Raw genomic sequence first — 72089 nt, forward strand, 5'->3', positions numbered from 1 at the left:
TACTCTGATTCTTTTGTAGTATTTACTTCCTTTTTCTGAGTCTGTTTGGTTAAAACAAGTGAGAAATGACTTCAAAATTTGCCACCAGCTTTCCAAGTGCACAAAATGAGATTTGGCTAGCACATCAAAGCGGCATAAGTCAGGAAAGAACAACAAGCGCACTGAGCTGGTAACAATCAACATGCTTTGGGATCCTTGTGAAATACAAAGTTTTGGTACATATCAATCCCCGGACAATGCAACAAATGGAGGGTGTTAGGTGAACGGATCAAAGGTATCTTCTGTGGTAAGATTGACAAAAGTGGTTAACCAGTGGCAAGCGAGGTCTTCCAAGCAGAAATCAAAGTTATCATGGCAAACGAGGGAGCAGTAAACCTCGAGACCAAGGTCAGTGATTTAAATCAGGAAAGAACAACATGCGCGTTGAAGTTGGTAATAATCAATATACTGTGGGGATCATGTGAAACACAAAGGTTTGGTAGATGTCGGTTCATGAGCAATGCAACAGATAGAAGGCATTAGGTCTGAACGGATCAAAGGTATTTTCTGTGATAAGGGTGACAGAGCAAGTGGCCAGTCAATAAACAAGCAAGGTCTTTCAAGTTGAAACCAAAGTTATCATGGGAAGTGAAGGAGCAATCGCCCTCAAAGTCAATGCCACAAACCAACCATCGTATTTATAAACTCACAAGTTTTCTTTGTTTGAAATAGGGACAAAAATTGTGTCCAAATCAAAGCTTGGAAGTTTGATTTTTCTTTCTTTCAAGTGTCATGCCAAAATTTTGTCAGCCCAAAGGCGGTTTGAGAAGGGGAAAGGAAAATTTGTTCGATATGTAGGAACCCTCCATGAGGAAAAGCATGGTTCAGAGGCAAGGAATTTTGTTCGTTCTGCAGAGATCCTCCAGAAAGAAAGCATGGCTCATGTAAGTTCATTCTCGGCTCTTCAGGACCCTCCTGGATAATGGAATTTAGTTTTAAGTGTCCAGGACCCTCCCGGACAATGAGATTTAGTTCTAAGACCTTTATAGAAAATAAGATTTAGCGTAAGTTTTACCTTTAGGAAATAGGATTTAGCTTTGAAGTTGTCACTCTTAAGGTGAGATTTATTTTGAAAATTTTAGGATCCTCCTGGAAAATGAGACCTAGTTTAAAATTCAAAACAATCATGAGTAGCAAGATCTCGTATAAATGTACCCCAAAAGGATATAAGTTGGCTTTAAAGTTTTCATTCTTAGGATAAGATTTAATTTGAAGTTTTCAGGACCCTCCTGGAAAATGGGATCTAGTTTAAAAATCGAAACAATCATAAGTAGCAAATCTAGCATAAATGTACCCCAAGGAATATTAGTTGGTTTCAAAGTTTGCATATTTGAGATAAGATTCAATTAGGAGTTGTTAGGACCCTCCTAAATAATGGGACCTAGCTTTAAGATTTCCATTAGATAACAAGGTTTAGCATAAGTTCTGTTGTAGGGTAATATAATTTAGCCGTAAAATTGTCACTCTTAAGATAAGACTTAATTTTTGAATGTTAGGACCCTCCTGGATAATGGGACGTAGTTTAAAACTGGCTTGGATAACAAGATTTAGCATAAGACATACCTTCAGTAGATATAATTTAGCTTTAAAATTGTCGTTTAATTAAGAGTTGCCAGGACCCTCCTGGATAATGGGGAATAGTTTAAGACCATCTTAGATAACAAGATTTAGCGGAAGTAACACCTTTAGAAGATATAACTTAGATTTAAAATTGTCGTTTAGTTAAGAGTTGTCAGGACCCTCCTGAATAATGGGGAGTAGTTTAAGACCTTCTTAGATAACAAGATTTAGCAGAAGTCATACCTTTTAAAAGATATAGCTTAGATTTAAAATTGTCGTTTAGTTAAGAGTTGTCAGGACCCCCTGGATAATGGGACCTAGCTTTCAAGTTCTTAGTAATATTTGGTAATATGATTCAGTTTAACACTCACAGATGCGCCCAGCTACCAAGCTGGGGAAGAAAATTTTCTTTTGTTTTGTCTATTTTTGTTGAAGTCAAATGCCCATCTGAAGAACAGGGAGAACAACACGGATGTTAAAGATAAGAGCGTGACCAAGTACTAGCAATCAGGTGTCCACCTGGAGAACAAGGAAAAACAGTTGAAATATCAGCAATCAGGCGTCCACCTGGAAAACAAGGAACAACAGTTGAAGTATCAGCAATCAGGCGTCCACCTGGAGAACAAGGAACAATAGTTGAAGTATCAGCAATCAGGCGTCCACCTGGAGAACGAGGAACAACAGTTGGAGTATCAGTAATCAGGCGTCCACCTGGAGAACAAGGAACACCAATTAAAGTATCAGCAATCAGGCGTCCACCTGGAGAACAAGGAACAACAGTTCAAGTTTCAGCAATCAGGCGCCCACCTGGAAAGCAAGGGAGTACAGTTCAAGTTTCAGCTTTCAAGTTCTTACTGATATTTGGTAACATGATTTAATTTACACTCACATATGTGCCCAGCCACCAAACTGGGGCAGAAAATTTTCTTTGTTTTGTCTATTTTTATTGAAATCAGGAGCCCACCTGGAGAACAAGGGAATACATTTCAAGTTTCAGCAGTTAGAAGCCCACTTGAAGAACAAGGGAATGCAATTCAAGCTTCAGCAATCAGGCGCCCACTTGGAGAGCAAGGGAATACACTTCAAGTTTCAGCAATCAAGCGCCCGCCTGGAGAGCAAGGGAATACAATTCAAATTTCAAGTAATCAGGAGCCCACTTGGAGAACAGATGAAAGGAAACAATAGTCAAAGGAAGACATTTAAAAGGTTCAGCAATCAGGTACCCGCCTGGAGGAGAGGGAAAACATCTCAAAAATACAATTCAAGTCAGCAACAAAGAAACTTCTGAAGAAAATACAAGTCAACAAGGCAACAACAGTCACAAGACCAAGTTTGAAAATAAATCTTGTAAAGCATAGATTATAGCTTAGTATAGCTTCTTCATTTTGTCATGGTGTAATAAGGAGGTCAGTAAGCAGTATTAGCAGCAGCAGCAGCAGTAACAGTGAAACCACAGCTTCATGGTAGTCCCAGCTACCGAAACTTTCCGAACTACATTGATCTGATTCCTTTATAGCCAAAGATATGTAGGAAGCCTTTGAAGCAGAGGTTCGGTCAAATCTTTCAAAAAAAATGCTTCTCACGGAGTATTCGAACGGGCAAAAATCGCTCGTATCCGTTCACTTTATCTTTGCACGAAAACTCTTCATGTTTTCGGACAAAGAAGGGCAGCTGTGAGCACGTGATTTTTGCCTCACATGAATTACTCCAAAAGAATTCCCAAAGTTAGATATTCTCTTTAATTATTTGTTATTTTAGGAATTATCGTAGAATTTTTTCTAATTGTTTGCATATATTTGTGTGCGTATTTAATTTTATTAATGCATTGAAAAATTTAAAAAAAAATATTGCATCTGCATTTAGGATTTAATTTTATATTTTTAGATTAATTAGTACATTAATTTGTTTGACAAAATAAAAAAAATTATAAAAAAAAGTCATGTTGCATTTTACTCTTTGATTTTCGAATTGTGATAATTATTATTTAGAGATAATTAAGTTAATTTGGTAGAATGATTTAGGTTTCAGTTGTTTTGTTGTGAGTTATTTGGACATGTGTCAGTTGTTATTTAGCATTAATTAGTCCAAGAAATTGTGAAAGTTTCATTAGGAATTCCCTTATTTCGGGATAGTTTATTATGAGTTGATGCCTTTTAATGGCTTAGGTTCATTCAATAGTTGTTAGATATACTCTTTAGCTTTGAATTTTCCTGATCTTCAATCCATTTGAAGATATTAGCTTATTTGTTTGATGTGTGTAATTAGGAATTTAAGGTTAGTTTTAGGAATTGCTCAATAAAGGGAATATTACCTAACTCTAAGAAGTTTCTAAAGTGATGGGGTTCAAAATGCACTATTGAATAGTTAAAAGAAATTGAATTGGGTGGGATCAAATAAAAAATTATTGAAAGGGCATTTATGAATCAAAGAGACATTTTCTACTGCCTATTTAATCTAAGAAGAATAGGGACAGAAGGAAGGAGGACAAAAATCGGACGCTCCTTTCTTGAACAAAAAAAAAAGTAGCGTCGCATTTCACAAAGAAGGGACCCCCCTCCCCAACGTCTATCCTTCTTCTTCACACACTTACACATTCAATCATTCTTGGATCATCTAAAACAATAGAGAAGAGACCCCCTCCTTCTAAAAGAGAGCAGCAGCCATAATAACGGGAAGCTCCCCATTAGAAAATAGATAGAGAATAGGACCCTTCCCTCCTGAAAGAACACAGAGAAAAACGACGCTGTTCTGTTTTCTTCACAAGCTAAAATCAGACCCTTCCCTCCATAACCACAAAAATCAAAAGCTACCAAGCTGCCTCTTCACCCCATTTTCAAAAAGGAGGAACCATTATTTTTTCAAGTAAAGGAGTCAAAATCTGCACAAAAAGAAAAGAGAAAGAGACGGCATAGATAGAAATTGACGAGAAAGAGGATTTCCTTTCTTAATTTTTCTGTTTCGATAGTCCAATTTAGTTTAGGTTCCAACAAAAAAAAAGGAAAACATATGTTTCTGCCTCTTCCTTGATTTCGATTTTTCTTTTTCTTTTTCAAAAAATGGAATTAAATTGAATCTGGGTTTGGTTTGAGCTCGTTGCATGTTGAAGCTGTCGTTCGATGCCCCGTTTCGAGTTCTGATTTGGAATTAATCTGCAATCTGCTGCTGCTGTTGATACCGGAATAGCGAACTCCATCCCATCCTTTTTCTCCATTAGTCTGTTGAAACCAGGTACTTTATTTGGTCAAACAATATAAAATTGCAGATTTGCTTGAATGAGATTTGTATGGAATTGTTTATGTTTCCTCTGTTTCATTCCTTGATTGGTAGCCATTTTTTTGTTGTTTTTGTGTTGTTGAAATATTGTGATGCGTTTGAAGATATGTAGAGGAATTAAAAGGTTGAGACTGTTATCTTTACTCTCTGTAAAATAAGAAAAAGGAAGGGTTATGTTATTAGGTGCCTTTTATGTGATATGTACCTTTGTTGTGCCATGATGGATTACCTGCAGCTATATCATTCCCATGTAGTATTTTCTTTATTAAGTTTATATATACTATGAATTAAAATATGTAATCGACTTTTCCAAAAGTGTAGTAAATCAAAAGTTCTTCTTCACGTGTCAACTGGTTGGTACAGTCCATCTCATTTACTTTAGTCCTTTTTTTCCCTCTTACTCTTTGCTATACTTATCCTTTAGTATTGATTAATCTGTTGCGGCGATTTACTATTATCATTCCGACTACAACAAGATTGAAGTATTTCTTTTAGGATATTAAGGTTTGTGTGCTTTGTTACTCTTCAAGGGATTAATGGATTATAGTATTAGGTACTTGTTTAATATTAAACTCCAATGATCACAATGCCTAAGTTTTACATTTCATCCACAATTGACTTTCATAATTCATGGCTTCTCAATAATCTCTAACGTAGGAGATGAACAACTTATGAATATCGTAGCTTGCTTTAGACGCAATTAAATAAATTATCGTGATTATGGGTACGTTTCCCGTGACATAGTTACGATGGCAAATTTTCAACTTCGGGTGTGCATTTCATGTGATCCTACCATAATTTTGAATAATGATAGTAGAAATAAACATGTTATAAATACGGGTGTGCATTTCATGTGACCCAAATCCAGATCTCAACGTTAGATAAAATGTGTCGTGGACCGCGGTTACAATTATGTAGCGTGGCTTGCGATATGTTTTAAATAACTTTGAATTTGTTCGAAATATTAAAAGCGGTTAAAATAATAGCACCTTTTTTTGTTTTGGTTTTTGGTTTTTGCTTTTGCTTTTACTTTTGCTTTTGCTTTTGGCTATAGTATCTTGAAATATCAGATTGAAGTGTTTATGCACTCAAGTGATGGTGAAAGATTCTCTTTCAGCATTACACATTATGTATAATACAAATTAGAGTAAATGTATGCAATTGTGAAGTTTCTTTCTCTGTTGTTTGTTTGGCATGATTGATCCATCTTTTTTTTTATGCATTCAATTAGTAGATGGTTTATTTCCATACTTGAGCCTTTCGTTTAAAAATTGTTTAGCAACTGAACCTCATATTTTAGTTTGAAGCAATGAAATTTTTTGGCCATTTGGATTTAGATAATTAAAGTCTGATTGGCCAAGAGCTAATAAAAATTCACAAGCTAGTTTCATCTTTCTGTAAATAATCTATCTCTTTTTCTATATTAATTTCCATAACATGGCCTTCATAATAATTTTAAATTAGCTTTAGAAAAATAATTAATAAATTTCGTAGTTTACTTTAGGCTCGATTTAGATTAGTATTGTGATTATGTATACGTTCGCGTAACATAATTGTGAATTTAACTCTAAAAAAGACTCGAGGGATGCGTTCGCGCAACCTCAATCAAATTTTCTTAAATAAATAAACAAAGAGTTATTAATTGTGGACACGTTCGAGTGACATAATTTTTGACGCGCCAAAGGAAAAGAGTATTCATACGCGTAACTCAATTCTTTAATTACGAATAAATCAAGTGATTTAAAAGCGGTTTAATAGTTGAAAATGCACATAGGTTTGAAAGTTTTTAAAATTCCCGAATCGAGGAAAAAGTTGACTCTCTTTTACAGTCCGCGGATCAGAAATCCGGGTAAGGAATTCTGTTAACCCGGGAGAAGGTGTTAGGCCTTCCCGAGTTTTGTGGTTCTAGCACGGTCGCTCAACTATTATTATTGGCCTAATTATCTAATTTTTTGAACCGGTGACTTGAGACACCATAAATATCCCAAGTGGTGACTCTGAATTTCTTAATATAAATAATCCCGTTTCGATTGTCTTTTAATTGGAAAAACCCCCTTATGCCCTTCGGGTGTAGGAAAAATGAGATGTGACAGCCAAGAACACCGACTTGCAAGCAAAGATGGCTAGTTTGACTGTCAAATTGGGTACGAAGGCGGCGGATATTAATGAGTTCAAGGGTGAGTTGAGTGTGATTGTCGATAAACTGGCGACTGTTATTTTTGAAGCCGCGATTTTGGAAGATACCCTCTGTGTCTGTAGGTCAGAGCTGACCAAGGAGAAGGAGGCATCCGCGCTTAAGGTAACGGGGCTTGAGGGATGCGTTAAGGAGTTGGAAGAGGAGCTATCCGCATTGACCGGACAAGTGGCATCACTGAGAACGGAGGACATGCGTCGACACTCGCAACCTTCTACATCTCGTGCTTCGGCCGATCCTATCGTGCCTCGTTGTTTATATGAGTTGTGGGTTCATGCTGAGGCCCAACTTGATGTGTACAAGGCTCTTCAGGCCAGCGGGAGGGCATCTGAAGTAGAACTTCAGGATAAGCATTCCAAAGCTCGTGCAGCTCGTGAGGCATGCAGATATGATCCGCTTACGCCTGACAGAGATGATATCAACTCTGATGATGCGAACCATCTTGCCTATGACTCTTGGTATGAAGATATGTATGTTATCGTGGATGATGTGTAATTTTTGGTTCGTACTTACTTTTGCTTTAGGATTTTTGTAAGGGCGTCTCTGAGCCCACTATAAAGATAGGTGTTAGTAATTTTTTGTTGTAATTAAAAAATTGTTTTGTCGATTCGGTGGCAATCTTTGTTATATTTACGATATCCCAGGTATTTGTCGAACTATTAAGCCGATTTTTCTTCGAGTGATGTCAAATTCATATTTTTGTCGATGGCTTTAGCCATTGGGATGTTACTTTCGAGCTGGCGTCAAAGTAGTTGTCGACTCCCCCTTTTTCTATGGGTCGAAATCGGGTATACGACATTTGGGAGGACAACTCTATTCCCTTTCAAAAATTGGGTTTAGAAGTTGAAGAGTCGCCACCTAATGATTATAGTGCATTAGGACACTTTAAGAAAGAATTGAGATGAATAACCAGAGGTTGGGTAAGGGCTAGAAGTTATCTCGAGGGAAAGGTGTTAGGCACCCCTCAAGATCCACTGGTGTGGTTTCCGACCATGCTACAATTTTGACTTTAAGCAGACAAGTAGAAAAGAAAAGGATTTTTCACATAGTTTTGCAAATAAGTTTAAGAGTTGAAGGAGTAGAGAGTTTGGAAAATTAATTTAAAAGAAAACTTAAAAATTAACAAGTAAAGGGGAGAGGGTCCTAGGTTTACAAATAATATGGATCACATCAATGCAATATCCAGCAATCACTCCTCAGAAGAGGAGTCGCACGTGATATTAGCACACCGGTCATCATATCTATATTCTACCCATCCCACCCCGTTAAGGTATTAAAGCGCGAAAAGTTTCGTTACTTATTGCATGCTAGTACCCGTCCCAATCCTATCAGTCCCGGAGGCATTTAGGACTACTAATCCTAAAGGGAAAGGGATTTGGGGACTTTTGAGAGCTTTCAAAGGACAAAAAACTAGGCGTCAATCAAAACACATAATGCAAGTAAAAGGGGAAGCAGATAAGCAAGTAAGGCTCAAGTAAACCTCCTTAAGTCAGATAAGCCATACAGTTTAGCATGTCTTGCATGTACTGGTTTGGTATTTAAAATTAAAGTGATAAGCGGACTGGTTCAACACATACTTTTAGACAGGAAGTCCGCATTAGGCTCGCTCGAATGCAGTTCTTAAGGACTAGTCTACTTTCAGCTATGTGTTGGATAGAACTAACGATTTCGAAAAGCGAACTGGTTATGAAGAGTTACCAGTTTTTTTATCAGAGTGAAAGGAGTTTCAGAAAAAGAATGTACTGTTTTGAAAAAGATTTAAAAGAAAAGAAAGGAGCTTCAGAAGACATGCAGACTAGTTGAAAACAACTCACGAACCTTATCAGAAAAAGTGAGTTTCAGAAAATGCCAGTTTGGTTTAGAAAATGTTTGTTAACTTACGAGGTTCAGAAAATCACAGAAGACTGCCAGTTTTACCAAAGTATATATTAATTCAAACGGTTGGTGCCATTTTGTACAAATGAGACAGTTCAGATTCGAAGTTCCTATAGGCATGCTTTCTATACGTTAACTGATTTTAACACTTTTAAACAGGAGTCTTACAAACATGGTATCTATATGCAACTTTGTTGTTAATTCTACAGTTTGCCTAATGGTATCATTATGTGCAGAAAATATAAACCCCTATGAGCATGGTATCTATATGCGTAGTTGCAGAAAGTTTAGAAGTTAATCCCTATAGACATGCTTTCTACGTGTAGAGTTGCACAGACCAGAAATTAAATCCTATAGGCATGGTTTCTACCCTTTGTGCATAAAAGTAACCCCATCCCTTTTTCACTAAATCCCCCATGAGTTTGTACAAATTATTATAAGCCAATAAAAATAAGACAGAAATTAAAAGTACATCAGAAATCACAGCTACGTCCGAGCAGCCTAATTCAGACTTAGTGTCTAACAATATGAGATTGAACCACTTCCGAGATCAAGATTTCCAAAGCCTTCTCTTATCTAGGGTGTTTCAGAGATCCAAGGAGTTTCAGGAACTCCAGGCAGTGCTTACATCCAGGATATTAATTAGAAAGAGTTACAGTGCAGTGTGGAAGAGCCAGCCCTCATGTGTCCAAGTTCAAAGGGAGCTCATGGATCCCAAAGCAAGGCTCACAAGAGAGGAGCAGAACTTAGGTTCTAAGAATGAGTGTAAGTGCAAAAGAGGGGGTTGGGGAATGCCATGGCAGGCTGGTGGTCATGCCTAGCCACAAGGTAGGCTGGCACACCCTTGACCAAGCCTGTTCAACCAACAAATAAGAGCACAGACCTATTGAAGGCCAGACTATGGTCTGGGCAGTGATTAGGACACTGCCAGACCAAGGTCTCAAGCTCAGAATACATATAAGGGGGAAAAGGAATGGGAATTGAAAAAGTTTAGGACACAGGGAGTCCAGTCCATATACATGAACAACAATGTCAAGGGTTGTCATGTTTTCTGAACCATAACTCAGCAGACAAAGGGTTCAGGGATGGGGATTCATATAGGAGCAGGAATAACAAGCTTGCAGAAAGCAGTAAAATAAACAAAGAAAAGACTGAAGCATAAACACATAAGAGAGGGGGCAGAATTTAAACAAAAAGAGACATACCAGTTGCAGAAAAGTAAGCACAAAGAAAAGCAGGATCCTTGCAGCCAAAACACAATCAGAGAAGAGAGCTTATGAGTTCAGAGAAAACTCGAATGCTTTTTTTATAAAAAACCTAAGTGTATTTGAGAGAAGAAGTGGTGACTTATGCCGTGTGTTCGAACTTGTTTTTTTAAAGAGAAGAGGTACAAGTATTTATAGTTTTGAAAACGAGTAGAGAATAAGGTGACAAATAAGGTTTCAACACAAACATGGAAATAAACGCAGTCAGAATCAATTAACATAGGTATTCCCCTTTAATCAAGGGATTACTACTCAAACGGACACTAACAGGATTAATATAAGGAAAGAAGATCAATTTGTAAGCAGAATGATTGTTACCATAAAAGGAGCAGTAAAACCATATAGTAAGGGATTAAGTCTAAATACAAGAGTGTACTTATTTTGGAAAGGATCTGGTAAGGCCAAACAAAGAGAGAGAATCAATTAACCCTTAAGGGGCGAGTAAAAAATTAGAATTTCATAAGGAAAAGTGTTGAAAATAAATCACAAAAGGGACTCAGTATATAAATGAAGTGCACAAGTAATAGACATGTGAGGCCAAGCTATGGCAAGAAGAAACAACATACATTAATAGCATAGAGCAAGCATTCATAGCATGATAGTCACGTAGGTCAGGTTTCAGTGATTTAGTAGTAGAGGAAAAGATCAGAAGCATGCGAAGAATCAAGTAAAAAACCTTTCTGAAAACACAGTCGAGTTTGACAGATAGTCGGAACTCAGAACAAAGGAATCACATAAGGGAAACGAGATGCTGAAGTAAAGGAATCAGACGGAGCGATTTCAAACAGGCGAGTTGCACAAATAAACTCAAGAACTCGAACAGACCCCAAAGAACTAGGGTTTTCAAAATCAGTAGAGTTTAGAGGCGATAAGCAAGTGAAACAAATAAACAGTCTCAGAATCTCAAATAAAACCCCAAAAAATTAGGGTTTTCAATACTAATCTGGTGGAAACAAAGTAAATCAAATAGATAAACTCAGAAACTCAAACAAATCTCCAAAAATTAGGTTTTCAACACTAGTCGAACTTAGAGATGATAAGCAGATGAATCGAACAAAATATTACAAATAGACTCAGAAACCCTAGTTTGAAATCAAAATATTTGGAAAAGGAAATTTGGGGAAAACACATAAAACATCAAATATGGCCACAGATCAAGCACAGATCTAAACAAATAAACGAAAAAGAACCTCGAATAGGCTAGGGTTTCTGAGAACCCTAGAAATGAGAAAGGCTTGGAAGAAACAAGATCAGATCTGGAGTCGATAAGGTCGGAATCAGGCTCAGGAGGCTAAGACACGTCGGAGATGGCTGAAAACCTCGAATCGACTAAGGTCTGGGCAAAGACCCTTGAAGTCTGGCCTTGAAACTTCAGGTATCAAGCACGTGAGAGTAGTAGGAGGTGAGTATAAGTCGTCCATGGTCAGAACAACCATGGATTTCGGTGGATTTGGGGTTGGAATTGGGATGCAAATTGGGTTGTAATTGAAATGTAATTGGGGCTAAATTTTAAATAGCCATTTTCCCATTTTATTTTATAAAAAAATAGTAAAAGTTTTTTTTTCTGAAACCAATTGAAGGTACTAAATTAATAAATAATATACAAATATTAAATTAAAACGCTGGAAGTAATTTTATAATTATAAAATGTTGTAAATCATAAAATAGGCTATAATTGCAATTACATACAATTTAGCTTTAAAAATGCCAAATAAATTTGTAAAATATGCAAAAATTACCTTAATTATATTTTGATATAAATATGAGAATAAAATAAATTATTCACCAAAATTGATGATTTTGGGAATAATTATGGCTTTTGTACTGCTAAAATAGACAATAAATTGATTTTAAAAATCTTTAAGAATTAGGAAAAATACCAAAACTCTTGGGGCATGCTTATATATGTATATAAATGCTATTTTGAAAGTATTTTGTATAGAAATATATAGGTAAAAATTGGGTATCAATAGTAGTATCCCGTCGTAGCTTGAGTGAAGTCGAACTTATACTTTTGTCGATGGCCTTAGCCATTGTGATGTTACTTTCGAGCTGGCGTCAAAGTAGTATCCCGTCGTAGTTCGAGTGAAGTTGAACTTATACTTTTGTTGATGGCCTTAGCCATTGGGATGTTACTTTCGAGCTGGCGTTGTAGTAGTATCCCATCATAGTTCGAGTGAAGTCGAACTTACACTTATGTCGATGGCCTTGGCCATTGGGATGTTACTTTCGAGCTGGCGTTGAAGTAGTATTCCGTCGTAGTTCGAGTGAAGTCGAACTTATACTTTTGTCGATGTCCTTAGCCATTGGGATGTTACTTTCGAGCTGGCATCGTAGTAGTATCCCATCGTAGTTCGAGTGAAGTCGAACTTATACTTCTGTCGATGGCCTTAGCCATTGGGATATTACTTTCGAGCTGGCATCGAAGTAGTATTCCGTCGTAGTTCGAGTGAAGTCAAACTTATACTTTTGTCGATGTCCTTAGCCATTGGGATGTTACTTTCGAGCTGGCGTCGAAGTAGTATCCCGTTGTAGTTTGAGTGAAGTCGAAATTATACTTTTGTCGATGACCTTAGCCATTGGGATGTTACTTTCGAGCTGGCATCGACGAAGTATCCCGTCGTAAGAGTGGCACTCTATTTCATTTGTTGGGAGTATCATGGATGCTAGTTTCATTCATACATTGGAGATTTGATTATATTCCTGTAGGAAATACATGTTGACTTTGTACATATAATGGAGATTTGGCTATCTATGCCCAGTCCCTTCATTACTCGTCCTGGAGATCACGTTGACGGGCGGGGTAATGAACAACACTTCGAACCTCGAGACGTCTCCCTTGCCGCCTCATTAAAAACCTCATTGAGAAAACCCAATCAGGACAAAACCCGGATGAGGGAAAAAAGTACAACTTAGGCGACGCCTCTTTTCAAAAGTGGAAGTATTTGAGATGGGCGACGTTCCTAATGTTTTGGAGTATTTTTCCTTCCATTGTCTCTAATTGGAATGCTCATTTGTTTGTTTCTGCCGTGATTTTGTATGGCCTGTCCCAGTTTCTTTCCAGTTTTCCCTCATTACGGTCTTTCGCTGCTTGTGTTTTAGCCTTGAGAACGTAGTCTCCGACCTTGAGTGGTCATACTTTGGCCTTCTTGTTATAGTACCTTTCCGCTTGTTGCTTTTGGGCTACCATTCTTACGTGAGCCATATCTCTTCGTTCTTCGACTTCATCCAGGTCTTGTAGCCTACTTTCGTCGTTACTTAGTCCTCTTTTGTTGGAGTATCTCAAGCTAGTTCTCCAACTTCAACGGGTATAACCGCATCAGTCCCGTAGACTAGTGAATATGGCATCTCGCCTGAGCTAGTTTTTGGTGTGGTGCGGTATGCCCATAGTACTTCTGGCAGCATTCAGGCCATAGCCCCTTGGCGTCCTCGAGCTTATTTTTCAATATATTCAATATCATTTTATTAGAGGATTCGGCTTGGCCATTGCCAACGGGATGGTATGGTGTAGAGAGTATTCGCTTGATGTGCCATTTTTCAAAAAATTCGGTTGTCTTCTTTCTGACAAACTGAGGTCCGTTGTCATAGCTGATTTATTTGGGAATGCCGAAGCGGCATGTTATATTTTTTCATATGAACGCAATAACTTCTTGCTCACGTATTTGTATGTATGCACCTGCTTCCACCCATTTAGAAAAATAGTCAGTTAAAACCAAAAGGAAGCATACCTTACCTCATCCTGCTGGGAGGGGTCCGACAATATCCATCCCCCACTTTATGAATGGCCATGGCGAAGGGACAGAATGTAGGAGTTCTCTTGCTTGGTGTATCATAGGGGCGTATTTTTGGCACTGTTCACATTTCCTGATGTAATCTACGGCTTCTTTTTTCATGGTAGGCCAGTAGTATCCTGCACGGATGAGGCATCTGACGAGGGCACGGTTTCCCGAATGGGCACCGCAGTTCCCCTCGTGTACTTCTTCTAGTACCAACCTTGTTTGATTTGGCCTAAGACATTTGACCAGGGGGCCACCGAACGTCCTTTTGTAAAGATCATAGTTTACGAGGCTGTATCTAGCCGCTTGTATTCGAGATTTTTGGCTTCTTTCTTATCTTGTGGGAGCGTCCCTTCCCGCAAATATGTTATGATACAGTTGCGCTAGTCCCAAGTTAGGTTTATAGAATGTACCTCGACCTGGTCTATTGAGAAATGTAGAAGGGTGACCATATTTTCCTTGTTGATATTTCTGGTGGCTGCTGCTAGCTTGGCGAGACCATCCACTTCGATATTCTGCACCCTAGGTATCTGGTCGAGGCGGCATTCGTTGAATTCTGGTAGTAGTTGTCACACCTAAAATCAGGTGTCTACAGTAGTTTGTGAATTTCTGACTGTTACTTTTGTAGTCTATGTTCTTTGATTTGGAAAGTCCCAGTGACTTGGTTCACCACGAGTTGAGAGTCGCAATGGAGGACGAGTCGTCGAGCGCCATATTTGAGGTCTAATTTCAATTCTGCAATCACAGATTCATACTCGGCCTCGTTGTTAGTCATCTCGGGGAACCGTATGGACTGCAAATTACTTCACCCGAACTTTGAGGATGAGTACCAGTCCCGATCCCGATGCATTAGATGCACCGTTAGTGTAGAGGACCCAGAGGTCGGAATGTGCAGAAGTGCGGATCACCTCCTGCTCTACTTCAGGCAATACTTCCGTGCTGAAATCGGTGAGCACTTGCAACTTTATAGAAGTTCGCGGTTGATATGTTATGTCATGCTCGCTTAATTCTATAGCCCATTTGGCTAACCTACCCGATAGTTCGGGTTTGTATAGGATGCCCTTGGGGGGAAGGTCGTCAACACCTTTATGGGGTGACAATGAAAATATAGTCTAAGCTTTCGTGAAGCTACGACTAATGCCAGAGCTAGTTTCTCAAGGTGGGGGTACCTTGTTTTGGCATCAATTAAGGTTTTGTGATATAATAAATTGGAGATTGCGTACCTTTGCTTTCGCGGACCAAAACTGCACTTACCGCGACTTCGGAGACTACTAGGTATACCAGGACGCATTCGCCCGGGTCTGACTTGACGAGTAGTGGCGACGAGGACAGGTACGCTTTCAGTTTTCTTAAGGCGTCAACGCATTCTGAATTCCACTAGAGCCCGTGATCCTTCCTTAGTATATTGAAAATTTTATGGCATCTGTCTGATGATCGTAAGATGAACCTCGACAGGGCGACTATTCGTCTTGTCAATTTCTGTACCTATTTTTTGCTGGTTAATGTCTCTGGTATTCCTTCGATGGCCTTGATCTGATCCGGGTTGACCTCGATACCCCTTTGCGGCACCAAAAAACCAAGGAACTTTCTTGAGGTTACGCCAAAGGCGCATTTATCGAGATTCAGTTTCATTCCGTATCGCCTCAATATTTCGAAGGTTTCCTTGAGATGACTAATGTGATCCTCCTTCCTTTTCGACTTTACTAGCATGTCGTCGATGTAGACCTCCATAGTCTTTCCGAGTTGTTCTTTGAACATTTTAGTGACTAACCTTTGATACGTCGCCCCTGCGTTCTTGAGTCCGAATGGCATGACTCTGTAGCTGTACGTTCATTGGCGAGTGATGAAAGTGGTATTTCCTTGGTCTTCTTATGCCTTTAGAATTTGGTTGTAACCAGAATAGACGTCTAAGAAGCTTAATAGTTCGTGCCCCGCCGTTGCATCGATGAGCTGGTCGATATGTGGTAACAGAAAGGAATCTTTTAGGCATTCTTTGTTCATGTCGGTAAAGTCGACACACATTCGCCACCTCCCGTTCTTGTTTTTTACCATGACCACATTGGTGACCCACTGAGGATACTTTGATTCTCGGATGGAACATTAACGAGCAACTTATCAACTTCTTCGCTAACTGCATCGTTAATTGCGGCATTGAACTTTCTCCTCATTTGCCGCACTGGCGGGTAAAGAGGGTCGACATTCAGCCTATGTGTTGCGATGCCCCTTGGGATTCCCGGCATATCTGAATGGGAAAAGGCAAACAAATTGGCATTGTTAGTTAAGAGCTCATGGAACTTACCTGGTTCTGAGAGGTTGTGTCCGATATAAGTTTTTTTTGTACTGTCGGTGTTGTCCAATTGAACTGGGTCGAGGTCTTCTACGGTTGACTTGCAGGCTTCTACGACATCTGGGTCTTTGATAGCCTCTATTTATATGTCGGGTTTGGTTCCCGATATGGCTGATTGCTATGCTTCCGCACTTGCCCCTTTAGTTATTGGGTGTGCGTGCAATATTGGGCGATTTGGTAGCATTCTTGGGCGGTGCGTTGCTCGCCTCGGATGCTGAATATTCCCCATAGGGTAGGAAATTTGATTACTTGATAGAAACTTGACGGGACGGCTCGCATGACGTGTATCCATGGACGCCCTATGATAGCGTTGTAGGCTCTTTCCTGGTTCATGACGTGAAATGTCGTTTCCAAAGTGACTCCTCCTGCTAGAATATGCATCACTATCTCTCCAGAGGTTCATTCCACTACATTATTAAAACCCGTTAGTGTTATGTAGCGCGGTACTATCTTATCCTCGAGTCTCATCTGTATGAGGACTCATGGGTGAATAATACACGCGTCGCTTCCGTCATCCACCATTATTCTTTTTACATCGGTATCTGTGATACGTAAAGTTATAACCAAAGCATCATAGTGAGGGAAAGACAAACTGTTGGTATCTGACTTATCGAAGATGATACTATCTTTGAGGTCATTGCACCGTTCGTAAGCGACTGTCCGCTTGAGTTTATGTGTGGTGGTGAATTTCACATGGCTGATTACCGTATCATCGCCGCCGCCAATGATCATTTGTATGGTACGAGCTGGTGAAGGTGGTTTTGGGGGTCCTTGAGGTTGATCACATCCACGAGCGAAGTTAACTCGTCCTCGATCGTTCAGCAATTCTTTCAGGTGTCCCTAGTTTAGCATTCTTACCACTTCCTATCGCATACCTATGCAATATTTGGTCTTGTGTCCCCTTTCCTGGTAGAATTCACAAAGAACATTCGATCTTCGGGTGCTCGGATCTGACTTCATCTTTTGCGGCTACTGCACCTTTGTGCCGAGCTTTTCTAGTGCATACTCTATTTCTGAAAGAGAAACGCAAAAGTTATAGCAGATAATAGTAGAGGCATACCTCTTTCGTTTCGGTATGGCACGATGTGTCAAGGCGTGACGTCTGCTTGTCGTGGAAGAGGTGGGATGGATGTCCGGACGTAGGGCTGATGCCTTTCTTGATTGAAACGGGATAGTTGATTCCTTCGACCATCGTTACGGCGATCTCTCCTTGTTTTGGTTTGGACCGATGTTAGCCGTTGGATCAGACCATTTAGGTCATCCTCTTTGCCCTTACTTCAGCACAATAGGCATTATGGATTTCTTCCCACGTGGTGGGAGGGTACTTCATGAGTCTACTTAGCAGTTTTTTGGTTGGTTTCGACCCGTTTCTATTTAACCCATTTTGGAAGACTGCTATCGTCATCCCTTCTGATACGTTCGGTAGGCTCATTCTTACCCTGTTGAATTGGGCTAGGAAATCCCGAAGTCCTTCGCCTGTCATCTGCCTAACGGCGACGATGTCATTTACCCTGGCTTCTGTCTTTTTCACTTCCGCGTGAGCGGTGGCGAATTTATCTGCCATTTCTTCGAACGTTGATATTGACCGTGCCGGTAGTTGGGAATACCACGTTAGCGCTCCCCCTGTCAGGGTTTCGCCAAACTTTTTCAACAATACCGATGCCACCTATTCTTTTGACAAATCGTTGCCTTTTACTGCCGCGAGGTAGTGGATTATGTGATCTTCCGGGTCCGTGGTGCCATCATATATTTTCAACTATGGCGGCATTTTGAAGGCTTTTAGAATAGAGTGGGGATTAGCCCTTTCACTATATGGTTGCTCGACAAATCGGCCTACGTCACATTTTGGTAGAAACTTCGGAGTGCCCGGTATTTTATCGACCCTTTCCTGATGCTCCTTCATCTGATCACGGAGTATTTTATTCTCGTTTTCCATTTCTTCCATTTTCTTTAAGATGGCTGCAAGTGCATTGTTACCTGCATCAATGACAGTATAAGCGTTACTGTGCGTGCGTGACCTGCGCGTGGAGTTTCTGGCTCATCGGCGACAGTTGCTGTTTCTGCGTGCATTGTGCCTCCGATATCCCTTTGAATGGGTTTGTCGAGTATGTTGCTCAAGGTGTTTGTCAACCACTCTTCTAATAAATAGCCTTTTCACAGCTGGTGGTGCTTCTCTTACTACAGATGTTGGGGTTTCCCTCTCGTGCAAGACAGTCACGCTTTCGTGCGGGGGGGGGGGGAGGAGGGGGAGGAGGGTGAGGTATCTCCCTCAGGTGTAGCACTTGGCGTTGCATTTTTATTGTCTTCCCTGCCGGCTTCGTTGATGGAATCCAGAAGGTTGTTCGTGACACCTAATATTGCCTTTAATCTTGCTTCCCCCTTTCCTGCCATTGTTGGTCTTTACGAGGCTAAGAAGAGGTGATTATCCCTTTCAAGGATCTAGATGAAACTAAAATCTCAGCTATAGAAATCCTCACAGACGGCGCCAAATTGTTTGACTCAAAAGATATTGGAACCTTTTTGAATAAATCAATCAAAGGGAATGAAGGGGTAAATTTTAGCTAAACATAATAAACTCTAGAACAAAAGGTATAAAAGATGAACACAATGAATAATATTTCTTGATCTTGCGAGAATGAGTGATCGAACTTTCAGAATGCCAATCTTTTATGTAGAAAAGTATTACAGTCGGTGTTCTTTGCTAAACAGGTAAAAAAGCCCCCTTACAAGGTTGTTTTCCCGTTATATATAAGGGACAAACTCCTTCTGAACCCTAAAAGACATATTATAGGGAATATTCGAAAGAATTTTCCTAGTGCCCCCATGTTGAGCCTACACTACTGTAAAAGTCATGCATCATCTGTTTGTTGTCTATCGTCCTTCATAGGACGTTGAGCTACGAAGATCTCGTCGTTTGTCGTATTCGTCAATGGTCGTGGTCGTCCAAATTTGTACCCATACATTATTCATGTCTGATTTTTATATTTACCAATCAAAAAAAAGTTTGCTAATACCCGCTCTTTAAATAATTTTTAAAATTTTAATATGTTCTTAAATAAGAAAAATGATATTGTATAGTCGTTCTCAAAATAATAGGCTATATATATATATATATATATATATATATATATATATATATATATATATATATATATATATATATATGCATATTTTTTATATATATAAATTTTATACACTTTTTAGCTACCGAATGTAAATAGTTTCGATCGCGGGCTAAAAGTAATCTTTGTCGTTCTAAATGGGGGGAAGTGCACAGTTAGTCACTAATAACACATGTATTTACTTTAAAGCCACTGTTTAAAATATCTTTAGTATTTAGCCACTACTTTAATAAATTTTACCTGCCCGGACGAAAACACCCTTCTGCTCATAAAGTTCAGGACCAAGTGTCCTTAACTTTTGAACTTGTAACTCTAAGTTCAGGACTACATGTCCTTAACTTTTGAACTTGGAACTCGAAGTTCAGGACTACCTGTCCTTAATTTTTGTGCTTGTAACTCTAATTTAAGGACTACCTGTCCTTAATTTTTGAGCTTGTAACTCTAAGTTCAGGACCTATTGTCCTTAACTTTTGAGCTTGTTAGTCTAAGTTTAGGACCAAGTGTCCTTAACTTTTGAACTTGTAACAGTAAGTTCAGGACCAAGTGTCCTTAACTTTTGAGCTTGTTAGTCTAAGTTTAGGACCTATTATCCTTAACTTTTGAGCTTGTTAGTCTAAGTTTAGGACCTATTATCCTTAACTTTTGAGCTTATTAGTCTAAGTTCAGGACTTCAGGACCTATTGTCCTTAACTTTTGAACTTGTAACTGTAAGTTCAGGACCTATTGTCTTTAACTTTTGAGCTTGTTAGTCTAAGAAAACAAGCAATGGAAAAACAAAATGAAACTAGGCTAACCAGTCAACAATGTCATCAATCCTCTCAGGCAGTGACATGTCAAAATAATAACAGTCCCACACAAAACATACATATCTACCTGTTCTGTGAAGCAACAAAGCTCACTATCTGCAAACTTGACTTAATTAAGTGCAACGAAGCAATTTAAGGCATATCAGTGGAGAGCAACACAGATCTCGTACGAAGTTTAGTAACTCTAAGTGTAAAAGGAAGCATATAGCGACATGTTCATCCAAGTTCAGACTTGAAATGGTAATAAAACTGTTCTATAAATTTGTCTTAATTAAATTCTTTTTAGATGGAAAAATTCAAAGAAACAAACTAATAAGCTCATGACGAAAAGTCAACCGCAGGATATCTATTTGAAATCTCAACAGACGGCGGCACAGTTCTTCTCCCTAACACATGAAAGAGATAGAAGAAAAGGTAACACAATTTTTTTATATTAATTTTAATAGACTAGTGGCTATTATTGCTAAACATTAAAAATACTGAATTAAAAGTAAATAACACTTTAAAGGATGACTACCCCACATAATTTTTACCGAAGGGGGGTGCTCAAAGCAGATATCTAGTGCGATTCCGACGCGTTTTGGATCTGTCGTGGCCCATCACGAATTGGGATTAGCCCAATTAACGATCCTGATCCACCCAAACTCCTCCCATGCGCCAATTTGACAATTCCTGAAATTACAGGGATGAAACAGCAAATGCAGGAGAATCTTTTTTCTTCTCGAACCCCCTTCACAATCTTCAATATTGAAAACACCACCCCTACTTTTTCTCTTTCTTCTTCCCCTTTCCTTTCTCTCTCTAAAAAACCTAGCTATGGCTCTTCCTCATCACCATCTTCAACTACACAGTATTCAGCAACAACAACAACAGAAACAATCCAACTCTTTCAGGTAAATTCTTATCAATTTCAGCTTACCCATGTTAAAAATTTCCCCTTTCTTGTCTAAAAATCCTTTCTTTTTGCTGTTCTGATTATAATTTCTGATTTTTTTTTGTAGAGATATATACAACAATATGGACGGTCAGATTTCAACCCCAGTTGCTTATTTCAATGGCTCAAATCTTCCCGAACAGTCTCAACACCCTCCCTATATTCCTGCTTGTATTTCTTCTCTTCCTAATTTTATTATTTTTCTTTAAGAAATGTTTTAGGGTTTTATCTAATTCTCTTTTCTTTTCCCTGTTTCTCATGTATTTGGGCAGTTCAAGTAGTGGGGTTAGCTCCAGGTCCAGCTGATGAAGGAGGGCTAGATTTGCAATGGAATTATGGGCTGGAACCAAAGAAAAGGAGACTCAAAGAGCAAGATTTTCTTGAAAACAATAACTCCCAGATATCTTCTGTTGATTTCTTGCAGCAGCGATCGGTGTCCACTGGATTGGGCTTGTCTTTGGATAATGGACGTTTGGGTTCATGTGGTGACTCAGCATTTCTTGGGCTTGTGGGTGATGATATTGAGCGTGAGTTGCAGAGACAAGATGCTGACATTGATAGATACATCAAAGTTCAGGTTTTTATGACTACTGTGCCTTTTAAGTATCAAAATTAAGTTCTTTTCAGTGTATGTGTGTGTGTTTCTTGGCCTTACATTTATGGTTAGGAAATTTTACTATTTTACATTAAGCGTGCAGTGATTTAGGGAATTGAGCAAGTATATTTGAAGAGTGTTATTGTTCCTGCTAAATGAGGCTGAGCTAGCGTACATGATTGCCCCTAGTTGTTACTGGAATTTCTCTTTAAAGCTTGAATTTTAACTAGGTTGGTTTTGAGTATTTTTGAAGCCGGAGTAGGACAAAGAATATTGCTAAATTAATCAATGTTCATCCTTGGTGTTATCCAGCCAGATTAGCTTTTGGAGATTTCTGTCTGGGAAAATGTATAGCATGTTGAAGTTGTAGGTATGGAAACTTTTTGACATTTGCGTATTTGCTTCTTTGTGAAAAAAATCAGCCAATTGGTTGTGTTTGTTAGGCCTTTTAGCTGAGGAGATTTGTTGTTGTCAATTTTTTGAGATAGTTTGAGAGGTAACAGAGCTGCATACATGAAACTTTTCCTGACCTGAATCATGTATAGGACTCGCATTTGAAGTGTAATTACATGTTTTTGTTCATACTGATAAGTAACCTAATGAATGTTACACTTGTGTGTGTTTAAGAATCTGTTAATCATTGGGTACAAAATAGAGGAGTTTTTATTTCTGCTCGTGTTCCAGATGTTGGCATCTTGAGTTTCTGTTCTTGATATTCTTATAAAAATAAAGTATCTGCTTTAGATATTCTAGCTGCTAGTTAAAATCTCTTTGGCATGAATCTGTCCAAATAGTTCACATAGTGGCATTTGTAACAATTATGAATGTTAATATTATCTTTGTTGTAAACATTCTGCTTGATTCTTTTTATTTTATTTTTTTTATTTCAATTCAAAAGGGTGATCGTTTGAGGCAAGCTATCTTGGAGAAGGTTCAGGCTAATCAGCTTCAAACTATCACCTGTGTTGAAGAAAAGGTTATTCAGAAACTTCGAGAAAAAGAGGCAGAGGTTGAGGATATCAACAAGAAAAACATGGAGCTTGAATTGCGAATGGAACAGTTGGCTTTAGAAGCCAATGCTTGGCAACAGCGTGCCAAATACAATGAAAACCTGATTAACACGCTTAAGGTAAATCTGCAACACGTTTACGCACAAAGCAGAGATAGTAAAGAAGGCTGTGGTGACAGTGAGGTAGATGACACTGCATCGTGCTGTAATGGACGGGCCACAGATTTCCACTTGCTTTGCCGGGATAGCAATGAAATGAAGGAGTTGATGACTTGTAAGGTCTGTAGAGTCAATGAAGTTTGCATGCTATTGTTACCCTGTAAGCATCTCTGCCTGTGTAAAGAGTGTGAAAGTAAGCTTAGTCTTTGTCCCTTGTGTCAGTCCACCAAGTATATAGGCATGGAAGTTTACATATAGTTGGATATTCTGAATCTAATGTACATGCCTTGACCAACTTAATGTCCTTCGTCCTGGTCAGCTGACTCTTTGTATACACTTGAACCCACCTAAATATTCAGTGATCTCTCTATTAGGAATTCTTGATATTCTACTTGTCATTTAGGACTCATCTTGGATAAAATGGCAGTTTACTTTTGGGCTGATGTTACATTTCCTTCAGAAGATCCAGTATATATTGATGTCTGTATTGATTTGCCGGTAACTGTACTGCCATTGTGTAATGACATTCTCGCTAAGCAACATTGTGTATTTTGTAGTATCTAGTTGGTGACTGGATTGCCATTATGGTATATAGCAGACAACTTACAGTAGTGAGGACAGGCCAAAGATTGTGTTACTTTAGAATTTTGGGGTCAGATAACCTATTTCCTTATGTATGGTCATGGGCAATACTTAATTTAGCACAAAGAATTCATCAAAGGTATTCTTGATTATAATTCTCTGGTGCCGCAGCTAAACTAGTTTTCACTTAAAGGAAGTCTAGGGAGTTCAAATAACTAGATCATGCTGAAGTGTCTTTAAAGGAAACCTTGTTTCTGCATGCTGTACTAGACCGTGTTTTTACTGAGGGTATCACAAGGACATTGTGAGTATGTTTCCTAATACATGCAATGCTCACTGAACTATTGATTTATTTTATGCTGCATTACTGTGTGCCGGGCGTTTACCTGATCCGTTGAACCAGTTACATTTTTTCATTACTTTATTTAATCAGTTATATTCTTCAGACATCTTTAATACTTGTCTTTATCTCTGTCACTTGTTGTGTTTAAGACCTGTTCACCGAGCTATTTGAAATTAGTTCAGTTTAATCCTTCTTTATATCAAGCATAGAGTGGGTGATATCTCTATTATAGGTGTGTGCTTTATCTTTGTACTAAAATGTTATTAAGAATGAGGAAATTACTTGGTTATGTAAGATGTTTAGTTGATTGGTAGATTTTTCTCATTCTTTTTGCAATGTGTGCCAAGTGTGGATAATGGTTGGAAGCTTAATATAGTATGGGTGAGGAGTGAGATAAGGTATCTATGGCAGCTAAGTTGTGCTTAATGGAAGATGACCTTATCTGTCAATCATGGAACCATATTTATAGCCTGTTTGGCCAACCTGCAAAAATAAACTTATTTTGAGAAAATACTTTTGGTGAGAAGCATGTGTTTAGCTAATTAATCCGAAAAGCACTTCTGAGCATCAATTAGTGTTTGGACAAGCTTTTAAAAATTGTTTCTTAGTGTATTTTTCTCAAAAGTGCTTTTAAAAAAAGTGTTTTTGGAGAGAAACTACTTTTTTCTGCTTCTCCAAAATTGCTTCTGCTTCTCCTCAAAAACACTTTTTTTTTCTTCCAAAAGCTTGGCCAAATACATCTAACTTTGGGAAAAAAAAGCACTTTTTTTCCAAAAAGCAAGTGCTTCTAGGATGGGAGAAGCTTGGCCAAACAGGCTATTAGACTTTTATCAAAGAACCAGAAAATGAAACCATGTTTTAAAGTAATCTTTTAAGAATAAAATATTGATTTTGATGTCGAACCTATGTGAGTGAAATTTCATTATTGGCATAGCTGGTTACTGTGCATAGTAAAATGATGTAGAAGATTATTGTTTATCTGATCTAAATGCCACTGAAAATTTGGTCTCAATTAAGTCTAGCCTATCAACATTACCCTAAAGAACAGAAATGGTCTAATTGCTTCCACAGTTCCTGGAGTAGGTACTGTCTAGAAGATTGTGGGTGCCTGTTTCAGTTGTCATCTTTAGTCACTTAATTTGGAGGCTTCTCTATTACAGGCATCAAACCATTCGATTATTTATTTATTTTTTGGCACCCAAGGGTGTATCTTAGTTGTCAATGAAGTGGATTGAGAACCATCAGGTCTCAGGTTCAAATCCTAGCAGAGACAAAAATGCTAGGTGATTTCTTCCCATCTATCCAAGTCTTGGTGGATAGAGTTAGTTACCTGGTACCTGTTGCTGATGGGAGACAACAGGTACCCCGTGGAATTAGTCGAGGTGCACACAAGTTGGCCCGGACACTACGGTTATAAAAATCCCATTCAATCTTTGAACGTGGTCTATCATAGCAGAACTATAATTGCTGGTTCAAAGATAAATGAATCTCTCTATCACAATTTTACTCCATATTGTTTTTTCCAGTGGCAGTGGAAAGCTCTATAAATTGCTCATGAATTTTAGATTTGTCTCAAGAAATAGTTTTGTTTGATTTGTTATGTTCCTTGCCTCGGCTATGCTCTAGTGAAAAACTTGGTTATATACTTTGTACTCCACACAAAGTTCCTTTCTCTTCTTTCTCATGAGATGCTTTATTGCTGCGTATTCCTGAGATTTATCTAGGAGGTATGCTATTTGAGTTGGCATTAAGCCAATTTCTACAGCACCATTATCTTAGTTCAAACAGGCAATGGAGTTTAGTCAAATAATCTGTAGGATAAAAAGGAGATCTATTAGTGTTAGTCTTGTACTTTTTTGTTTGTTTAATATTACTACCTGTTGTTTCTTTCGTTTCGGCTTTCTTGCAATCTTCTTGTTATTACTGCTTGTTGCTGCTGCTTCTTTTTCCATCTTTCCTTGAGCAGAGTGTCTATTGGAAACATCCTCCCTACGTTCTCAAGGTAGGGGTTTGTGTACAGACTACTTTCCCTCCTCCCCCCCCCTCTCCAGTCCCCAGTCCCCACCTGTGGGATTACACTAAGTTTGTTGTTGCTTGGAGTGACTATAGGATTGCAGGATTGAGTATGAGTTCTTTATCATGGTTAAATTATGAGTAGTTTATTAGCTGAGCAAGTGCTGCTGAGTAAATTTGCTATGAGCAATTGAATTAGTCTCAAAGAGGAGATTGACATGGAAGTTTAGCAGCTTAACCGCTTCATATGGTCCATAAAGATGTCAGGTCCTAGTCTTGACTCTTGAGCTAAAAAGAGGAGTTATACTGCAGCAAGTGCTTGGCAGGAATACAAGTGTTGCTCACCCAAGATGGCCTTCATATTATGCGTGCTTTGTCGTTGCAGGACATAGACTAAGGACGTGCTTATAATTGGTGGTTATTGTATATATGGAAGAAGTTCTTGAAGTAGTTGTTCATTTGAGAAATCAACATCTTTTTAGGATGGTTTGAGGAACTGTATATACCCTTTGACAAGATAGCTCAAATGTGTCCCTCGGAATGAGGATAGCCTGCTGCTATAGGTTGGGAAGGAATAGTTTGCCATTTAAAACATTTACACATGAAAAGGGATGGTTGAAGTGAATGTTATAGCAACATTATGTGATTAAAAGATACCCTAACAAAGAGAGGAAGCATGTCTATTTTAGAGTATTGTCATAGAAATGTAGTCGTTAAGATAGAATATTGGTCGTTAAGATTGGACAAAACTAGAAATGATATAATTAGACAGAGGTAAAGACAACACATTTTGGTGGATAAAATTGGAGAAGGGACTATCTCAACACTCTATGTGGTCTCAGCTGGAAAAAAAAATTAGTCAGGTATAAAAACAACTCACTTAAGATAGATTTTTATGCTGCTTAACTTGTTTTTCATAGAACTAGTAGGATGAGATGCATACTGGTCTCTATGACTGCAGTATGCAACTTCTAGTTGGTGTTTTCTTCTTCAAGTTAGGTATGGTGAATACCAAATGGCCAAACTGCATAGTTCACTGGCTTTTATACCTTTCCGTTGTGGGACTTAATATGAGCCTCCTCTTTTAGCGAATCAACTGTTCTCGTTTCAACTAGTTGGTTTGTTGATTAAATTACTCTTAATTGGTCATTTACATGTGATACCCCTATATAGCTGGTGTACAAGATCATCAAGAGAGAGACGAGATCGACAAGTGACGAGTGATGAGTACGACCAGATTCAGATTGAGAGAAATTTTGATTAGGGATTTATGACTTGGGAGAGATGACTGGTCGACTTCTCACTCTCTGTTGTGGACTGAATTCAATTGAGAATTAGAAATTAGGGATTTAACCATTTAGGGTATAGTACTTTATATACATATGAGTGTATAAAAATTCTTAACGAGTTATCGGATATAAAAAAATTGAGTAATCTGTTCCAAACCGTTAAGCCGTTAACTATAAAATCTCAATCCGTTCATCAATCATTATCCCGATAACCCAATACCAATTAGCCAATATCGATTCGGTTAATGATAACGGTTCGGTTTTACATAGCCCTAACTGCAGCAGCGCAGTTGTATGTGTTTGAGGGCAAAATCATGCTAACAAAATTTTCCTTTAACTGGTTGCCGAGAGGGTATGCACTTCATTTGTAAAATACTTAGAATTTCTGTTACTTACCGATCTACAACAACAAAAATTCAGTGAATTCTCGTAAGAGAGGTTTAAAGAGGGTGAGATGTATACAACCTTACCACGCCCCTGGAAGGCAGAGAGGTTGTTTCGGAAGACCCTCGGCTAAAAAACAGATAAAAAAAAATAATGACAACAAATATAAACAACAACAAGATAAAAAGAGGACCGAAGCCAATGTAGCAATCAAACGGTAGTAATAGCAATCTAAGAATAAAGGGATAACAAACTAACACTAATGTTATCAAACTGAGGAAGACAAAGGGAAACACTCGACTACCTACTAACATTTTGCCGTAATCCTCGACCTCTACCCCCTCCTATCAAGAGTCATGTCCTCAGTAAGATCTAATTGCGCTATATCCTGCCTAATCATCTCTACTCAAGACTTTTTTGGCCTACCTTTACCCCTCTTCAAACCCATCACAGTTAGCCTCTCATACCTCCTAATGGGGCTTCTATGCTTCTACTCTTAACATGTCCGAACCATCTCAACCTCGCCTCCCGCATCTTCTCCTTCAAGTAGGCCACTCTCACTCCCACCTATTTAATTTTATATATTACTAGTGTTTATACTTTTTAAATATACTAATATCTATAAACGTGCGTTGCACGTTAATAATGACATATGATGGTCTAAATATTTATTTATATAAAGGAACAATAAAATTTAATTAATGAGAGAAATTTTATATATAATACTACAACAATCATCTAAATACCGAAAAATATTGTTACATTAGCATAATACGTGAATTCAAAAGGAAAGGACATCATCGGAACTTACATAAATGATCAATTTTAGTCATGTTAAGTAGATAATTACGTATTGTAGTTTAAAGGTATCTAATGTGATGACATCTTACCGAACACTTCTTTATAGACAGTGCTTTTTTTGTATATGTTTCCTTATAATACTTTGGTTATTTCTGCCATAATCAGAACTCATGTTGTCGATATTGATATCTCTGTTGAAAGTGCAACATATAGTTATTCGCATAAGAAAATATATTATGGTAAATATAGTCCAATATTTAAGATGTTTGCCCTTGTACTTTATTTATTATAACTACAAACATAAACATACTGAAAATTATTTTTACACAAATTTAGAAGGATATTCTTTAGTTTCGGAAGACGAAAGTTAAATTCGGGGATAAACACATACTTAGGAGCACATTGATCAGTATCATAAGTTTTGCATGTATGACGTTATTGTCAAAACTTCTATATACTGTATGTGTACTATTACATAATCTATTCAGTGGATCTAAGTTTGCAGTAGCATGACTGTCATATTTTTCTTCAAAATCAACCTATATGCAATGAAAGATCAATTTAGCTTATATATATATATATATATATATGTTCACAGTAACATACTTAAGAAATAATGAACTTGACAACAAACATGTACGTTAGAAGACCATTTGGTATTAAAGTATTTAAATATTCTTCTTGGTAATAACTGATGGTATCATCTTCTGGTGAGTCAAAACTAAAAAGTATTTTATTTTACCATAAAACTTAGCAATCAACATTTTATTTAGTTGATCAACAAATTCATTCCTACTATCTAAGATAGCTCTTTAATTTCAATCATGTAATTCTCCTAAATTACTTTTAAATCTAATAATGAAAATATTCTCCTTATTAAATGCACTACTATTACCATTGGGGTTGATAGCCAAGTGTTCTAAAAGAACCAAATCATCTTTTATTGGATGTTCTTCTTCGTTTCCGACACGAAACAAGAATTCACTAAATGTTGAATCTGTTCTTACTTTTATATTTCTTGTCATTTGAATATTTTTCATTTGAGGTCATAATATAACTAAGGCAAGCTAGCTTTTACGGTTTCTGATTTCGTCAATTTTTCGTACTTGACAAAAATCACCTCCCTAAAATCTCTTTTTAACTTGAAAAATAATTTTACTCATATGAAGATTTTAAAAAATAATCTAATTGGATTCTCTTGCTAAATAATTAATTAAATTTTTTGATTATTTGGTTTAACATAAAGTATAATTTATTTTCTATTGATTTACATTCTTAATAATAATTCATCTCATATTTGAATATTTAACCATAATTATAATTTTATCCACGATAAATTTATTTTTAAAAAGTAAAAAGATCAATTTGACATTCCACATTTAGATCTTTATGTTTGCAAATCATTAGTAGTATTGGCTCTTACCAATTATTTTTTCTCACACATTTATATTTTTAAAAATTTTCTTAGTTGTTCTTTAATAATTGGATATATTTTTCTACATTACACGAAAAATTAATAATAAAAAATATTATTTGAGTAGAAATCAGTTCAGATATAATATAATAATATACTATTACAGTGATTTTTTTTCTCTATTTCAACGCTCTATACAATCCTTTTAGCATTTCTTTTAATTTTTTCTTGGTATTGAATATTATAGAGTGGTAATGTATTACCACCACTATGGAGGATTCTTATGAAATTTTATTTTTATTAAACCTTCCTTCATATTTTTAATAAGAATCCAATAGATAAGATTGTATTAATTTTAAAATCTTAAATATTACAAAAATTAACATAGAAGTTATTGTAGTTCAAAAAAATAAGTTATTACAACTATGTCATTTCCGTGTGAGTTCTTCTGTTTAATATTTTAGGGTTATTTTGGTCTATTCAAGTATTATATTTGTGCTTTTATAATAATATAAGCTCTTTTGTTTCTAAATGGATTTAGACAATATAATACGTTTTCAAATTAAATTAGCAATAGAAATTTTTTAAGAAGTATATCGTAAAAGTAATAGGATTACATGTCTAAAAATATATCCATATCCCGAAAGTAATTATACTAATAGAAAATCTAACATGTTCCTAAATTTATTAGGTTTACATGCTAACATGTAATATTATATATCTATACTCGAACATAATTACACTAATGGGATTTCTAAAGATAATCATGTAGGATTCCTAACGTATAGTATTATGTCCTAATACTAATAGGATTACAAGGCTAATGTCTAGAATTCTGGTTATGTCCTTTTATTATGAGTTATTATACTTTAGATGATTGTTGTATTATTATATATATAAATTTATCTCATTAATTAAATTTTATTGTTCATTCATATAAATAAATATTTAAACCATCACGTGTCATTATAAAAGTTGGAACCCCAAAAGTTAAAAGTTAAATTATTGAAATAGCATACATTATTGAAATAACCTTATAAATAATTGCAATGTACCTTATTTAATTACAACAACAACGACAACCCAGTATAATCCCACTTAGTGGGGTCTGGGGAAGGTAGTGTGTACGCAGACCTTACCCCTACCCTGGGGTAGAGAGGCTGTTTCCAAATAGACCCCCGGCATCTCCAAGAACTTCCCACCTTGCTCTTAGGGAGACTCGAACTCACAACCTCTTGGTTGGAAGTGGAGTTTGCTTATTATTTAATAATATTAAAATAAAAGAAAGTGACTTTTGGACATTTACGAAATGTCCTGTTAAGGGGATTCTTGAACTTTTCATAATAGTGTGCTGACATTGCGTAGTGTAAATTTGATTCTTTTATATATGAATTTTAGTAGCAACATACATTGATTTTTTTAAATAAAAAGAATAAAATCTAATTCATAAAAGTAATCATGTAGGATTTCGAACGTATAGTATTATATCCTAACACTAATAAGATTACAAGATTAATGTCTAGAATTCCGATTATATTCTTTTATTATAAGTTATTATACTTAATATTAAAAAGTTATTTTTGTAATCCAACATTTTATTCATGTTTTTATAATAATATAGATAGATACAGATAAAGTGCCTTAATCCAAGCAAGTTCCTCGTGAGTGATCTTTTTCAAGGTAAGAAATCGGTGGCTTTTACTGTGTATCCGTGGAATGGCAGCAAAGTAAGCTGTGCACCTTTATATTTCACTAATAAGTGGAGCAGGCGTCAGAGAGTATGAAGTGATTAGACATTCAAAAAATATGCTCTTTGGATTGCCAATTTTACAGAGAATCAAAGACTCCTTTTGCTTTTTCAGCCGATTTAATCGGAGAAAAAGTCATCTTCTATCCATTACCTGCTTATTATTACCATTTCAGAGGACTAGTAAGCTTTTAAATATTCCTTCCTTTTATTTCGTGAGGTTAAAACTTGGAGGGGAAGTAAGTGGAGAATGCAGATAGTCATATGTTAAACAGTGGGTGAACAAAGAGAAATGAGAATGATGATGGATTGGGCACTGTCCTATAATATTGTTGCACGTAATATTAGAGCTTTTTTAAACTCATCACTATCTCAAAGGGGTGGTGGAGATCGATGTAACGTATTATACAAAAAGTATCTTGTTTCACAGTTGTATTATCATACATTGCCCACTGACAGAGTTACATTTGGCATAATGGTGGTCAATTGAATCTCTTTTGTTAGAAATTTACGTCTCTGTGCAAAAAATTTGTCTTATTTTGGTGGTTGAATCCTATTGAGTATTGACATTAGGAAAGCTTCTAGTGTAGTGGTACTGTGGTAGTAAAGGGTGTACAGAAAATGTTTTAAGTCATGAATTTGAATTTAAATTGTGACATTTTAACATTTTCTTTAGTCTTCTTATCTACAAATTGTGAATTCACCCTTGCGTCTGCCCTTCTATATAGCAAGATTTTACAGAAAATGACAATGTGTAACTGCCGTTAAAAATAGACACAATATATATATATATATATACACACATTTTTTTGTATATATATTAAAAATATATAAATTTTATATGTTTTACGGTTACGTTCCGAATATAAATAATTTCCACCGAGAGCTAAAAGTGATCTTTGCCAAGATTTTATCCTAGACTAGCTATTTGATTTGTTATTCCTCGGATATTTCCTGCGGTTCCTTGGTTAATATGCTACCAACTTGGTATGATCAATAATTACATAGTTTGAGGTATGGTGGAAACCTTGGGTGGCACGTATGGTAGAATAGCGTGGAGGAAAACAAGTTGCCAGATAGTGAGAGATCGATGAGTTCTAATTGAGATGAACATCAGATTCTTTGTTAATGATGTCCCGAAAAGTGGTGACAAAGAGGAAAGTGAATAATGCATCTTACATGATTATCACAAATATATCACAATCTATTGTCGTTATCATTTTTACTATTATTTTTTCCACCATAGCTTTCACCTTCCCGGCAACCGACCTCGGTCCTATCCTGTCTTTCCTCAATTCATTTTACCTAATTATAGAACTTGTTGAGGTACAAAGCAGGGTGTAGTTTTTTTGGAAAAGAATTAACCATATTAATATGTAAAACATATAGCGCATGAGCATGCGCTATATGAGTTTGACCTAACAGTCCAGGCTAACAGCCGCTAGCTAAGTCAAACTCTTTACCATGCCTCCAATTTTATTTTGGTTTCAAGTTATGTATATGTCACTTATATTTCTTATGTGATGGTTGTTTGTATCAAATATGTGACGGCTTCTATTTCTTCACTATCATAAGCACATAAGAGTGATTTTTGAGAGTTTGTGACAGAAGATAGGCAGGTGAACGATAGATTAATAACTATTAAGTTGGTAGGTGATGAGTGTACTCTAAATGTCGTTAGCGCTTACGCGCCACAAGATAGCTTGGATGAAGAAGTTAAAAGGCGCTTCTGGGAGGGGTTGGATGAGATTGTGCGTAATATCCCGCTAGCCGAGAGGTTATTTATAGGAGGAGATTTCAATGGACATATTGGGTCGTCTGCAGGTGGCTATATTGAGGTGCATGGCGGCTTCTTTTTTGGGAGCAGAACGGAGGGGGTACTTCGCTATCGGAATTCGCCAATGCATTTGAGTTGGTGATTATGAACTCAAGTTTTCCAAAGAGGGAGGAGCATTTGGTTACTTTCCATAGTACGGTGGTGAAGACTCAAATTGACTATCTCCTCCTCAGGAGATGTGACAGAGAGCTGTGCAAGGATGTTTAGCTAATAGTAATAGTTCGAGCGGGTAGCAGTCTGAAAGCGAACGAGCTAACTAATATAAAAGTATATAGAGCTGAGCGATCGATGTAATAGCCCAGCCCGCTAGTGATATTGTCCGCTCTGGGCCTAGGCCCTCACAGATTTAAAACGTGTCACTAGGGTCTAAGGCTTGTTAACTTATATACCCAGAATCCCTCTTGTATTTTGCCGATGTAGGACTCTGTCTAAAGTTTGGGGTGTTACATACACCCCCTCTTATGGAATTAGCGTCCTCGCTGAAGTTTGCCAAACCGCATGGGATTTGCCTAGACTCAGCACTGAGGTTTTCCCCGCCTAACCGGGATTTGCCTAAACTCAGTTGAACTCTGACCCACCATCGGCATGGATGACACAAGAATGGCTCTGATACCATCTGTAACAGCCCAGCCCGCTAGTAATATTGTCCGCTCTGGGCCTAGGCCCTCACGATTTTAAAACGCGTCACTAGGGTTTAAGGCTTGTTAACTTATATACCCAACATCCCTCTTGTGTTTTGCCGATGTGGGACTCTGTCTAAAGCCTAAGGTGTTACAATCGACGCATCATAGGTTTTTGGTGATGGATGTTGGTATTATGAAAAAGAGGAAGAAGAGGCCAGCACTAGGACGTTCGAGGATCAGGTGGGACGCCTTGTCTAAGGATAAAGCTCAGGAGTTGGAAGGGAGGTTATCGGCCATGAGAGCCTGAAGGAGTAGTGGGGTCGCGAGCATTATGTGGTCAACGACGACAGACTGTATTAGGAAGGCGGCGAGAGAGGTGTTAGGGGTCTCGTCGACCTACTTTGGTGGCCACAAAGGCGATTGGTGGTGGAATAAAGTGGTCCAAGGTAAAGTGGAAGTGAAGAAGGCGACATATCTGGAGTTAGTAGGTAGCACTGGCGAGGAGGAGAGCGAACAGTGAGATGTATAAGGTAGCTAGGAAAGAGGCGAAGCTGGCGGTCACAGAAGCTAAGAGTACGGCTTTTGCTCGTCTGTACGAAGAACTGGGAGACAAAGGCGGGGAGTGATGGATATAAATTATTCTTATATTTTAACAAAATTATAATATTTTAGATATAAAACATGACCAATTTATATCCTATTCTCGCACTTTTCTAACGATTCTTGCAGGAAAAAAAATATATGGAAAAAGAAAAAAAGATAGAACCTATAGTTCAAGGAAGAATGATACATCCGTGGCAACTTCATCTAAGTCTACACAAAGTCAAGAGATACAAAAGTTATGGCAAATTCTCACCAAAATTTCATGACAAATTGCCATGTCAATTTCTTTTCAAGGCCATATGATATATTGATATTATCTTGTAAACTCTCACCAAGGTCTTGTAGAAAATTTCCTATAAATAGGCATATATTTGTAGAAGAAAGATCATCTCCACTTTGTATCCAATTTTCTATCTAGTTTTTTCTAAGTTTCTACAGAGAAAGAGAAGAGTAATCTTAGTCTCTTCCTCTAGTTTTTCTCTTTGTAGTAAAAATATTCTTAGTCTTTTGAAAGTATTTTTTAGCTTTTCTTACTTCATAATGGAGTAATTTCTTTTTGTTGGGATAGTTGATAAAGTTTGATATAATTATAATACTATCTCAGTTTCAATACATTCTTAGCCTGAAACTCTATTTACATTTCATATTGTGATGGAATGATGATTTTTTAATCATTATTATCACATCTACATATTTTATATCTTAGTTATTCTTATATTAATTTTGTAATTCTCACGGAACAAAATTAATATATAATAACTGATGAATAGAATATTAGAGTGAAAGTAATTTTTAGTAAGATTATTATTTCAAGTCTGTAATCTTGCTTTCCTCAGTTTTAATTCTCACGGAGGAATTGTTGAAGGCAAGATTATTGATTTTCTAGTAAAAATATTCTCGCGAAGTTTTTACTACACTTGAGCACATAATATTAGAGTCAAAATAATTTTTAGTAAGATTATTGTTTCAAGTCTGTAATTTTGCTTTCCTCAGTTTTAATTATCACGGAGAATTGTTGAAGGCAAGATTGCTGATTTTCTAGTAAAAATATTCTCATGAAGTTTTTACTACGCTTGAGCACAATTCAGGCAAGATATTTTAGTTTAATCGTCACTAGCTTTAAATCAATTAATTGACATAACCTCACGGAATGTTAATTATTTATTTATTTCTTAGTGTAAAAATATAATTGTATTAGCAATAAGCAATTATTCTTTAGATAAATACGTATGAAACTGAGATTTTATTGTAATGACATACCAAGTGAATTCAACGATTCCCCACTCTTTTTATATATCTTTTCGGAAGAAATTTGTCTTAATTTTATAATTTCAAACACACCTTTCATTAATTTGGTTCTCTCAAATAGTAGTCAAAATATTACAAGTCTGTAGCTTAGATTGTCCAATCTCTATGGGACGATATCATAAACTATACTAGAATTTAACAGAGTACGAGCAAAAAATCCTATGTACACACAAGCTTCGTCAAATTTTTGGCGCCATTGCCGGGGATTGGCACACATCTACTTCAGATTAAATATTTTATTACTAATTTGAGAATTTATTATATTGTTAATTTTCCCTTCAAAATGTTATCTCCTACATACTACTATCATAATTGTTACTACTATTAGGAGCAATTCTATATAATATTGTAAAAAAGCATATATAAAAAAATAAAAATAAAAAAGAAATCCCTCATAGTTAGTACTTCAACCTACTTTATTTTATATTTTATTATTATATTATTATTGTTACCACTAACATCTATATAATAGTATAATATATTAGTTTTATGATTTACAATCTCATTTTTTTATTTGTCATTTTTAGTATATTTTATTATTTTTATTATTATTATAATTGTAAGTACTTATTTTTACTATTCTAGTTCTAAAAGTATCCTTTGTACTATTCTATATTACTATTATTATAACTATTACTTTTACTATATTTTTATAAAATAATATTTTTGTTCAACTTTTTTTAAGTGATAGTACTTTAATCCTTCAGCATACTTGATTTATTATTGAATTTTTTTTCATATAATATAATTAGTATTATATTATTTCTTTTGATGGTTAGTTACAATTTATTGTTTTAGTTAACTATAATATTACCGTACTATTTTTTTTATTCATTTTTAAAAATTATCTATTACTATTTTAGGAACTGTCTTTATTTTACTTTATTTTCAAATAGTTTATGACCTGCTCTTCTACAAAAGAGTTGGCTAATTACGATCCTGAAATTGAAAAAACTTTGCGATTGTGTAGGAAAGGACAAATATCGTCTCAAAACATAACTTGTAACAGAATGGAGCACCAATTAGAAGATGATAATAATCCACTACAAATTCCACTACCAGCTCATGTAGAGGAGGAGTTTGATGAAGTGGCACCAAGACCAGCAAACAGAATCCTAAGAGATTATGCTAGACCTAATCGCTTTAACTGTGAATCTAGCGTCAGGAAACCTCCAATAGCAGCCAATAACTTTGAAATTAGGACATGCCTAATTCAAACAATTCAGCAATCTTGCATTTTCACTGGTGATCTAAGTGAAGATCCACATAGTCATTTAATTGACATTTTAGAATTAGTTGAAACAACAAAGTATAATGGAGTGCCTCCTGAAGCAATTAAGTTAAGGCTATTTCCTTTTTCTTTAAAAGGGGAGGACAAAACTTGGTTACGAAGTTGGCCGCAAGGGTCTATTACCATATGGGACCAAATGACTCAGAAATTTTTAAATAAATATTTTTCTCCTGCTAAAACAACAAAGTTAAGACAAGATATATCTAACTTCTTGCAGACTGACACTAAGTCAGTTTATCAAGCTTGGGAAAGATTGAAAACAATGTTAAAGAAATGTCCACATCATGACATTCCTAAACATATGCAGTTGTACATTTTTTTATCATGTCTTGACTTGTGTGGAGGAAACCATCTAAACCACGAATGTCAAGCAACCAATCAAAATGATGAATAGGTCAATGTCATCGGATACAAGCCGTATCCTTTTGGAAGTCCATTAGCACAAAAACATCAAGGATTTCAATGGAGCAATGCAAATAGTGCTGAAAACTCTCAAAACTACCAAAAGCAACAGGTACAGAGTCCATCCGGATATCAAAATTAAAATCGTAGACAACAAAATTTCAGGCCTTATCAGCAAAGGCCTCAACAAGGCCATCCAAGTCTTGATGACCTATTGTACAAGTACATTAAGGTTACTGATAAAAAAATAGAAAGTCAAAATTCAGCTCTAAAAAATCTTGAAATTTAGTTAAGCCAATTGGCAACTCTTATGTCTGAAAAAATTCAAGGTCCTTTACCGAGCAATATAGAAAAAAATCCAAAAGAACACCTTAAGGCCATTGACTTACAGTCATGTATGACTCTTGATGAACCCAATGCAAACAAACAAGAAAAGAATCAATCAGAACAACAGGTAGGTAAGGGTGAAAAGGGTGAGACACCCTCTCAACCATCAGAAGAGAAATAAGCCAAGAAAAAAGAAGAAAAAATACTAAAAAATTGACTTCTTTCCCTGTTACAATTCCTTTCTCACAAAAGATGAAAAGAGAAAAACTTGATAATCAATTTGCAAAGTTTTTGGAGATTTTAAAGTAAATTCACATTAACATTCCTTTCACTGATTTTTATTATAAATGCCTTCATACACCAAATTTTTGAAAAATATTTTATCAAGCAAAAGGAAATTGGAAGAATTTTCTGTAGTAATGCTTACTGAAAAATGCAGTGCTATACTTCAAAATAAGCTACCACAAAAACTCGGTTACCCAGGTAGTTTTACCATTCCATGTACGCTGGGAGGAGTATACATTGAAAAAGCACTTTGTGATTCTGGAGCTTCAATAAATTTGATGCTATTTTCTATTTTTAAAAAATTAGATCTTGGTGAAATGAAAGATACATGTGTTTCATTTCAATTTGTTGATCAAAGTACTAAGAGACCAAAGAGAATAATTGAAAATGTGCTTGTAAGAGTAGATAAATTTGTTTTTCCTGTAGATTTCATAGTACTTGAAATGAAGGAGTGTCCTGATGAACCAATTATTTTGGGTAGACCATTTCTTGTAATAGGCAGGGCAATCATAGATGTCCATCAAGGACAACTTATTTTAAGAGTTGATGAAGAAAGAGTTGTTTTTGATATGGAAAAGATACTAAGATTCTCAAAAGATGATACGTCATCTTCATGCTTCTCAATTGATATGATTAATAATCTTATAGATGAATTCAAAGATGATCAATTAATTTCTGACTCAATGGAAAGATGTTTGGCCAAATCTGGCACCACACAAGATGAAGATCCGACTATCAGAAGTGATGCGAAATTATTGGAAAAAGATTACGAGGAAGGGGACATGCAATTAAAAGAAGTTCAACCAAAAATTGAACTCAAAACTCTCCCTTCTCATTTGAAATATGTCTATCTTGAGCATGAGTTATTTCCAATAATTATTTCTTCTTCTTCTTCTCTAACTACAGAACATGAAGAAAGATTGATTGAAGTATTGAAAGCACACAAAAGAGCCTTGGGATGGATTGTAGAAGATATCAAAGGGATTAATCCAGCAATTTGACGCACATAATCCTCATGGAGGATAGCTACAAACCGATAGTCCAACACCAAAGGAGATTAAACCGAGCAATGCAGAAAGTGGTAAAAAGGAGATTGTAAAGTTTTTGGCGGCAGGTATTATTTACCCTATTTCAGAAAGCCCTTGGGTAAGTCCTGTTCAGGTAGTACCAAAAAAAAGGAGGTATGACAGTGATAAAAAATAAAAATAATGAACTAATACCTACCAGGACCATCACAGAATGGAGAGTCTGTATAAATTATAGACATCTTAATGATGCCACTAGAAAAGATCACTTTCCTTTGCCATTTATTGATTAAATGTTAAAAAGAATTGCAGGATATGGGTTTTATTGTTTTCTTGATGGCTATTCAGGGTATAACCAAATCTCAATCGCACCAGAAGATCAAGATAAGACAACTTTCACATGTCCTCATGGAACATATGCATATAGGAGAATGCCATTTGGTTTGTGAAATGCTCCTGCCACATTTCAGCGTTGCATGTCAATAATTTTTTCTGACATGACTGAAAAATTTCTTGAAATTTTCATGGATGATTTTACACTCTTTGGCAAGGGTTTTGAGGATTTGTCTTCCCCATTTAACCTTAGTTCTTAAGAGATGTGAAGAGACAAACTTAATTCTAAATTGGAAAAAATGTCATTTTATGGTTACTGAGGAAATTGTTTTAGGACATAAAATCACTGCTAAAGTGATAGAAGTTGATAAGGCTAAAATTAATCTTATAGCAGGATTACCCCCTCCCACAACTGTTAAAGGCATTAGAAGCTTTCTAGGTCATGCAGGTTTTTTCAGACGGTTCATAAAATATTTTTCAAAGATTTCAAAACCGTTGACTAATCTTTTAATGAAAGCCTTTGACACCCTTAAAGAAAAATTATCAACTGCCCCTATAGTTGTGTCTCCTGATTGGAACCAACCTTTTGAGGTCATGTGTGATGCTAGTGATACAATAATTGGAGCTATTTTAGGCCAGAGAAGAGATAAGATTTTTCATTCAATTTACTATGCCAACAGGAAAATGAATGAGGCTCAACTAAATTATGCCACGACTGAAAAAGAACTACTAGCAGTGTCATTTGCATTTGATAAGTTTTGTTCCTATCTGATAGGAACCAAGGTCACTGTTTTTACTGATCATGCGGCTCTAAAATACCTCTTAGCAAGAAAAGATGCGCAACCTAGATTGTTAAGATGGATTTTATTCTCCAAGAATTTGAGCTCGAAATAAAAGATAAAAAGGGAATAGAGAATCGGGTAGCTGACCATTTGTCTAGATTAGAGAACCCCCCACTTGAGTTATGTAATATAAAAGAAGAGTTTCCTGATGAACATATTTTTTCTATCAACTCAGTTGTGACTCAACCACCCTGGTTTGCAGATATTGCAAATTACTTGGTTGGAAAATGGACACTACAAAATCTCACTTACCAACAGAGGAAAAAGTTGATAGCTGATGCTAAATATTATTTGTGGAATGACCCTTACTTGTTTAAAATTTATGCAGATAATATTATCAGAAGATGTGTACAAAGAAATGACAAAATTTTATATCATTGCCACAATGGAGCAGTCGGAGGACATTATACAACAAATCGAACTGCCTTCAAAGTTTTAGAGGTTGGATTTTCTGGCCAACACTTTTAAGGACGCTTGTGCCTACGTTGCACAGTGTGACAGGTGTCAAAGAACAGGTAATATCACTAAGAGAGATGAGATACCATTGCAATCTATACATGTATGTGAAATATTTGATGTATGGGGAATAGATTTCATGGGTCCTTTTCCTTTATCTCATTCTTTTGAATATATCCTTGTGGTTGTGGATTATGCTTCAAGATGCGTTGAAGCCATCACAACAAGAAAAAATGATGCTCAAACTATGTGCAATTTTCTCAAAAAAAATATTTTTACCAGGTTTGGTACACAACGAGTCATCATTAGTGACCAAGGGTCTCATTTTATGAATAGACAATTTTCAGCATTATTGTCAAAATATGGCATGACTCACAAAATAGGAACACCATACCATGTTCAAACACAAGAGCAAGTTGAGGTTTCTAACAGTTAATTAAAAAGATTATTTGAAAAAACGATTGGAATCTCCAGAAAAGACTGGGCTCCAAAATTAGATAACACACTGTGGGCATATCGAACGGTATTTAAAATGCCAATTGGTACGTCTCCATATTGATGAGTCTTTGAAAAAGCTTGTCATCTTCCAGTTGAATTAGAACACAAAGCTTTTTGGGCATTGAACTTTGATTTAACCCTTGCTGGTAAAAATAGATTTTCTCAGGTGAATGAGTTGGAAGAACTCAGATTAGAAGCCTATGAAAATGCCACAATTTTTAAATAAAAAACAAAAAAATGGAACGACAATTTGATCCGACAAAAAAATTTTAAAATTGGAGATCAGGTGCTTCTATACAATAGTAGTCTCATGCTATTTCCAGGAAAATTAAAATCCAGGTGGACAGGTCCTTACAATGTTACAGATGTTACTCCATACAAAGCAATTAAAATTCAACAAACTAATGGAGGAGACAAATTTAAGGTAAATAGTCACAGGTTAAAATTATATTTTGGAGGGCATTTTGAGCAACAACCATCTGTCACTTTGATAGATTGATGAAGTCTATAATTAATAAGTCGAGCTGACGACGTTAAACTCAGAACTATAGTTCCTTACCCGTAGCCATTGAGGGGAAGAAATAGAGCCTCATAAGTCCAACATAGATTTAAATAGTTAAATGCTTAATCAATTGATCTAGTTAATATCTAAGTTATTGTACAACCAGAACATCTCATGAATGCCTCTACAAAAACAGAGTCACCTATACAGGAGTAACTCCATGGTGATTGGTATGCCTAAATAACTAGTTGGTTAACCATTTAATAATGCAATTCATATGTTGGCACATGTAATTTTCTAGTTTATATACAAACTAGACTTGTTATTTGTATGCAAAAGGTATGTGGTTGCAGTTTCTTTCAAGCTTTCTTCTGCCGTTGTATATTTGAAAGCCAAAAAGATTTTTATCTATATATATATATATTAGATTTTTTTATAATTATTCCTTTTGTAAAGTGTTAATTTATCAAAATAAAACTCTTATCATTCTATATCAAATATTTTTTTTTTATATTTACCACATAACTTTCTTGTTTTTAAGTTTATTTTTATGAAGGCAAGAATAAATATCTTCAATACTTGGCAAGACATTCTGAGAATGAGAAGCATTATGATCAAAAGCAAGTAGAACTTAGAATCTATATGCTAGAACTTGCCCCAAATGTCTTTCGAGGCGAAATCATAGACAACATTGATTTTTGAAATATGAATTTAGGCTTTCTTTGTTTACCTCAGTCTTTTCTAGATATTGCACAAAAATTTACTACAAAAAAAATTTAATCCTTATGTCACGCCCCGAACCTGGGCCTGGACGTAACACGACACTCGGTGCCTGACTACATGTGACCGAGCGAACCAACTGGTTGGTTGAATCAACATGTGATATCATAACATACTGAATGCAGAAGATAAACTAACACATGTTGATATACTGAAAGTCTGAATGATATAAATCAAAGTACGGAAATACTAATACAATTTCTGAAACATATTAGCAGTAAACATAGCTTAACATAAAAAAAACTTGAGACTCTGTCTAACTGTTACTCTAGTCTATGAAGCCTCTATTGTAGTACTGAAAACACTGACTATCTGTAAATACTGAAAGGCTGCAAAGTAATGATAATGCCCCGAAAGAATTGGGGATCACCAAATAGCTGGTACAAGAATCCTAGCGCTCTGAATCATCAACCTGTAAGTCATTACCTGCATCATGAGATGCAGGCCCCGGGCAAAAGGGACGTCAGTACATTTGAATTGCACTGGCATGTAAAGCAACTGAAAGAAAGAATTAAAAATACTGAAACTGAAACTAAGCTGATAACTAAGAATTGATAATTGATAATTGAAATGATAACTATTTGTCACGACCCCAAATACCGATCGTGATGGCACCTATCACGTTACTAGGCAAGCCGGATCAATTATAGCCACAACCCATTTTCATTTTAAATAAATCATTTGCTAACACGGTTTAATTACCAATTATCATAATAAGTGTTTAAAACAACAAGATAGATATGCGGAAGTCAACCAGACATAGAAACTACACAACCCACACTGATCTGGTGTCACAAGTCTAGAGCCTCTAATACAAGTCTGAACAACCTACTACATAAGTAGTCTAGGAATGCGGAAAAGTAATAACATAGAAGGGAGATATCAGGGCTGTGGACGCCATGCATCTACCTCGAAATCCCCGGCAATTGCTGAACGACTGAAAAGCTCTCACTCGGCCTCTGGGGCACCTGGATCTGCATGCAAGGTGCAGGGAGTAATGTGAGTACTCCGACCCAGTGAGTAATAAAGATAAATAATGACTGAAAGTAAGAAAATACGTATACACAGGGTATTTTATAATGAAGTAATTAAATAGGTAATTTGTAAGTAGTAAACCAATGAAAAGTAAAATAAAGTACTTCTACATCAAATAAACAGGTAATTGACAGACAATTATGATAAAGTAAACTCATAGAAGTTCGCCCCTCAGGCATAGTATCAACAATTTTCGCCCCTCGGGCTCAATCTCACATCACAATGGGTACTCACGCTCACTGGGGTTGTGCAGACTCCGGGAGGGGCCCTTTACGGCCCAAGCGCAATATCAAGTCATCTCGTGGCATCAAACCTAGGCCCTTGGCCTCATGTCAATCAAGCTACCTCATAGCGTATATATGTATCTCAGGCCCTCGGCCTCGTATCAGTATCAGTGTTCCTCACAATATAGGCCCTCGGCCTTACTCAGTCCAAAAAAATCATTACAAGCCCCTTGGGCTATAGTAAAACAATGTTTTCAGCCCAAACATCATTTAAAATATCATTTAAGTCTTGAAAACTGAGAAAGAATGGCTGAATAGTAAAAATAGTGGGAAAATATCATGACTGAGTTCAAGTAACAAGTCAAATAGTGAGGAAATATCACTAAATAGCCCCGAAGGGTTCAAATAGTTGGCACTAGGCCCAATTATGGCATTCAACCCAAATAATGATGACATCACATAGTTTACAATCAAATACGCGGTAAAATCATCAATTGGGACGGACCAAGTCACAATCCCCAATAGTATATGACCTCACGCTCATCATCAAGCGCGTGTCTCACCTCAATATAGCACTACGATGTGCAAATCCGGGGTTTCAAACCCTCAGGACATCATTTACAATCATTATTTACCTTGAACTGGCTAACTCTCTAGCTCGCGAAGCCTTTGCCCCTCGAATCGGCATCCACACGTGTCGAATCTAACCAAAATAATAACGAATACATCATAATATGCTAAGGGAACAAAGCCCAAGCGAAAACAATCGAAAAATACCAAAAATCCTAAAATTAGCAAAGCCCGAGCCCTGGTCCCACTTCTCGAAACTCAGAAATTTTCACATCATTAGATTCCTCGTCTCCCCACGAGTTCATACATATCAAAAACACAAGAATCGGAGCTCAAATGACCCCTCAAATCCTCAATTTAAGCCCTCTTAAACTCAAGCCCTAAACTTCCATTTTTAGTCCTTTAATTCCTTAAATTTCAGTCCCAATCCATGAAATATTACCATAGAAGTGTGTTTTAGATCCAAAATCCTTACCTCAACGAAGTTCTCTTGAAATATCCTTTCAAAATCGCCCAAAAGCTCTCAATCAGAAGTTAAAATGGTTAAACCCTTCAAAAATCGCGAAGAAAGAATATTTATACATTCTGCCCAGCGGTTTTCGCATCTACGACCCCTCCACCGCTTCTGCAGTACCGCATTTGCGGTCACAAGTCCGCTTCTGTGGATAGCCCAAGTCCGCTCCTACAATCACCCTTCCGCATCTGCGATTCCGCAGATGCAGCCCAAAACTCCGTTTCTGCGGTTCCTGACCCTCAGCCCAAATTTCGCATCTGCGGCCTTCTCCCTCACACGTGCGGCACCGCACCTGTGGTCCCCAAGCCGCAGGTGCGAAAACACCAGAAGCATCATTTTTCTAAAATCTCTTAAGTCCCAATTATTCCCGTTAACCATCCGAAATCACCCTGAGGCCCCTGGGACCTCAACCAAAAGCACAAACATAACCCAATACCTTATTCAAACTTGTTCCAATCATCAAAACACCTCAAACAACATCAAATTACCCAAAACTCATCGAATTCAAGCCTAACTTTCTAAAATCATCCGAAACACGCTTTTGATCAAAAACCCAACCAAACCACGTCCGAATGACCTGAAATTTTGCACAAATATCCCAAATGACACAGTGAAGCTACTAAAACTCTCGGAATTCCATTCCGACCCTTATATCAAAATCTCACCTATCAACCGGAAATTGCCAAAATATCAACTTCGCCAATTCAAGCCTAATTCTACTCCGAACCTCCAAAACCAATTCTGATCACGCTACTAAGCCATAATTCACCTCCCGAAGTTAACCGAACCATCAGAACTCACATCCGAGCTCTCTAACATATAAGTCAACATCCGATTAACTTTTCCAACTTAAAAGAGACTAAATGTGTCATTTCTTACCAAAAATAATTCCGGACTCAATCCGACCAACCCAATACCACAAAACATGGATAACGAAGTATAAAGAAGCAAAAATAGGGGAAACGAAGCAGTAACTCATGAGACGATTGGCAGGGTCATCACACTATTAAAACTGAAACTGAGATGATAACTGGTAACTGGTAACTGATAACTGATATCTGATAACTAGTGACTGCAATGATAACTGAGATGATAACTAATAATTGAACTGAATAAAGGAAGTAAGGATATGAATACTCCCTCTTCTGAATAATGAACAACCTGTTTATCTAAATAAATAAACTGCGGCCTCAGGCCCAATATATATATATATATATATATGTGTGTGTGTGTGTGTGTGTGTGTGTGTGTGTGTGTGTACAACTGCGGCCTCGGGCCCAAGTATACATATACATAACTACGACCTCAGGTCCAAAATGCATAAAGCATAAACTGCGGCCTCAGGCCCAAAGATGCATAAAGCATTAATTGCGGCCTCAGGCCCAAAGATGCATAAAGCATAAACTGCGGCCTCAGGCCCAAATACAAGTGTTCAACATTCAGGAACTAAGAATCATACTGCAATACATGATAGTGAAATACTGAATTACACTGAGTTGCATGATACTGGAATACTGGATCACACTGAGTTACATAATACTGGAATACTGAATAGGACTAGACCGAGACATGTATTCTTGAACTGATTATGAATACTAAAACTTCAACTGTTTATGGCATACTGAGTAATCTATACTAAGACTCGGGGGGCATCAAACCCAAGTCTATATTGAATACGCATTGAGCTCACAATGTTCAGAATGAAAGTGGAGAACGAGTTATGAAGCTAAAGAATAGAAGTTCTGCAACTATTCAAGGAACTAGGCTAAACTATATTTCTGAGGCAATTAGTAATATCGTAAAAGAAACGTAGTGTAGGGAGAATCATTAACATTCCCAAGCATAGAGAGTTAGCCTCACATACCTTAACTTCCTGCTCTTGAGCATAATACAACATTCACCAACCCTTTCAACTTTAATCTATATCAATACAAGTTATGGAATTCCATATTAGCAATAATTCTCATGTTTTGTTTACTTAAGCATTTTTCTCAAACACTTGGTGACATAAATCTTCATAGTCTTTATTAATGGTGTTTCTACACCCAACAAGCCATTCTCTTGATCCTAGATAAATTCTAAAGTCTTAAATTGTTATAATCAACATCATTCTTTATCACCCATAAGGTAAACGACACCCTTAACCAATAATCAACAATCAACACCCCAAACTTATAACCGTTCATACTTTTCTATCAAACTCATCAACTCATATCTCATGAACTAGAGTCTATAATCATTAATCCAATAGTATAATCAATTAGAGGTTGAAAACATTACCTTTTTGAAGTTCAATCCTCTTGAATTTGAGTTCTAAGGTTTCTTCTCTCAACAATGTTGTCCCAATCGAATATCTAATGATATGGAGGGTTTACCCATGTTAATAAGATGTTAAAAAATTGAAATTAACTTAGAATCACCATTAGAACTTACCTTGGGTGGTGGAAGGACCCTTAAGAAGTTAGGTTTTTGAGAGTTCCCCTTTCTAGAGCAAGTTTTTATGTTTTGGGGTTGTGGGGGACAAAATATAGCTTTAAAACAACCCCCCACGAGCGCGCCCGCGCACCTGGAGACCTGCCCGCGCTACTGACCGCGCAAAACGGCAGTAACACTGCCTCAAAATTAGCGCGGTCGCGCTATGGGCGCGCATATCGCATACTGTTCTGTAAAACATGCATAACTTTTTGCACAGAGATCTGTTTGAGCTCCATAATATATCGTTGGAAAGCTATTTCAAAGGCCTACAACTTTCATGCTTTTAGTTTTCCAAATTCCTTACACAGTTTTACTAAAATCTGCTGGAAGACAAACCTTCTGCAAACTTAGTCGATTTTGTCAAATCTTATGCACCTTACTTTCCATCTTGATTTTGAAACAACTATTTTCACCCATAATCATCCCGATGGGTCTTTACATGTCCAAAATATAACCTTGTTACTCGTTTAACTCATTCATACCTAAGCCGAATTTACGGGATGTTACACCCTAGCACCTATTTTGAAGCTTGAAGGCCTATTTTTTTGCTTTTGATACCTAAATATGCCCAAATTTAAATATCACATTCATGCTTATGATTTGAAAAGTCCTTTATCAAAAAATAAGTTGGGAGCTCATTTTGAAAAAGAATTAGAATTAAAGAAAAAAAAAAGAAAAAAAAGGAGAGATTGATCTTATGTTCAAGCATTATAAGTACAACAAAAAAAAAATCAATAGCAAATGTTTGGAAAGTCTAATCCTAGAAATATTCTACTCCAAAACTGAAAAAGGCAAGTCATTACTGTCACACCTCCTTTTTGCGCACCCTCCCCGAAAGGTTAAAAATGCGCGAGGGAAGTTTTTCCAATTTAAGTGACAATATTCGAAATGAGATTATTTATTTTAATTCAGAGTCGCCACTTGGGAAAGGTTTGGCTTTTGGTGTCCCAAGTCACCGGTTTATCTTGAATCCCAAATCGAGGAAATTTTCGACTTTTCCAAATGAAGTCTGCGAACCAGAAATTCTAAGTAAGGAATTCTGTTGACCCGAGGGAAGGTGTTAGGCACCCTTGAATCCCGTGGTTCTAGCACGGTCGCTTAAATTGTTATAATGACTAAATATCTGATTTAAATATATGTTGTGACTTATGTGCTTTTATTAAGTTTAAACCGCTTTTATTATTATCATTTATTTTTAAGGAATTGCAACGTCGTGAAAATGTATCTCGAACCACGTCACAATCAATGCACCCGTGATCGTCAACACATTTTAACTCCGTTGAGATTCGGATTTGGGTCACATCAATGTGCACCCGAATTTAAGAATATATTTTAATTAAGCCGCGCCTAAAGAGTCTAACGCGTTATTATTTTTTTGGAGAAGGCCATGAGATTCACTAAACGACCTGTCCTGAATTCTAAATATTTATTATGGTTAGTTATTGAGCGCCCCGCAATTTGCATTTTTATTTGGCGAGGCTCGTCTCATTATTTTTTAGAAAAAAGGATATCCTAAAGCGACTACATTTCTATTATATTTGTCTCTAAAAAATAAAAGGGAAAGACCAAACTTACTTGTTTAAGCAACTACATACTAAATATCTACTATGTTTAACGAATCCGAATTTTGTTTGATTACCTAATTGGTTGTTTATGAGATGAGAATTACCTCATGCCTTGTCTTCAAGGAGTGAATGAGCTTTGTTAATTTGCTAAGGGGGATTGCAAGCAAACTAATAACGTACACTAAATTTACATTAAACGACCTTCCAGTTTGAATTTTAAAACTAACTCATTTGGGCTTGATAAATGAAATCAGTTGTTTATTAGGAAAACTACTATTAATTGAACTCAAAAAGTAGTCACATTATTTCGAAACAGTGAATCTATATCGAAACCCATATCGAACCTATATAGGAACAAGTAATCTAACAAGAGGGTTGGCATACATGGCCATCCTGTTAACGTAACACCACATGAGAATTAGTTTGGGGTACATTTATCTTGAAATTAAATGGAACCGAATATAACAGATTTGACAGTTCAAAAATGTAAACAAGATACATACAGATGCTTACCACGATTATATATTATACTGTCATAGCTAAATCGAAACCTACTAGTTATACACATTGAAAACACGTCTGATCTAACAAACAATATTATCTGATATGTCAATCAAGATGTGCATAATTCATACATAGCAATCATGGTTGGAACTAACTTAAACAAATACAGACCAAAGCTACCATTCAACCTATTTTTGAACACAAGGATCGTAAAGTAAACAGATGTTCATTTCTTTATTTCTGCTTCAAACTTCAAACTTTCAACAATCACATGGTTTCAGAAGTTGTGTACCTGGAAGTATTCACAATTGAAGAAGAAGGGAGGTCAGCAGAGTAACAATGACAACACCAAACAACAGCAGTAACAACAGGTAACAAAAGAACAACTCCCAGTGCAAGATACAGTTAGAGCCGGTGGAAAAATGGCGGAAAAACAGCAATAACCAGTAGCATAGAAAACAGCGATGTAGGCAATCCAATTCCAGGAGAAAACAACCAATATAAACCCAACACTAGACTTAGCCGACAATTGAATGAAGACAGAACTAATTGAACAGTTTGAACAAACTAAGAATCGAACAAACAACAGGAAGAAAACAGTTTCTGATTTTTGTGATATCCCTCTCCCTATCACCTTTCTTTTCAAAATCCAATGTCAATCTTCAGTTTTGAAATTATACTTGAGTTATCATAAAGAAATCTTTTCCAGTTTTTCTGTTTTTTCAGAACTTCCAGTTCTCAAATATTCAGTCTGAGTTCTGTCTCTCTATCTTCCTCTTTCTATCTTGTCTATCCCCTCCTTTTATAAGCCTAACATTAGGCTATCTACCAGCCTGTTTGAACACCTCAGAAACCAATCCTTTTTAGCTGTTTTTTCCAACTCAAACTTTTAAAATTAGGAACCCCCATCATATTCCCTGATAGTCCCCTTTTAACATTTATTAAACTAAAACAGGCCATGGGCAACAAGAATATAATCTGACAGCATGTGCTGTCAAACTATTTTAATCAAAAAGGGCCTTTATGCACCTGTTGTGCACAAGTGCACATGCCCTCCAATTCTGACTGCAACTAAACAAAACAATCCCTTTATATTTCTGATTCAAATACATCAATTGTAAGTAGCTATAGTTGATTCTCAATTTGATTCAAACAATGTTCTGCAAGACAAATCAAGCTGTTACCATTCAAACAGCTAAAACTATTTGACGAAATGTATCGAATCGACTATGCTAATTACAACATATACAATCAAAGCCAAGGATTAGAATCAAACAGTATCAACAAGGGGTCAGATTGCACTTGTCAATACAGAGGTTAACTTGGGGATTGATTACTCAAACAGTTTCAATTCAGTCAATTATGCAGTTTACATACACACACATTATCAGTGAATGAGGAAACATTTGATCAAATACAGAGGTCCAGGCAAGGTGTGCAAAAACAGTTGGTAAAATTCAAAACACAATTTGAACAAGACGTTTGGCCATACGAATAGACCTTTAACAAACACACGAACTGAAATAAAGAAGAGAAAACAAACTTACCTTAAAATCTTTTGAAAGAAAAATCAGAAAAATCAACTTGTGTTTGAACAGACCCTTCTCAAGGTTGAACGGACTTTAATCGAAGTGTTTCTCAAATGAGAAACACTTCGATTAAGGTCTATTAGACCCTAATCTCTGGGTTTAAACAGGCACGGAACAGGCACAAGGAACCCTAGGGTTCAAAAAATCAGATTTGGGATTCGTGTTTCCCTGGTCAGATTTGGACCAAACCAAGCATGGTTTGGTCACGAGGGAGGTTCGGGGACTGTCTGGTGCGAAGATGGGGTGGATCGGTGTGGATTGAGTTTTGCTCGAATCTTCAAATGAAGATTCGAGAAGGTGGGATGGGATTCGAGCTGAAAGGTTGGTGGATTCATGTTCAAGGTGTCAAGGTGGTCCTAGGGTGTTAAGGTGAAGGCCACCGACGTTCATGCCGCCGGGATTAATGGTGAGGAATAAGGGGGCGGCTAGGGTTTCGTGGGGAAGGGGATGAGGACGAAGGTTGGGGTCTTGGATAGGGGGGCAGGGTATGGTAGGAAGCTTATATATGGAATAGGTGGATTGATTTCAGCCGTTGGATGAGGCGAGATGGAAGGCCAGGATCCTTCAGTTAATGGGAAACAGTGTCGTTTTAAGACCAAAGGGGGTTGGGTCGGTCCGGGTGAAATGGGTCGGGTTTTGTTTATGGGTTATGGGGAAGTGACTTTGGCCGTTGATCAATCTGAGATCAACGGCCTAGATCAGACTAGGTCACTACGACGTCGTTTGGACGTTCTGGATGTCAGCTGGTGTGGACCGGGTACACATGGGGTTTTGGGTTTGATTTTGGGCCTCGAATTAAAATGAAAACAAGCCCAAACCGATTTCAACCCAATTCTGCACTCTCTTTTATTATATTTTTTTATTTTAAAACAAAACCTAAATAAATCAAAAATAGAAATTCATTAATTAAACACTTAATACAATTATTTGCACACATATATTAAAATATTTAAAGCAGGTAAAATCAAACAAAACAACAATCTCGGACAAAGATGCCTATTTATGATTTTTCTATTTAATAACCGGATTACGGTTCAAACTGCACATGACACACATTTTTTGTATTTTGTTTCAATAATAATAAAAATGGACAAAAATCATAGATAATTAACAAAATGCCACGTGAAAGATCCGAAAATTGTACAGCAAGACCGATCGCTATTATTTTTGTTTCTTTTGGAGCGATTGTCGCGTAAAACAAAAATCACGTGCTCACAGCTGCCCCTCTTTGTTCGGAAACACGAAGGGTTTTCGTGCAAAGATAAAGTGAGCGGATATGAGCGATTTTTGCCTATGGACTACTCCGTGTGAAGCATGTTTTGAAAGATCTGACCGAATCTTTGCTTCAAAGATTTCCTACATATCCTGGGCTAAACAGGAATCAGGTCAATGTAGTTCGGGAAATTTTTGGCAGCTGGGACTACCATGGGATTGCAATGCTTGCTGTTACTGCTATTGCTGTTGTCACTGTTGCTTTACTGACCGCCTTATTACAACCAAAGAAAAATTGAAACTAAACTAAATACTTATATGCATGTCAACTGCTAGTTACAAGATTCATATCTATGATTCTTTTGCGACTTGATCTTGAGTCTTAGCTGATTGTGCTAGGAGACTTCGATCCGAATCTTGATGCTTGCGAGTTGTGGCGACTTGTTTAATCTCCGGGATACTAAGTGAGACGTGACTAGCAGAGTTCTGGACCTTAATCAAATCTTGGAGCGATCCGCCCTCCATTTTCTCTGGTATCTCGGGACATCTTCTTTTTGTCTTTTCCTTCTTAGATTCTGAGTTGAGACTCATCTCGTGGGTCGTTTCGATCCGTGTGGCTCGAGGTTAGACCTGCGGGAAAACAAACGAACGAAATTTTCTGCCCCAGTTTCACTAGGAAAACTTCGTGAATTATTCGCCAGGAAGCTCATAAAATTGATGAAAGAGGATATGAATGCTCAGTTCAGGGTTGGAGCCCTAATACCGACTAGCTGGGGAGAAGTTCAGTTTTAGAGTTGAAACTCTAATACTGACCATCTGGGAAAAGTTCAGTTTAGGGTTTAAAACCCTAATGCTAACTGAATGGAAAAAGTTCAGTTTAGGGTTTAAAACCCTAACGCTGACTGAATGGAAAAAGTTTAGTTTAGGGTTTAAAACCCTAATACTGACTGAATGGAAAAAGTTCAGTTTACTAACCGACCTCTTTTTTGAATTTTCTTGTTTTAGTAGAAGATAAAAGGGAGTCTCTTGGAAACTTACCTTTCGAGTGAATTCCTTATTGCCAAAATATTTCTTGTACCCATGTACCTTCTTCTTTGGGCGACACATGCTTCTTGCACGGTTGTCTTGGATTATACTTGTTTCAACTTTTCAGACAAAGAACTATTGTTAGTTCGGAAATGACGGTCGGTTTGGTGACCTTGATCATTCCTGTTGCTTTGTTGCGTCCTTATTTCTGTCGCGAAGTCCCGCCGTTGATTGGATTCAAATGGCGAAACTCTTTTGATCGCTCAGGCTTGTATTTCCAGATTCTGTGATGATTTGCCTCGTAAGGCTCTTTTTTTTTCTTTTCTCTTTTTTTTTGTGTCCCATCTTGCTTGGAGATTCTCAACAGGGATTTTATTGGGGATACTCTGTGGGGATTTGTACAAAAAGAAGCTCTGTGGGGGAATATTTACCAAGTGGATTCTTTGTGTGGATGTTTGTACAACGGGGCATGCTGGGGATTTGTTTCAAAGCGGGCTTTCTAGGATTTGTTGGGGTAAGCTTGTTGGGAAATTTTTTTACAAAGAGACTCGCTGGGGATGTGATGGGGATTTGTGTCCCATTTTTTTTTATTAACAAAGGGAAGACCCTGTGGGGTTCTGTACAAGAGAAAATCTGTGTGGATTTCGCTGGAGCAGACCTTTTGGGGAATATTTACAAAGTGGATTCTTTGTGTGGATCCGTACAAAGGGAAACCCTGTGGGGATTTGTGCGAGACGGACTTGCTATGGAAATTTCTCTCTTTCCTCTTTACTTCGAACGCCGTCAAACATCATGATTCTTCAGGTTTAGACAGACGTACCAACGAAACGAGGTGTTTTCCTTCATGAAATGGAATTCCGTGCAACCAAACCTGCCACCTGTCCTTTCCGGTATATCTAGAACATGGGGTTAAACATGAAAGAGATTTGAAGAAAAACAAAGAAAAGAGAAAACGAATTTCAGAAAAAGGAGTATCGCCTTCGGGACGAGAAAGACTTATCTGAGGAAGACAATGCTGGCTTTAAATGGACATGACATGCTTTTTGGACTGGGCGCCTGATCTTCAATGAACTTGCATTTCCTGCCGAACCAAAACGGATCTGTGATTCCAAACCGGTGGAACTTTGCCGAGATCTCCTTGGGGTAGAGTCATTCTTTTCGGCCAACAGCGCCCTTTTGCGGGTTTTCGCTGGCTGACCTCTCTCATTTCTCTTCCTGTCATCGCTTGATAGCACTCTTTGCGAGTTTTTACTAAACAAGCTCTCTCATTTTGGTTTCTCTACTCCCGTCGCCTCGTGGTGCCCGAAGGTTTTCACCGACGAGACTCTCTCATTTTATCTCTCTCAATTCAGAGTGTGCCGGTCTCCATTTGTGACGCTTATTGGCTTCCCACTATCTTTGGTAATTTGATCTGAAAGCTTGTGCTTGGCAAAGAGAGGCATATGATACTAACTTCTAGGCCGCTTGACGTGCCCCAGTTTCAATTTCAGGGTGAATGGGATTTTATTGTTGGTGTGACTGAACCTCAGGGAGAGGCTGCCTACGTATCCTTTCGGAATCAAGTCAAACGTAGTTCAGGCTCAATCAATGTTTTTTTTTAATTGATCGCCGAAGGGATGTGACCGGCTCAAATGGCTTGTAGAGAGAGTTGGTGGTGTTTGGGAGTAGTGGGGAATAAAACCTTCGTCATTTCAAATGTGTCAAGACCACTGGAGTATAATTCAAACGTAGTATCTCTTGACTGCATCCGCATTTACTGCTGTTTCGGGGTCATTTCCTTCGATATCACCTAGATACAATGCTCCTCTTGGCAATATCTTCCTTATGATGTATGGGCCTTTCCAATTTGGAGCAAACTTCCCTTTTGCTTCCTGGTGATGTGGCAGAATACGCCTCAGTACCAGCTGACCTACTTCGAAATTCCTGGGTCGGACTTTCTTGTTGTAAGCACGGGCCATTCTTCGTTGGTACAACTGTCCGTGACAAACCGCGGCCATTCGCTTTTCATCAATCAAAGTCAATTGCTCTAACCGAGTCTTGACCCACTCGCTGTCTTCGATTTCTGCTTCGACAATGGTTCGAAGCGAAGGAATTTCTACCTCTGCCGGTATTACAGCCTCGGTCCCATAAACCAAAAGATAAGGAGTCGCTCCTACTGATGTGCGTACCGTAGTGCGATACCCCAACAATGCAAATGGTAACTGCTCATGCCACTGTCGGGAACTTTGGATCGTTTTCCTCAAAATCTTCTTGATGTTTTTGTTCGCCGCTTCCACAGCACCATTGGCTTTCGGCCGATAAGGAGTAGAATTCCTATGCGTTATCTTGAATTGCTCGCATACATCTCCCATCAAGTGACTGTTCAAGTTTGCTGCGTTATCTGTGATGATAGTTGCAGGAATACCGAAACGACAGATAAGATTTGAGTGTACAAAATCCACTACGGCTTTTTTAGTGACCGACTTGAGAGTGACAGCCTCTACCCATTTTGTGAAGTAGTCTATGGCAACCAGTATAAATCTGTGTCAATTTGAAGCCTTTGGCTCGATTGTCCCAATGACGTCCATGCCCCAGGCGACAAATGGCCAAGGCGCAGACATGGGATGCAGTTCTGTGGGAGGTGCATGAATCAAATCACCGTGCACTTGACACTGATGACACTTCCGAACGAAGCTAGAGTAGTCCTTTTCCATGGTCATCCAGTAATAACCTGCTCGAAGGATTTTCTTCGCTAAGACATACCCGTTCATGTGAGGTCCGCACACACCTGCGTGTACTTCGTGCATAATCTTTCTTGCCTCCTCGGCGTCGACACATCTTAGGAGGTTGAGGTCCGGGGTCCTCTTGTACAACAATTCACCGCTCAGAAAGAAACCACTTGCATGTCGCCTAATGGTTCTCTTTTGATCTCCAGTAGCATGCTCGGGGTATTCTTGTGTCTTCAGGAACCTCTTGATGTCGTGGTACCAAGGTTGTGTATCTGCTCCTACCTCGATTACGTTGTAGTAACCGTGTCTTTCCTTGATTTGGATTTCCAAAGGATCGACGTGGGCGTTGCCCGGGTAGGGTAGCATTGAAGCCAGAGTAGCAAGTGTGTCCGCCAGTTCATTGTGACACCTCGGGATATACCTGAACTCTATTGATGTAAAGCGCTTGCCGAGGTCCTCCACATGCTGTCGGTAAGGGATGAGCTTGACATCCCGAGTTTCCGATTCACCTTGGACTTGCTGGATAATCATGTCAGAATCTCCCATAATCAGTAAGTCTTCGACATCCTGATCGATTGCCATATGCATGCCCATGATGCAGGCTTCATACTCAGCTGTATTGTTTGTGCAAAAGAAACGCAGTCTAGCTGTGGCGGGATAATGCTGACCGGAAGGCGAGATCAAAATTGCCCCGATCCCTACACCTTTGGCATTCACGGCTCCATCAAAGAACATCTTCCAAACATGAGCGTCCTCCGAGACCACTTCTACGGTGTTTACTTCTTCATCTGGAAAGTAGGTACTCAATGGCTGGTATTCCTCATCGACCGGATTTTCGGCCAAATGATCTGCTAGCACCTGGGCTTTCATTGCCGTGCGAGTGACATAGACTATGTCGAATTCAGTAAGCAAGATTTGCCACTTGGCCAGTCTCCCAGTAGGCATCGGTTTCTGAAATATATACTTCAAAGGATCCAGCCTGCTTATGAGGAAAGTAGTGTGGGCTTGGAGATAATGTCTCAGCTTTTGAGCAACCCACGTCAGAGCGCAACATGTCCTTTCCAGCAGAGTGTATTTGGCCTCGTAGCCGGTGAATTTCTTGCTCAAGTAGTAGATTGCTTGCTCCTTCTTTCCGGTTATGTCGTGTTGCCCGAGGACGCAACCGAAAGAGTTCTCCAAGACTGTCAGATACAAGAAAAGTGGTCTCCCTGGCTCTGGAGGGACCAAAACTGGGGGATTCGAAAGGTATTCTTTGACTTTATCAAAGGCTTCTTGACACTCAGTTGTCCATTTGATCGCCGCATCTTTCCTTAATAGCTTGAATATGGGCTCACACGTGCTTGTCAGCTGGGCAATAAATCGACTGATGTAGTTCAACCTGCCCAACAAACTCATCACGTCTTTCTTCGTTCTCGGGGGAGGTAGATATCTGATAGATTTTATCTTAGTTGGATCTAGTTCGATACCTCTCCTGCTTACGATGAAACCCAAAAGTTTGCCCGACGGGACCCCGAAAGCACATTTGGCTGGGTTCAACTTCAAGTCGTACTTCCTTAGTCTCTCGAAGAACTTCCTCAAGTCTTGGATGTGATTATCCTGCGTCCTGGACTTGACTATCACGTCATCCACGTACACCTCTATTTCCTGATGCATCATGTCATGAAAAATGGCAGTCATGGCCCTCATGTAAGTAGCCCCGGCATTCTTCAGACCAAATGGCATGACCCGATAACAGTAGGTTCCCCAAGGCATGGTGAAGGCAGTTTTCTCGGCGTCCTCTTCATCCATCAATACCTGATGATACCCAACGTAACAATCTACGAAAGACTGTATCTCGTGTTTGGCGCAATTATCAACGAGGATGTGGATGTTGGGCAGTGGGAAATTATCTTTAGGGCTTGCTCTATTCAGATCTCGGTAATCTACACATACCCGAGTTTTCCCGTCCTTTTTCGGTACTGGAACCACATTTGCCAACCATGTTGTATACTGGACTACCCGAATCACTCCCGTTTTCAATTGTTTGGTGATCTCCTCTTTAATCTTGTCACTGACCTCTGTTTTGAACTTTCGTTGCTTTTGTTGAACTGGAGGACAATCGGGATGGATCGGCAATTTATGAACCACTAGATCAACACCTAGTCCCGGCATGTCATCGTATGACCAAGCAAACACGTCTTTAAATTCAAAAAGAAGTTGAATTATCGCATCTCGCGTTTTCTTGTCCGTGTGAATGCTTATTTTGGTCTCCCGGATTTCTTCAGGAGTTCCTAAATTAACCGGTTCGGTGTCATTCAGATTTGGCTTAGGTTTATTCTCAAAATGTTCCAACTCTCGGTTTATTTCCCTAAAAGCTTCTTCCTCATCATATTCTGGTTCTGGGTTCATTAATTCACAGTTAAATAGCTCGTTGTGATCTGGGCGTGAAGTCCGCAAGCATGTCATATTTAAAGCCGCATTATTATAACTGAAAGGAAAGATAAAAGGAAAAATAACAAAAATCAGAACAAAAGAAAGAATGGGAAAGCAATGATGATTATTTTTTTCTTTGGGAAGTTGGAAGACAACAATGTTTACAACTCAGGAATTCAAAACAACAATTGAAACGAAGAAAACGTTCAAGTTATGTCCTGGAGATAACTTATGACACAGGAAAGGTGGCAGGACAGATCTACCCGGACTTCCGTCTAGTCGGGAATGGCGTGGCCTCCCAGTTTCGAAGTTTGGCATTCGGCCCCACGTACAGCATCTCAGCAGTGCTTGTGTCTTCACCTGGTTGAACCATGTGAGTCTCGTAGAGCATTTCTCTCATTGCCCCACATATCTCCTCGATTTCCTCAGCCGTGAAGACCTCGTCGTCCTCTTCTTCGGTGTATCTTGGCCTGATGAAGGTTTCATATAAATCCGGCAATGGTTGAGGTAACTTCCAACCCTCATTTCTCCTTTTCTTTGCCCACTCTTCGTCTCCTGGAGTGGGTTTGAAACCTAGTCCAAAAGGTTTCTTGGTGACTGGCAAGGTGATGGGTTCTGTTATTCCCTGAAGGGTTCGTCCAAGCCCTTTCCCTGGCCTAAATCCGTGCCGGATCATCTCTTTGGCCACCATAACCGAGGCGTTAGACAAGAAAGGCTGGGGGCAGGGTATTCCCTCTTCGTGCTGCTCTGCCAGTACAATCTCGAAAGCTTGATAGACCGTGTGTTCGCTCCCTTCTCTCGGTTCAAGATATGGGATTGATGGGTCCCGATAAATAGCATGCTCGTCTTCTCCATGGACCACGATCTCTTGGTCTTCGTACTCGAACTTCACCATCTGGTGAAGAGTGGAAGGCACGGCTCCTGCCGCATGGATCCAAGGTCTGCCGAGGAGAAAATTGTAGAATGTATCCATGTCGAGCACCTGGAAGGTTACTTTTCTCCCATGGTATCTCTCTTGATGCCGTCGAAAGCTCTTACGCAGACATTGTTGGGTCGGATTCTTCCGGTCCCAATTTCCATTCTTTATAGCGTGGAGAGCGGGCAAATGTCAACACCTGATCCCCCATCCAACATTACCCACTTGACATAGTAGTACTCGCATTTAACTGTTAGATGCAAGGCCTTGTTGTGTGCCGCTCCTTCCAGGGGTAAATCGTTCTTGCTAAAAGAGATTTGGTTGACGGCGAAGAATCTTTCTGTCATCCGCTCTAGTTGTTCAACCGAGGTTTCAACTGGCACGTATGCTTCATTCAGGGTCTTCAGTAAGATCTTTTGATGCTCGGCCGACCTCATCAACAATGAGAGCATGGACACTTGCTCGGGGTACTTGCGCAGTTGATCTATCACTTCGTAATCCGGCATTTTCATTTGTTGGAAGAACACTTCCGCTTCTTCAACGCTTACAGGCTTCTTTGGTGGGAAGCGCCTTTGTGTGGCGTTGTTCAGCTCTTGGGTATTTGAATACCTTCCAATGAAAGTATTTTCTGGAAGTTCTCCCATGACCTCTTTACCTTTGTACATTACCAAAGTCTTCTGATAATTCCACGGTACTGTGGACGAGTTGGTCATCGGCTTTTGTGGCACGCGTCCGATAACCACTGGCTCATTCAGCCGAAGTGGTTGAATCATCCCCCGGACCACATAGGCCCCTTTTGGCACGTACATAGGTTTTGCCTTTTTGATCCCGAAGTTCTGCGTCTTCTCAGCTCGACCTCGTGGTATGTAAAGAACTCCATCCTTTACCGGTACCACTTTCTTCTCCACCTTCTTTTCAGGCTCGCTCTTTATAGCCTTGGCCTCCTCCCCCTTTTCTGGTTTCTGGTCTGTCTCAGGCCTTTTCCCCGTGTCGACAATGGCGATTATAGCTTTCAGAGCAGGGTCGAATTCTTTGTCTTCGCAAATCATTCCGATCAGCGGCCCATTATTGTGAGCAGGCAATGGATTGTTAGTCACATTTGGGATCTCCTCGTCCCTTAGCACTATTTTCCCTTGCTCTATCAAATTCTCGACCACTCTTTTCAATGACCAGCAGTCATTTGTATCGTGTCCCTCGGCCCCTGAATGATAGGCGCATCTGACTCCAGCTTTGTAAGAAGGTGACGTCGGGTTTTGCCTCGTTTGAGGGATTGGTTGCAAGAAACCCAACTGGACTAGCTTCGGGAACAAAGTAGAGTATGGTTCACCGATGAGCGTAAAAGTCCGCCTTCTAGGTGGTTCCTGAGGGCGGAAGTTATTCTGCGGAGGTTGTGGGTTATAGTGGTTACGGTAAGGAGGCTGATTTCTGGGAGGTGGAGCTTGGCCTCGGTTGGCTTGTTGCGGCGGATGGGCATAAGGCTGGGCATTCATGACCATATAGGGTTGATGAGCATATGCCAGATTTGAGTGGGGGTAGTAGTGTTGTGGGGTTCTTTCCGGAAAACGGGGCCTGGGATGACGATATTCCCTTGCTTCTGAGGCTGCCATGGTCGTTTCTTCCTTTTTCTTCCCTCTTGCCATTCCCCCGGACCCGCTTTGGACGGCCTGGGAGGTCGCCCTTATGGCTGCTTGACTCAGAATCCTACCTGTTTTCGGACCATTTTCCACCATCTCTCCAATCTTAATTGCTTCTGCAATCGGCTTTCCCATGGCTGACATCATGTTTTGGAAATAGTCCGACTCTTGAGCCTGGAGAAAAGTAGTGACCATTTCTACCTCATCCATGGGAGGCTTCACCCTCGACGCCTGCTCACGCCACTTAATAGCATATTCTCTGAAGCTTTCTGAAGGTTTCTTCTTCAAATTCGACAGAGAATTTCGGTCTGGTGCAATGTCGATGTTATACTGGAATTGTTTCACAAAATCTCTGGCGAGATCATCCCATATATGCCATCGGGACATTTCCTGGTCCATATACCATTCCGAGGCTATCCCTACTAGACTTTCCCCAAAATATGCCATTAGCAGTTCTTCTTTTCCGCCGGCTCCCCGCAATTGGTTGCAGTATTTCTTAAGATGTGCAATGGGGTCACCGTGCCCATCGTATTTCTCAAACTTTGGCATCTTGAAACCCACTGGCAGGTGTACGTGAGGGAACATGCATAGGTCGGCGTAAGAGACGCTCTTCTGTCCGCTCAAACCTTGCATATTCTTCAAACTTTGTTCAAGGCTTCTCATTCTTTTGGCCATCTCATTTTGTTCTGCAATTTTGGGGTTCTGATCCTGCCCGGGTGCAAGCTCGCACTGAGGCGGTGGAGGATTAGTGTTGGTAGCGAACCTAGTTGGTTCCATTGAGAACGAGGGTGCCTGGAATGTAAAAGAGGATGAGTCAAAGCTTGGCTTGTACGTAGCAGGCTGTGCCGTAATCGGGCAGGGCGGTGCAGTAAAGATGTTCATGCTTGCATCGGTGGCTGACATTCGGGGATGAGGCTCAGAAGGCGATCCAGCAGAGAAGGCTGAAGTGGCTGGGTACCCGAATGGGGTAGCGGGATAATTTATGGGGACATTAGAAGTCCCGCTTGACCTGGAGAATAACTCAGGGAATCCGGGGACGACACTTGGCGGTTCTTTCCCGTTATTCCAGTCGTCCAGCATTTCCAACATGCGGAGCCGTAGGATTCTATTTTCCTCCGCAGTTGCGGATTCAGGTGTGAGGACGGCTGAGATCGAGCTCTCCTCGGAAACAGGGATTGTTTGCAATGGAATTTCTGAAGACATTTCCACACTTCCTTTTGACCTGGTGAAGTAAGTGTGAGTACTGCTTCCGGTCTTAACAAAAGGTAGTTGAACACCTCCCTTTGACCTCGTGAAGTATGAATGCGAGGCCAGACTTTCACCAAACCAACCGTCTTTCCAAAACCTGAGGAGAACTCAACGACACACGAGTGGTTAATTCGAAATAAATAATAGATAGGCAACCTCACGTTGAGCATGATGCACCTATACAGTTAAGTTAATTCTACATGTTTGCGATGAAAGCATGCGTCATTCCGGCATTCTTTTTAAGCTTCCCTTTTCTTATCATTTTATTTCTTTTTGTTTTTCTTTTATGTTTTTATTTTTGCGGTAAAAATGCGACCGGATCCGATGAGGATTGCCTACGTATCACGACGCCACGTGAATCATATCATTACGTAGTTCAAAAACACAAATGAACGTAAAAGAAGCAACCTTTTTATTGTTGAAATGGTCTATTACAAACTACATTTTGCAAAAGAAAGAGCAAACTTTGAAAATAAACCTAGACTCAAAATAGACTAAAAATCACCCTGATGGGAAAAACAGGCAGAAGATGCTAAGATACAGACTTGACTTATGAGTGCATTATGGTTTTGAAAATTGGTGTCTGCGGGGCATCGTTCGGCCTCGCCGCGGTCCTAGGCGTGAGATCCCCCTCAAGTTGCTCCATCTCATGCATGGTCTGCTTGACATAACCCATCACTGCCGAGAGGACGGTAACACTGGTCATGTCCTCACATCGTACGCATCGTCTGGTGATGGCATGGGCAATGGCCTTGATCCTATCTATGGTTTGCTTCTTCTCTATGAATAGGCGTTTTATCTGATCGCTACATATCTTGAATACCTGAGAATCCTGCATATGCTAATTCTTCAGTCGCCGTACTTCTAACTTCATCTGGGCTAATGAGTCGTACCAGTATCCGCTCTCAATTTGGAAATTCTTGGCCTGATCAGCTGCTTTGATCTCAAGTATAGCCATCTCTTTCCTCATTTTGGCAACGGTTTTCTCGTGGTCGCGTTTCCATTGGTTCAAGTGTCGGCGATGCCTCTATACTCTTATTCCCCATTGTGCCTTGAGCTTTGCCATAATCTTTCCCGATTCTTCTAATCCATCTCGCCATTCCGCGACTTCTCTTTTTAAACCCTTAATCAACTGCTGGTCTGATCGACTTCTGGGCTGTTCATCAAGAGACAATCTCAATTTTTGGATTTGGGCCTTAAGTTCTTCATTCTCTTGGACCAATTTATTCTTTTCGCTTCGATCCGCCGCGATTTGTATGCTGTTATTGAACTTCAGACTGTCAATTTGTAGCTTCAAATCACCGATCTCTGCCCGATACCCCTTTTCTTTTGCTAACCAATTCCATTGCCCTTGGGATGATTCTACAAAGTCTTTGAGATGCGGTCTCTTAGCTGGTCTTTCGCAAGACAGGTCGCCTCTGAACCAAGCGTGATACCCTGGGGCAACTTCCCCCTTTTCTATATCCATCACACAAGTGCTTGCCATCAGATGTTGGCACTCACTCCAGATTTGGCGAACTTCTTCTTCGGGGAAACGACCGTCTGGACTGATCTCAATCACTTGGGTACTCAGATCTTCATCTTTCGGCACCACTTAATATCTCCCAAGTTGCCTCAAAACCCGATATGGTGCATAGGGTTGGATGCTTTTAAGTCCCATCAACAGAAAATGGGGCCTGATTGCTGGCATGTATATGATTTCCTCAACAGGCGACCATCCGAGCGTCCACTGGATTTGGCTAGCAGTGAGAGTTCGGAAAAATGAGGTCCATGATGTGACGCCCTCAGGTAGATTGAATCCTTTGACTCTAGTGTAGAATTCTCCAATACAAGTCTTCTCGGGCGAACCGTAACCCAAGAGCGGAGAGCGGTGGCATAAGTGATCGGTCATCCATATTTGCAACAGTAAGTTACATCCTTCGAAAAAGTCACCCCTGGCTCGACAAGCAGTGAGAGCCCGGAAAATGTCAGCCATAATCATAGGCGCTAGAGTACTTTTATCTTGGGTGAGCAAAGTACTGACGACCCCAGTTATTTTTAGATCGATGTTGCCGTCCTTCCTTGGGAACACTATAAGACCTAAGAAGGCCGTCATAAAAGCTAACTGCCTATGTTCGTCCCACTTTTGTCGGTTGCCTTTACTACACAGTTTGAAATCCGACTTATTGAACCCGCCCTCATGACCGTATCTAGCATACATGAGATGGAGACTGCAGAAACCTTTGGCAAGATCTGGATGGTGAAATGTTCGGGGTATTTTCAGAAAATCCAGAAACCGGTGTACCGTGATGGCCCTAGGTGCAATCAAGTATTTGAATCTTAACGGAGCTTCATCACCCCCAATGTATCCCGCTATTGCCTCCAACGTCGGGGTGAGTTCGAAGTCTGAGAAATGAAATACATTGTGCGCCGAATCCCAGTAAGTGACCAATGATCTGATAATATCGCCCCGAGGCTGAATGTCTAGTAAATCTGGGAGATTTTTCAGATATTTCCTCACTTTGCCTTGCCCCTCCTTGCCTAAGTCGTTCCACCATAATCGCAACTCAAAAGGGATCTTGGTCATTATTGAAAATGGTTCGTTTTGTATCGTGCTCATCCTGCACATTTATTTAGGGCGATAAACTTTTATTAGACTCAAAGTTAAAATTATCTAGATATTTTTAAGAGATTTTTTTTTGCAAAAACAGGAGGTTGGACCCGACGAGGGTTGCCTACGTATCTCACCCCGTGCGAGAATCAAACCGGCGTAGTTCGGTCGGATCAAAATAGGGGAAACAAAAATAAATCCCTTTAAAGAAGAATAACTTTTTTTTTTGAAATTTTGTTATATGTTTTTTTTTCATTTTATTATTTAAAAGGAGACCAAGGAAATATTTACACATTTTAAACCTCCTCTTTTTTTGAAATTTCGAAAATCTTTTAAAGAGGTGCTACAAATGAAACAAAATTTTTATTATATTTTTTTTGATTTTTTATTTATATTTTTTTTGAATTTTGAAAGTGATTAAAAGGAATAGTCAAACTGAAAAACAAGCTTTTTTTTTCATCATTTTTTTTTTACATATTTTAGAAAATTCTGGTTAGGTTTGACATTACTCGGACATGGTTTTGTTTTTTTTTTTCAAAAGAATAAGCAATTATCTCCCTACCCTGCTATTCTTTTTTTTTGAAAATTTTTCGGAAACCGGTCAACATGCAGATCTGAAGCAAATAGATGCACAGAACAAACGGGATGCAGCAGGATGGTCTTTTCATTCCAGGTTGCCTGTCCTAGACGGACCCAACCCCTGTGTTGAGTCCCCAATGTCAAATGCAACATGATGCAGATAAGCGTTCCTACTAGGGATCCGGCATGAGGTTTCGTTATACTAGGTTTATAACCTGGGTAGGTGTCCTAGACTGTGTACCCGAGCGGACAACTCGAGTCGAGGAGGGGCAACTTACCGGGAACCAAAAGGCCGTCCGGCTTCGTAACTTATCCGTCATCTTTCTTATTTCAGGTATCGACACTAACAGAATAGGGAGCCTTGACCAGCGAGCTTCTCCCCAGAGGTGAAGAGAGAAGGGTTCGGCACAGTTCATATACAGTTCAGATAATATCAAAGCGGTAAAAGACAACATTTAGCACGTTTATGCAAAAACATGTAATAAAGATCAGATAATAAAGCCAAATATAACAATTGTTCTAAGCTCGAATTCTTGAACCCTGAACCAATGGTTCTGGGTTAAAGATCCCCAGCAGAGTCGCCAGAGCTGTCACACCTCCTTTTTGCGCACCCGCCCCGAAGGGTTAAAAATGCGCGAGGGGAGTTTTTCCAATTTAAGTGACAATATTCGAAATGGGATTATTTATTTTAATTCAGAGTCGCCACTTGGGAAAGGTTTGGCTTTTGGTGTCCCAAGTCACCGGTTTATCTTGAATCCCAAATCGAGGAAATTTTCGACTTTTCCAAATGAAGTCTGCGAACCAGAAATTCTAAGTAAGGAATTCTGTTGACCCGAGGGAAGGTGTTAGGCACCCTCGAATCCCGTGGTTCTAGCACGGTCGCTTAAATTGTTATAATGGCTAAATATCTGATTTAAATACATGTTGTGACTTATGTGCTTTTATTAAGTTTAAACCGCTTTTATTATTATCATTTATTTTTATGGAATTGCAACGTCGTGAAAATGCATCTCGAACCACGTCACAATCAATGCACCCGTGATCGTCAACACATTTTAACTCCGTTGAGATTCGGATTTGGGTCACATCAATGTGCACCCGAATTTAAGAATATATTTTAATTAAGCCGCGCCTAAAGAGTCTAACGCGTTATTATTTTTTTGGAGAAGGCCATGAGATTCACTAAACGACCTGTCCTGAATTCTAAATATTTATTATGGTTAGTTATTGAGCGCCCCGCAATTTGCATTTTTATTTGGCGAGGCTCGTCTCATTATTTTTTAGAAAAAAAGGATATCCTAAAGTGACTACATTTCTATTATATTTGTCTCTAAAAAATAAAAGGGAAAGACCAAACTTACTTGTTTAAGCAACTACATACTAAATATCTACTATGTTTAACGAATCCGAATTTTGTTTGATTACCTAATTGGTTGTTTATGAGATGAGAATTACCTCATGCCTTGTCTTCAAGGAGTGAATGAGCTTTGTTAATTTGCTAAGGGGGATTGCAAGCAAACTAATAACGTACACTAAATTTACATTAAACGACCTGCCAGTTTGAATTTTAAAACTAACTCATTTGGGCTTGATAAATGAAATCAGTTGTTTATTAGGAAAACTACTATTAATTGAACTCAAAAAGTAGTCACATTATTTCGAAACAGTGAATCTATATCGAAACCCATATCGAACCTATATAGGAACAAGTAATCTAACAAGAGGGTTGGCATACATGGCCATCCTGTTAACGTAACACCACATGAGAATTAGTTTGGGGTACATTTATCTTGAAATTAAATGGAACCGAATATAACAGATTTGACAGTTCAAAAATCTAAACAAGATGCATACATATGCTTACCACGATTATATATTATACTGTCATAGCTAAATCGAAACCTAATAGTTATACACATTGAAAACACGTCTGATCTAACAAACAATATTATCTGTTATGTCAATCAAGATGTGCATAATTCATACAGAGCAATCGTGGTTGGAACTAACTTAAACAAATACAGACCAAAGCTACCATTCAACCTATTTTTGAACACAAGGATCGTAAAGTAAACAGATGTTCATTTCTTTATTTCTGCTTCAAACTTCAAACTTTCAACAATCACATGGTTTCAGAAGTTGTGTACCTGGAAGTATTCACAATTGAAGAAGAAGGGAGGTCAGCAGAGTAACAATGGCAACACCAAACAGCAGCAGTAACAACAGGTAACAAAAGAACAACTCCCAGTGCAAGATACAGTTAGAGCCAGTGGAAAAATGGCAGAAAAACAGCAATAACCAGTAGCATAGAAAACAGAGATCTAGGCAATCCAATTCCAGGAGAAAACAACCAATATAAACCCAACAATAGACTTAGCCGACAATTGAAAGAAGACAGAACTGATTGAACAGTTTGAACAAACTAAGAATCGAACAAACAACAAGAAGAAAACAGTTTCTGATTTTTGTGATATCCCTCTCCCTATCACCTTTCTTTTCAAAATCCAATGTCAATCTTCAGTTTTGAAATTATACTTGAGTTATCAGAAAGAAATCTTTTCCAGTTTTTCTATTTTTTCAGAACTTCCAGTTCTCAAATATTCAGTCTGAGTTCTGTCTCTCTATCCTCCTCTTTCTATCTTGTCTATCCCCTCCTTTTATAAGCCTAACATTAGGCTATCTACCAGCCTGTTCGAACACCTCAGAAACCAATCCTTTTTAGCTGTTTTTTCCAACTCAAACTTTTAAAATTAGGAACCCCCATCATATTCCCTGACAGTCCCCTTTTAACATTTATTAAACTAAAACAGGCCATGGGCAGCAAGAATATAATCTGACAGCATGTGCTGTCAAACTATTTTAATCAAAAAGGGCCTTTATGCACATGTTGTGCACAAGTGCACATGCCCTCCAATTCTGACTGCAACTAAACAAAAACAATCCCTTTATATTTCTGATTCAAATACATCAATTGTAACTAGCTATAGTTGATTCTCAATTTGATTCAAACAATGTTCAGCAAGACAAATCAAGCTGTTACCATTCAAACAACTAAAACTATGTGACGACATGTATCGAATCGACTATACTAATTACAACATATACAATCAAAGCCAAGGATTAGAATCAAACAGTATCAACAAGGGGTCAGATTGCACTTGTCAATACAGAGGTTAACTTGGGGATTGATTACTCAAACAGTTTCAATTCAGTCAATTATGCAGTTTACATACACACACATTATCAGTGAATGAGGAAACATTTGATCAAATACAGAGGTCCAGGCAAGGTGTGCAAAAACAGTTGGTAAAATTCAAAACACAATTTGAACAAGACGTTTGGCCATACGAATAGACCTTTAACAAACACACGAACTGAAATAAAGAAGAGAAAACAAACTTACCTTAAAATCTTTTGAAAGAAAAATCAGAAAAATCAACTTGTGTTTGAACAGACCCTTCTCAAGGTTGAACGGACTTTAATCGAAGTGTTTCTCAAATGAGAAACACTTCGATTAAGGTCCATTAGACCCTAATCTCTGGGTTTAAACAGGCACAGAACAGGCACGAGGAACCCTAGGGTTCAAAAAATCAGATCTGGGATTCGTGTTTCCCTGGTCAGATTTGGACCAAACCAAGCATGGTTTGGTCACGGGGGAGGTTCGGGGACTGTCTGGTGCGAAGCTGGGGTGGATCGGTGTGGATCGAGTTTTGCTCGAATCTTCAAATGAAGATTCGAGAATGTGGGATGGGATTCGAGCTGAAAGGTTGGTGGATTCATGTTCAGGGTGTCAAGGTGGTCCTAGGGTGTTAAGGTGAAGGCCACCGGCGTTCATGCCGCCGGGATTAATGGTGAGGAATAAGGGGGCGGCTAGGGTTTCGTGGGGAAGGGGATGAGGACGAAGGCTGGGGTCTTGGATAGGGGGCAGGGTATGGTAGGAAGCTTATATATGGAATGGGTGGATTGATTTCAGCCATTGGATGAGGCGAGATGGAAGGCCAGGATCCTTCAGTTAACGGGAAACGGTGTCGTTTTTAGACCAAAGGGGGTTGGGTCGGTCCGGGTGAAATGGGTCGGGTTTTGTTTATGGGTTATGGGGAAGTGACTTTGGCCGTTGATCAATCTGAGATCAACGGCCTAGATCAGACTAGGTCACTACGACGTCGTTTGGACGTTCTGGATGTCAGCTGGTGTGGACCGGGTACACATGGGGTTTTGGGTTTGATTTTGGGCCTCGAATTAAAATGAAAACAAGCCCAAACCGATTGCAACCCAATTCTGCACTCTCTTTTATTATATTTTTTTATTTTAAAACAAAACCTAAATAAATCAAAAATAGAAATTCATTAATTAAACACTTAATACAATTATTTGCACACATATATTAAAATATTTAAAGCAGGTAAAATCAAACAAAACAACAATCACGGACAAAGATGCCTATTTATGATTTTTCTATTTAATAACCGGATTACGGTTCAAACTGCACATGACACACATTTTTTGTATTTTGTTTCAATAATAATAAAAATGGACAAATATCATAGATAATTAACAAAATGCCACGTGAAAGATCCGAAAATTGTACAGCAAGACCGATCGCTATTATTTTTGTTTCTTTTGGAGCGATTGTCGCGTAAAACAAAAATCACGTGCTCACAATTACAAATATAACCTTTAACCTACCAGCCTGAAGCCTGTCACACCTCCTTTTTCCGCCCCCCGCGAGGGTACAAGGAGTTTTTCCAATTAAAGGACAATCGAAACGGGATTTGTTTGTTTATTTCAGAGTCGCCACTTGGGAGATTTTAGGGTGTCCCAAGTCACCAGTTTAATCCCGAATCGGGGAAAAGAATGACTCCACACTACAGTCTGCGGACCAGAAATCCGGATAAGGAATTCTGTTAACTTGGGAGAAGATGTTAGGCATTCCCGAGTTCCGTGGTTCTAGCACGGTCGCTAAACTGTTATATTCGGCTTGATTATCTGATTTTATACAAATATGAACCTATGTGCAAATTTTATCTTTTAACCGCTTTTATCATTTACTATTATTTGCATCAAGAATTGCAACATCGTGGAAACACATCTCGAACCACGTCACATCAATGCACCCGTGGTTGTTGGCATATTTCCACTCTATTGAGATTTGGATGTGGGTCACATAAATGTGCACCCGCGTTTAAGAAAATTAAATTATTAAAGGCGCGCCTAAAGCGACTAGCGTATCATTTACTTTGGGTAGGGCCGTGAATTTTGTTAAACGGTCCATCCCGAAGTCTAAGCAATTTTAAAGTAAATATTTACTGAGGGCCCCACAATTTTGTATTTTTATTCGGCGAGGCTCATCTCATTCTTATTTTTAAAAGGAATTTGCAACGTCATGGACACGCATCTCGAACCACGTCACAATCAATGTACCCGTGATTAGAAACACATTTCGACTCCGTTGAGATTTGGATTTGGGTCACATAAATGTGCACCCGAATTTAAGAAGGTAAGATTTATCAAGGCGCGTCCTAAAGAGACTAACGTATTGTTATTTTAGGAAGAGACCGTGAAGGTTCATTAAATGGCCAAATCCAAAGTCTAGTCAATGGTTATGTATTTATTGAGGGCCCAACGATGTGTGATTTATTTGGCGAGGCTCGTCTCATTTTTATTTTTAAGGATAAACCTACAGTGACTACATTTCTTCTATTACGTTTGTCTCTAAAAATAAAAGAAAATTTCTCAATTAATTACATGCTGAAAAACATAACTTATTAGTTATTAGTTTACGGCTAATGCGAATGGAAAATTGCGATCGAGTTTGTACAAGGAAAAGAAAAAAAACTACTTTCATTCTATATTCTATTATTCAATAATACTAGAACATGAGATTGACACATCATAATATCAAAATAAATTAACTAGTATTTGATTAATTTAAACTAATATTATTAGATTAAGAAATTATACATATGCAACCCCATTACTCATTAATAAATCGACTACATTTTTATACCAAGAAAGGAAAACTATATTAAAACACAAATCTAAACAGGAGGGATTATAAGGAACGAAGCCTGATTAATATTTCATTTCGCTTCAAGCCGAGAGTGTACAAATGTGTACCTGGAAATGGCAGTACAAGAAGAAAAGAAGTAGGAGTCAGCAGCAATAATACCACAGCAACAGCAGATTCAGCAACACCGCAAAACCAGTAATGACCAGTAGAATAACCCAGTAACGTATTGAAAAATCAGCAATACCAAAGTGTAATCGCAGTCAAAGCAGAAGAGAGACGGATACAAGATGCAATAGTTTACTTATTTTGAATAACACTCGAGGAAAGGCAAACGGAAATTATTTAAGTGAAAGTTCAAATTGAATTTCTCTTTTCAAAACTCTACCACACTTCTTCAGATTTTTAGAATGTATTACTCTAAAAAATATTCTCCCCAAAAATCTCTCTAGAAAATAATCCTCCTCCTAATAATCTTTTCCCCCTCTTTCTTCCAAATCTCCTCCCCAAATTCAATCCCCTTATCCCCCTTATATACAAAGCAAGACCCTCTTTTACCTCTTTCCCCTTTAACTTTTTATTATTACCCACACTTTTACTTTAGTAAAAGTAGTCAACGTGGGCCCTCCGTGTTCCCTATTT

The 72089-nt window shown here is 38.3% G+C and overlaps 1 protein-coding gene and 1 non-coding gene across 2 annotated transcripts; one reads left to right on the forward strand and one right to left on the reverse strand.

Annotated features, from left to right (window-relative positions):
• Positions 1-20964: 20964 nt before the first annotated feature.
• On the forward strand, positions 20965-23389 carry LOC104212615 (probable BOI-related E3 ubiquitin-protein ligase 2). The gene is made up of 4 exons (XM_009761929.2): positions 20965-21150; positions 21259-21362; positions 21464-21768; positions 22685-23389. Exons 1-4 carry the CDS (start codon positions 21074-21076, stop codon positions 23210-23212), a joined length of 1014 nt encoding a protein of 337 aa, XP_009760231.1. The 5' UTR covers positions 20965-21073; the 3' UTR covers positions 23213-23389.
• A 13984-nt stretch (positions 23390-37373) lies between these two features.
• Positions 37374-37480, reverse strand: LOC138890928 (small nucleolar RNA R71). The gene has a single exon (XR_011407291.1). It is a non-coding gene; the product is annotated as a small nucleolar RNA R71 (small nucleolar RNA).
• Positions 37481-72089: the final 34609 nt, after the last annotated feature.

Source organism: Nicotiana sylvestris, chromosome 4 (genome assembly GCF_000393655.2).
Source record: "Nicotiana sylvestris chromosome 4, ASM39365v2, whole genome shotgun sequence".
NCBI classification, from domain to species: Eukaryota; Viridiplantae; Streptophyta; class Magnoliopsida; order Solanales; family Solanaceae; genus Nicotiana; species Nicotiana sylvestris.

What these genes read in the sequence shown, in the direction of transcription:
- LOC104212615 (XM_009761929.2), top strand. Translation starts at nt 21,074, where the DNA reads ATGGCTCTTCCTCATCACCATCTTCAACTACACAGTATTCAGCAACAA. An exon ending in CCCTCCCTATATTCCTGCTT is followed by an intron (nt 21,363 to 21,463) that starts GTATTTCTTCTC and finishes GTATTTGGGCAG; the next exon opens with TTCAAGTAGTGGGGTTAGCT. An exon ending in ATAGATACATCAAAGTTCAG is followed by an intron (nt 21,769 to 22,684) that starts GTTTTTATGACT and finishes TCAATTCAAAAG; the next exon opens with GGTGATCGTTTGAGGCAAGC.